We start from the raw sequence: 60,948 nt of genomic DNA, 5'->3' as shown, positions 1-60,948 counted from the left end.
ACAGCTCTCTTGTTCTTGCTCTTTTACAACCCGTTTATTTCATGAGTAGCAGTGAGCCCGGCAGAATGGAGAGATCACTGGATTGGAGGTGACACAGGAGGTGGCAGGGGAGTAGCAGGCAGAGAGGGAGATGCTTCTCCTCCCTCTGTTCTCAGGCTGCCTTCAGGGAAAGGCAGATACCAGCCAAAAGCAACAGAACAGTTTGTAAAAGCTTTTCTGCAGAATAATTTGCAGCTCTGGCAGGACCTTGGCCCAACGGCTGCGGTGTCAGGTGTGGGGCTTCCTTGATCCATCTGGAGGTTTGCTGGGTTCCAGAGAACATTGCCCCAAAAGATCACAAGATAAATCTTGTGGAAACAAAACAAGTTGATTGATTTGCTTTCCTACATCCCCAAAAGCAGAGGTTTATTGCTCGTTCCCAAAAGAAGCAGTGATGGGAAGGCAAGAGCTCACCTGAAGCTCTTCACTCCCAGTGCAGGGCCCCAGAGAGAGCTGGAGTCTCTGTGAGCTAACAGGACGTGAACAGTCATTCAGACTGTCCTTTCTCCCTAGAGGAGCTCTTATCCCCAGTGTCTGCTGAGGCTGAGGGCAGGGAGTGAGATTCCACCTCTGGCATATTCACCCACCACAGCATTTTAGATGTTTTTGTCTTGTCTTCCTTCAGAGTTCTCCGTGGAGGTGAACAGAGCACAAACTTCATGCTCACCCTGAGACATGGAATAACTGCATAGGCAATCACTAAAATAAACTCAGCTCTGAAAAGTAATCTCTTGCTGTGAAATGAGGGCTCCTGGCACTGTCTTCTCTGGTGTGTGGGTGCTAATTGTGGGGTCTTTTTTTGCTGGGACTATTTACACAGCGTTCTGGCTTTTCTGTAAGTAGCTGAATTAATTTTCTTCAGCTTTTTTTAGGGGAAAGCAAAGGAATTATACCCAGTCTGAGAGCCAGGCATCCAGGCTCTAAATGAAAAAGTTGGCAAAAGAATGAGCTGTTGGCAACAATCAACCAGAATGGAAAACGTTACAGCTCTACCAACGTGTCTGTCTGTGCACAGCTTATCAGTTCAATAGTTTTTATATTGGAATAACTCAGAGCTAGTGAGAATATTTATGATTTTCATAACATTTATCAGGTCATCACCAGTGTCCAAATAGGAGGTATCAGCATGTGCTAGAACAGCAGGTCTGCCAAAATCAGCACAGAGTAATTCATTGATGCCTTGTTACCCAAATCTCTGTCCCTCTCTCAAGTCAGGGCTGGGGGGGTTTGCCTGCTGCCTCCTCCCCACAATCTGCCTCTCAAAACTCACTGGTATTTCATGCTGCCCTTAGGCCAGGTCCAACTCGATGAGCATCACTTTGTTATGAAATGCCCAGAGTGATTTTACTCATTGTGTCTGCCTCAGAACTGTTCAAGAGAAAGTTCAAATATTATTTCTGGCTCCTCCAGCTGCTAACTCTAACAGCTTTTTCATGGAAGTTTCCATGCTGCTCTGGAAAACTGTAAGATTTTTTTCTTTTTTTGCTGATGTACACTGCCTAAAAATATTTAAGTAGACTGAAAAAAAAAAAAAAAGATTTTTTTTGTGCTTTCAAGGCACTCTCTTTTTTTGTTTTCCTTCTTTGCTTTCTTTAAATTAAAAAGGTTGAGCTGACTCTTTTATACCAGTGTAAGCACAGTTTATCCCCTGATATTCTTCCCTGTGTGCTGTTCTCAGCTACAGCCCTCCACACTAACTGGGTACACCCTGGACCCTTTTGTCTTGGTGCCAGTGAGCCCAGTGCTGCTGTTGTACCCAACCTGATCCATTTCTGCCCTTGGATCCTTGGGCTGCTGATGGCCAAGCAGTGCTGGCTGCCCACAGCTGCTCCCCTAACATCCTGGTGCCATGGCAAATCCTGGAATTACTTCAGTGCCTCCTGTCTCTGAACAGAATATGGGAGAAAATAATCCTGCACAAGCTTGTTAGCCTAATGATGTTTTTTTAATGAACCATTTGAGGTTGTGTCTTGAAGTAAGAAGGGAAGAAAAAAATAAGATAAAATTCCCTGCTTCTGATAGCTCTTTCTGTTTCACAAAGGAGAACTTTGGCACAAGTACTGAACATTTGCTGGCAAATGAATGCTGACAGTGAGCAATGGAATGTCCTGGTTTTCCTGCCTGTAAAAATGGAAAACACAGCCTCTGTTGTAGGGCTGCTAAGAGGATAAATACATTGGTCTTAGTGCAGCACTGGAAATGTTTCACCCTGGGCTCGGAAGGTGTTAATGTCCTGGGGTCTGCAGCACCAGGCTGGGGGGAGCTGGGTTCCTGCCCCACCGCAGTCCTGACTCTCAGTGCCCTGCTGTGGAATGGGAAGGGAGAGATTTAGCTTTGTAAAAAAATACTGTGCTCCCAGAGGGAACTTTTCAGTAACTTATGTGTCTCGTTTAAGCTCTTCTCTTGAAGCTTCATGCTTGAGAAGTCTGCCTACATTTTTTTCTAACAGTCAATAGAAGTTCTTAAATGACAGTCTGGGTAATAGTGACTATTATTAGAAGATTAGGGCAGCCAAGCTGAGTACACTCTAGAGAGACTTTTCATCCCAGCTTTACGCACTTATTTCCATACAAAACTCTCACAGCAAATCTTGTAAGAAGTGCTGGCAGTGTGCTTCAAAAGGAGGCTCTGGAATTCTGCTGCCTCCCTTGGTCCTGAGGCTGTGGTGTGCTGGGTGCTCCTGCACATCATCAGACATGAGAAGAAGGGCAGTGAGTCCTTCTGGCAGAAAGTTCCCTCTCTCCTGGGAGCTTTCCTGAGCCTGTGCCTGCCCCAGCATGAGGGACCCCTCCCCACCTGAGCCCACGGGCTGGGGGCTTCCAAAGGCTGCACGGAGCATTTGTTGGAGGAGGGGGAAACAATGGGATTTCAGGCTGCAAACAGATTCCTGAAGGAAAAAAAATATATTTAGTGCTGCCAGTCACTAATGCAATAAATGTCATGGCTACATTATGTATGGTCCATGGAGCACAAACCTGGAGCAGAAATGTCTTACTGGACATTGAAAACACACCCTCTGCCTCTAGCAGTGACCCTCTTAAACCCCCTGTGCTTGCACCCTGGTGGATTGCTAAATGGCAAAGGTTGTATACATTGATAAAATATATGTATATACAGCTGTAACTCCTAATCTTGTCTGCTTGCAGAACTTTGCAAGTAGGAACAGGACAGAACATAAATCCCTGGTCTGTCTCTTAGCTGAAGCTGTTAATTACAAAAAGATGGTGCCATGGGACATGTCAGCTCTCAGGTCAGTAACCTCAGACACTCAGCAGTAAGCTGGAGCCCTCTGGCATGGCCGTGGCTTACCCCAGGGCTCCCACATGCTCTGTCTTTGCTGTGTTGTGCATCGAGTTTGTTCAGGAAAGAGTGAGGAAAGCTCTCTGGAGGAGCTGGCTCTCAGTCACATCCCTGGGCTCAGCCTTGCCCGGGTGAGGGGCTCTTTGGGCTACCTGCACTGCCAGCTGTGAGCCCTGAGCTGCTGCTGGTTTTGCTGGCTCTGTGAACAGTTAATTCTGATTGCTATTGGCAGGACTGCTTCTGACAGAAACCTTGCATGGTCCCATCTCAAGGGTCAGTACTTCGTGGTGGGATTTGTTTTGTTCTAGAATTCTCAAGATCAGACTAAATTTAGTCTTGTAGAAATCAATAAATTACTGCCAACTTTAACATAAGGGCAGAGTTAGGTCAGTGTGAAGTGTTTCTGACCAGTCATACTCATGGGGTTCAGACTCTTCTCCTCTTCAGTTGGGAACAACATGATGAGAAACTTTCCACTGCTTTAAATGTTAAGGAATCTCTGAAAATATGTAGAAACAATAAATGCAAAATGTTCTACGGTTTGGGGGTCGATGGAGTTGTGGTGGGGGTTTTATTGGTTTTGTGTGGGGGGGTTTTTTGTTGTTTTTGTTTGTTTGTTTGTTTTGGGGTGTTTTGTTTTGTGTTTTTTGTGGGGTTTTTTTTGAAGTACAACATGTTCTTCAGATTTCCATCCAGTCTACTTGCTTGTGTCCCAGAGGTTGTTTCCATGGTGCGTTTGTGTTTCTGTCATGCAGTGACATGCACACATGAGAGGCAGATCTTGGTGGGGTGTTTCATTTTAGGAGCAGTCTACTAAGGGCAGCTGAAGATGAGTCACTTGTCTGCCAGAACAGGGGGAGAAGCAGCAGTTCTGTAGCAGTGCTGGAGAACCATTTGGGAGCAAGCACTTTTTATGTTATAAAATTGTGAGCATCCAGCTGGGAACTATGTAAAGCTCCACCTCAATGTTTTGTCTCAAGAGTACATATGAAAATAATCAGCTTTTGGAGCTTTGCTTCATGTCAGGCTTCTCTATGTCCTCCTAGCTTTAGCATACATTTCACCCTGTCCACTGAACAGGACAACAAGCTCCCAGGTTGGTACCTACTGGTGTTTAAATTGAAATGCGTATTTCAGGGGGGTTGCCTCTAGGTTCCCTGATTTGGTGTTCTGTATATAATAACAAATTGTAACTCGGTAGTTCAGCAAAACAAACCAGTTTAACGCTGTTACTCCACAGTCCAAAGTGCCCATAAAACAGCGGGCAGATTCCAAAGGAGCAGCAGAACTGTCCCCACCCTGCAGGAGCCCCCGTCCTGCTCCCCGGGAGCCCTGGTGCCCAGCAGGCTCCAGCCCAGCAGACAGGAGAGTTCTGCCTGACCGGATCCAGCCTGGGGTGTCCAAAGAGAGGAGAAGCTTCCCAGCACCCCTGCCACAGCGGGAGAGCTGCTGCAGGACTGGGGAAATGGGTTGGGTTGCTTTATATTCAGCAGCAGCCTGTGTGGAGGGTGCGTGGCTACCAGCTCATTGCCCTTTGCTGTTCTTCAGTCTAACAAAACAAGAAAATAAACACGTTCCTCCCGTACTGAACCCCCACGCCCGTTCCTGGGGAGGATGAAGTTAATCGCTCATGTCAGAAGTGTGTGACCCTGGGACCAGACCTGCAGGGTGAAGGGGGGATGTTTGTCCCCCTGGGGAAATCAAAGCTCCGGATCCGGCCGTGCCCGGGACAGGGGCGATGGGGATGATGCCCGTTTCCATGGCAACGCAGACCTGCCCTCCGCAAAAGGTCGTTGCCATGGCAAAGGGCTGAGGTTCACCTGTAGGGACAGAGGACCGGGCCGGGGGCCGGCGGAGCGGCTCCATGGCACAGGAGGAGCGATCGGGCTCTGTCCTGTTGGAGGGGCCTCAGAGCTCACCCAGCCGCACGGCCCGGCCCGCTCCAAGCCCCATCCAGCCTGTCCCGGAACGCGGGCAGGACCGGGCCTGCCGGGCCGGGCTGCCGGCACCGAGCCCGGACTACACCTCCCGGCAGCCCCCGCGCACCGGAACCGCTGCTGCCGCGCGGGGCTGAGCGCGGGGGATTTGGACTCGGTGCCGGGACCAGGGGGTCCGGCGGGGTTCGGGCCGGACTGCCATGGCCTTGGCACTGCCGCTGCCCGAGCCGCCCTGGCCGGCGAGCCTGGCCCCGCTGAAGGTGCGTGAGGCGCGGGGCGGGATGGCGGGCGGGATGGCTGCGGGGTGGCACGGCCTCGGCCCGGCCTCGGCCCGCTCTGCCCCGCCGGTCCCCGCGGGATGAGGGCCCGGTCCGGCCCGTTCCGCTCCTCCGGGTCTCGTGGTGCCACCCGCGGGCCGGGCCGGGCTGGGTGCCGGTACCGGGTGTCCATCCGCGGGCGGGTCGGGTTGGGCTGGTGCCGGCGGGGCGGTGTGGCAGCCCCCGCTGACCCGCTTTCCCTGCAGGCGGTGGATGAGCTGCTGCGGTGCGGGATTTGCTTTGATTACTTCAGCATCGCCATGATCATCCCGCAGTGCTCCCACAACTGTGAGTACGGCCCGGGCAGCGCGGGGTGTCCGTGTCGGGCTGTGACCTCCCTGGGGGCTGCACAGAACCGGCCTCGGGCCTCCTGCCCCGCGCTCTGCAGGGGCGGTCAGCTCATCGCGGCCCGGCTGGGTTACATGAGCTCTAGCAAAGCTCGCACAAAAACATCACTGTTATTCACAGAAATTGGGCAAGGTAACCGGGGCATCGCTGGCAAGTCAGCAGAGGGGTGGTGAGGTGGTTTTTCCTTGTGTCCCATGACCTAGGGGAGGTTTATGTTGGATGTTAGGAAGGAATTCTTTGCAGAGAGGGTGAATTGGAATGGGTGCCCAGGGAGGGGGTGGATTCTCCATCCCTGAAGGTTTTTAAAAAGAGCCTGGATGTGGCACTGAGTGCCATGGGCTGGGAACCACGGGGGGAGTGGATCAAGGGTTGGGCTTGATGATCTCTGAGGTGCTTTCCAACCCAGATGGTTCTGTGATTCTGTGATTAATGGAATTTAGAATTCAGGGATTTCATTCCAGTGCCCGTTGCCGTGTGTCCCCGGGAGGACAGGGGTGGCTGTGCTGGGTGCCATTGAAACCTGTCCTGTCCTTCCAGGTGACAGGTCCAGGCAGACTGGTAAGGCTGGAGAAGGTGCACTCAGATTTTGAGTCCATGGTTTGGTCTTCATACGTCTTTCCCAGGAGACACAAGACTGGAGATCACCTCGTGGGCTGGCAAAATCCTCTTGCACCTTAGCCAAATGAGAGAAAACTGTCCTCAAAAAAGAGGACTCCTTTAGAGTTTCACAAACAAGTCATCACTTGTCCATTTATTATTTACTGGCATGCAGAGCAGAAATTACAGACCCTGCAATTCTTTTATGAAACGTGTAGCTGCTCTGCTCACAGCTTAGTCAGCAAGGACAGTTTCCTATGAGGAGCTCGTGTAGATGAAAGCTGAGGAGCAGCCACCACCTTTTCCATGTGCAGTTATGATTACAACCTTCTATCAGCACAAACACACTTTGTCTGGATTAATGCACTTAAACACCACCTATTCCTCCAGTTCTTTATTTAAATGTCCTTCATAACATATCGAGGGCAGAGCAAAATGCAGAGCATTAAGTGTTATGAGCTAAGGTTTTCTGTGCTGCTCTGCAGCTCTGGTGGCTGGCTGGCAGATTGTTTTTTGGTTTTTTCTTTTTAATTTAATTGATTTCTCCCCCATACCGTATCTTGCTATATAAAGTAATTTTTGAGTATTAGATGGATTTGTGGCTGAAGTGTTGAATTAGTGCATTAGTGCTGCTTCAGACTTCTTCACAGAGGGTCTTTGAAATATATCTGCTTAGGCAGCTGTTACTGAGTGTGTTAAGTGCTGAGGCTCTGACCAGTAATGATCTAATAAGTGGATGTCTGGTTTGCTGGAGAGTGATGCAACTTTTTAGTATCTTGAAGGGGTTGTGAAAGCTCATAGATAAGCAGAGAGCAGAATAATTTCAGGAATTTATTTTGGCAAAATGAAGCTTTTGGCATGTTTCACCCAATAGTCCATTGAAGCATCCTGTGGTGGTGGCACAACTTGCATTTCCTGTAAGACATTTAAGCCATCTCTCAGTGCTCCAGTGCCATCCATTCTAGCCTCTTCCCTCAACAGCAGGTTAGTATTTTGGAAAAGGGAATAAACACCTGGGAAAAAATGGGTTTAGGGGGTTTGTCTGGGGCTATGTGGGAAGCTGAAAGTGATCCAGTGTTAGTCAAAAGAAAAAAAGAAAGAGTATTGTGGCACCAAAACCTGGTGCACTTTCAATATTGGTGCATTGGGGAATAGTTTGGATATATTGTACAAAACCCAAGTACACTGGTAAGGATGTTGAGTTGCATTTGGAAGATTGCCTGTTCCAAAGTTCTGTCTCCTTTTCCCAGATTGTTCCCTTTGCATACGCAAGTTTTTGTCCTACAAAACTCAGTGTCCAACATGCTGTGTGGTAAGTATTTTCTTAGCTTCCTTTTTTGCTCACTTTTTGGCGAATCTCAGGAGCTTTTCCAGTTTGACTACTAAATAATTAATCCTGGTCATAAATTACCACCTTTCCTTTTGGTGAGCACCCCTGGGCAAAGTGTGGTGTTCTTAGAACTGGAATTTTCCTGTTTTAGAACTTCTCTTCTGTCAGCACAGGCAAAGGTAAATGGGGCATCAAAACTGGGTTTTGGCTCAGAGCTGTCTGTACAGTCATGAAATATTTAACATTTCCACCTAATTTGTTTAAATATGAACCCTGAAATTTAAGCACTCTAAATTTTCCCTGATTGAGTGGCCTGACTCCATTGTTCGAAGAGTCTTTAGAGGTGTCCACAGAGCAGCTGGTCCTAAAGCTCCCTGACTGTCCTGTCTGGGTTTTGTAGGGATGTGAGGAGTGTGTTAGGCACCAGGAGAGGAGGTGTTTGCCATGAGAATTCAGTTAAAAGTGAAAAGCTCTGGAAACAGGTTTGGCCTGCACTGCAGGTGGTGATTATTACAATCTGACTTGAAGGCCTTTTTTGATTAAAGAGCACAGAATGCAATTTATTCTAAGCCTTAATCTGGCTTTACATCTTAAGCCAATTTGGCTTCATTGAACTAAAAATGATAGGCTGCCTAAAAACAATGACCCTTCAGGAATATTGGCAAATTAGAAGTAATTTTCTTCTGTGTTTCTAAAGCATGAACCAAACTAGACTTTTTAAGACTGCAAAACAGATTTATTTGTAACTTTGCCACTTTTTAAACATCCAAACAAGTGCAGATTACTTGATATACAATGCTGGGGAGTACAGTTTCCTACCACCTTGATAAAAATCACAAGTATTGATATCAGCAAGACTAGCAAAAGCTTTGTAAAAAAGGAGAGCAGAGACAGAAAGTGCTTAGAAAGAATGAACTGACTGCACTAAGCCATCTCATAATTTGTATTTTCATTCCATAATTACTCAAATGATTAATGTTCCCCTTCATCAGTTGCCATGCTTTGTTGCTTAAGGTTCTTTTCAGCTTCATGGGATCCTTTGCTTGGTTTTCACAACAGTTCCATCTGGGCTGCAATAGTGCACTGCTGGAGAGATGGCATACTGCATTTTCTTGCTCTAGGTTTATGCTTTGTTTTTGTCAATTACCTATCATGTCCAGACTTAGAGTTCTCAGGCAGTTACTTCAGTCTGATACTTCAGGACACCTTTACACATTATGCATCTTCATTCATGTGGCAATTTAATGGGGCATAGCTGGGGCATCGAGACAAGAGAGGAAGTATATTGATCATGTCAGCGTTTTCTGGGTGCTTGTTATCACTGCATTTGAATGATTGTTGTTGTTCCTTTTTTGTTCTATCTTTTTTTAATAGGCAGCCTCAGAATCTGACCTGAAAAACAACCGGGCATTAGATGAACTGGTAAAGAGCTTTAATTCTGCAAGGTACACTCTGTTTTTCTTGATACAATCTCTGGTTTGGCAGCTGGAAAGGCAAAGTGTGACTTACTTTGTGTGACCAGGCCAAGAGTCCCTGGAGAGGAGGACAGTGAGGAGCAGTGTGAAGAGTGAATGAAAAAAATTATGGTGTCACAAAAATGAGTCAGATGTGTCAGGAGTGTGTGGGGAAAATAAAAAAACAGATTTCCTTCTGAGATCCTTTCTGTGTGTGTGTGGCAATTCTGAACAGAAAGATTTTTTTCCAGGTGTAATGGTCAACTGGCAAGAGACTCCTCTTGGTGAAGTCATTGAATGGGTCCATGAGTGTGAGTTTTCCTGGATAAGAGCAGTAAAGGAGTATGGTGTTTTCACATGGATTTCTTGCCCTCTTTTCTGTCTTGATTTTAATTCTTTTTTATCTTGTCATCCCTTTGAAAGGCAGGAACAACAGAACAGACATGGCATGGTAAATGCTTGTCACAGTAGATATGAGATTTCTTGTATTATCTCTGTTTTCCTTTGTTTGGAAGCAGCTCAGTGATTCCCTAGGTACTTTGCAGGTGTTTCTGTGTCTATGGAGACATATGCACTGTCATTTTTCTCTGAAATGAACTTGGAGTCAATGAGATTCTTGGCTTTGTAAGTTATAGGAAGCAGAGTGCAGTTTATGGCTTTATTTCTTGAGAGGGTTTCTCTGTGATGAAGATCTAATGTTCTGTATGACCACTATTAGATTGAATTGATTTTATTTCAAGAATTGAAATTTTCCAGTTCTGTTATTTTAGCTTGAACTCTTGTCTTTGGTGTTTCCTAGTGATAAATGGATTACTATTTTTTTGGTAACATAATGATTTTGTAGAGAGCAAGTAGTACTGACTTGGATCCATTATGATATTGAATCTTAAACGTTAATTTCTTTTGACTGCTTTAATGGATCAGTATAAATCTTACCAGACAGAGTAGTTTAATAATCTTTCCCTTTGTGACTTGGAGTTCAATCAATTTCTCAGTGTAAAGTTAGATCAATAAGACAGAAGCTCCAATGTCCTGTTTGGCACGAGGGGGCAGTGAGCCAGAGCAGGCTTCTTGCTGCTGCTTGGGAAGAAAAGCCTGGCAACTGATGCTTTGCTGAGGGAACTGCTTCTGAGGTTTCCAGTTGTCCTTCCTCAAAACAAATCCAAACTGATTTTGAAGTGTGCTCCATTCCCCCAGTCCATCCTGCCTTGGCTTTGAGCCTGAGGTAGTTTAGCATTTATGAAAATTAGGCCTTAAATCTTTTCAGTATTTCACAGAATGCAAACACGTTTCTTGAGTCAGGCCTGTAGGGAATAAAGTATTAATGTTGGTAGTACTGAGCAACATAAAAAGCTCTGCTCCAAGGTCAGTGTGTGCAGGACTCTGATGTTTCCTGGTAAAAGTGAAGATGTTGTGTTGCTCGCTGTGACCCATGATGTGTTCCATGGAAGGTGCTGAGCAGGACAAGGCTGAGACAGCACATGGCTCTGATCAGGGTGGGAGCAACTGTGCTCAGCTTTCTGCTGCTGGAATAGTTTTATGTGGAAGCACTGGATTCCCACCTGCTTTCTCTGCTTCATTGCTGCTTCGTCAAGGGAGGAGTAAATGGACCATAAAATGGAAACATCTTGATGAAAAAAAATTTTTCCAAGCTGTGTGTCCTGTTGTTAAAGCATGTCTGGTAGAGAGAGTGTGTTGTAGATGGTGTATGAAGGTGAACAGTCAGTTTTTAGTTGTACTGAAAGCAGTGTGACACCCTGTCCTAGCCCAAGCCAGCAGAGAGGTGGTGTCTCAGAGGAGCAGGGGTTGTTACAGCAACATCTTGTTGGCTCATCTTCCAGCCTTTAAAGGGTGCCTGTGGTTTGTCAGCTATGACATTTGCTGCTTTATGCCAGGAGTGTAAAATTGTGTCTGCTAAAAGCTTCCAGAATTGATAGTCTGGGTTCAGTTCTTAACAGTACCTAATGGGTAATGTTGAAAACTGCATGCAGAATGCAGACCTTGTTGAAAATGGTGATGTCCTGAGGATTACCAGGAGAATTGGTTTCTAGATGATGGTAGAGAGTGGACTCCTCCAGGCTTCTGTGTGGCTTCTCCTGGCTCTGTCTCTGAGTGATGGATGAATCTGCCACTCTGGCTGGGCTTGTCCAAATCACTCCAGTAACAGCTGTCAGGATTCCTGTGGAAAAAAAGAAGTTAGAGTAATGTGCTCTGGCAGTAAGGGAGAGGAGTGGCAGTTGATAAAGGTCCTGTTGGAGAGCCCAGGGCTGTGTGAGGAGTGGCTGTGGTGCTCTGGCCCCCCAGTCCCTGGGGTGCCCAGGTTTGGGGTGCCCAGGTTTGGGGTGCCAGTCAGCAGTGCCACCAGGTGTCATTGCACAGCCAGTGGAGCTGCTCAGCAGGATCAAAATACCATGTTCTGGGAAAAGCCAGTCTGGGACTTTTTCTCTCCCCTTTTGAATTTAGTACTAGCATTTTCTGTGTTTTCCCAGAAAAAAGAAAAAAAGGGCTACAGAGATTTCATGTGTGTTTTGGCAAACAAGTTTTCATGTTCTCATCTTAGTCTTCTTTCCACTGATTCTGTGCCAAGCTCAGATCCCTTTGGAAAGTCTATTCATAAGTCTTTGTCCTTCAATACAAGGGAAAACTCCTCATGATATTTGTAGACCTTTCTGAAATCTGCCCCTTGTACCCAGGGCTGGGACAGGGCTGTGTGAAGGTGCTGTGCCCATGTTCCCACTGCCCAGCTCAGAGTTCCCCATGAAGCTGATCCAACAGTAACCAGACTGCTCTGGGCCTGTGTCAGCCAGGGAATTAACCTCCTTCAAAACTTCCAGTCCATATCTAGGCATGAGCAAGCAGAAAAACATAGTTTTGCTGCCACACTTAATTGCAGTTGTTTGCAGTGCAGAAAGTCAGTGTTCCTTGGGAGGGATGTGAGGTGCCCCTGCCAGGTGTGCCCATTGCACCAGGCAATCCAGGGAGCTGGGGCTCCAGGTTGGGCTGCAGTAGAACCACTGCTGAGCTGGTTGGTGTGGCTTAAACTGGTGTAACTGGGAGGCCACCTGGTGACTTGTGTATATTTTGAAAGAAAGTTATCATATACAGACAGTTCTTAGTGTTATCCTGCTGGAAAAAGAAGTGACAGGAAGGTCTTCCCTGCCACACTCTGCAAGGGGGGGCAGAGTCTAAGAGGTGATCTGTCTCCTCATTTGTTGTTAGAGAGGTGCTTCATTTCCTTTGAGACTGCCCATTTTTTGTATGCTGTCCCAGTCTGTCAGAGCTTGTAGATGGTGAAACTTTTTTCTGCAATTGCTTTTTTCCTTTGGATGAGCCTTCTGAGGATGCAGCAGGCAGGGGCTGGGCAGGTGTGGTTGGGAGAGTGTCAGGAGTGCAAGTGAACCAGCAAGTGTGTGGGCAGTCTGGACAGCTGAATTACTATGCCATCTCCTTGCCAAGGATGCAGTCTCTAGCTTAATTTATTTTAGATTGAGCTGTATAAAGTGCCCAGTAAAATAAACAGGACTCTGCAAAACCCCCTGGGGCAAGGATAGGAATAAAACATGTCTTTAAGATCTTACACAACTGGCTGAGTAGGACATCAGTGGCTTTATGATTCTTTGTATTAGCTCAAAGCTAGAAGTACTAATGAGACAGACAGAAGAATGAGCCTTCTGCTGCTATCCTGTTCCTACCAATAAAATACAAGTTTATTTCTTTGAAAAGACACTTCTGTGCAATTTGCATCTCAGCATTTGCTAGCCCTGAGGAGAGCAGGGGGTGCAAGCAGAGGGTAAAGCATGTGTAGATGTGTGGTAAGGTTCTGGTGGAGATTGCAGTGGGCTGTTCTTGAGGGTGGTTACTTTTCCCTTTTTTTGATGAGAGAATGGAAGGATTGTGCTCCTTGGCTGCTCATCAGTGCAGTGTGGCAGGACCAGTTTGGGTGAGGATGCTGCCAAGCTTGCAGGTATCTCTTGGTGGGGCTCTGCTCAGCTGGGTGGGCTGTCAGCAGCTGTGCTAAGGAGACCTCCAGGAAGGAGGGACAGGAACACAGCAGCACTTTCTGCCCTGCTTTTGGTTTCAGACACCTGAGTGCTGTGTGCCAGCAAGGGGGAGAGAGAGGAAGGGGTGGAGGAAAAGCTCCATCTGTTTGCATTTTGGTTTCTTCTCAAAGAAATAGCTGTCACTGCCCAATGCACCTAACTGCATGTTATCTTCTGGATGTTTCTAGACAACAGCTGTTCCAGTTGGTCATGGATACTCCAATGATTTCATCTCCATTGGCCTGCAGCAGGCATTCAGCTGGCAAAACCCATGTCAGGAGTCCTGTTTCTGGGCCAGTTTTGAAAGAAGAGGTGCCAGCGATTGACAGTTTCTTGAGAAAGGAGGAGGTTTGCACCTCAACAAAGGCAGATGGTCTGGCAGGAACAGACCAGAAGATGATCAAATCTGAGGAACATGATAACCTTGATGAAAAATTTGCAGAGGCTGATGGTAAAGGCAATGAAGTGGGATCACAAGAGAGTCCTGAGTGCACGAGAAGTCATGAAAAGCCTTCTACATCTGTGGTAAAAGTAGTCAAGAGAGGTGGGATGCTTAATTTTTGCTTTTGTTCTGTTCTCTTCTTCCTCAGGTCTGTGGCTGTGGTTGGCTGTGTGCATTAGGGTGCCTTCAGTTTGTGGCATTCATCTCATTTCTCTGCATTGCTCTGGTGTGTTCAGATGCCTCAGACTCACTGGCCTGAGCTCCATCCTTATTATGGGTTATGTGGGACAGCTCTGCTACAAGCATATTCTGGAGGAAGTTTGGGCTGTTGCCAAGTAATTAAATGGAGTTCAGTGCTTGCAGATTCATTTGGTTTGAGTAACAACTCTAAAAAAACAATAGTTGCACAAGAGACTGACTCAGTAAAAAATGAAGTAATTTAATTTCTCCTTCCCCTTAATGACTAACCAGACAACACTGACATTCATTCTGCTCTCTATCCTTAGGTAACCAGAAGCAAGGTATTTTACCATGTGTTTGTTGTTTTATGGGTGTACCCACAATCAAAATGATCATGGCTTCAGTTCTGTTAATATTGCTATTCATAAACTCTCCAGAAGAATATCATCCACTTTATTCATATGTAATTCTTCAGTGTTAAGATTAATTTATTTTGAATCACGAAAAAGCCCATTTATACTAATCAACTAGAATAAAATGACAGAATCCTCTTTGTTTTGACATGATGGCAGGCATCCTACTCACCCAATAAAAGCCTGAATTAAGATAAAAGACAGTGTAGGAGTACAACACTGATTTTTATTAATTTATATTTATCTGTTCTTTGTTTAACAATTAACTGAACTTTGACTCTGAAGTTCATGATTATTCATTAGCTGGGTAAATACTGCTTCAAAATGTCATACAGCCAGAAAAGTGGCCCTGTGAGTATGGCACCAGTTTCAGTAGTTTCCCCGTTCTATGCATCAGACTCCCTTGTGTTAGTAGTTTAAAACTTGTATTAAATTTTACTGCTCATTTATTCTTAAGCAATTGAAGCTTTCACTTGCTTACCATTTTATGACCTTATTAAATCCTTGAGCATGTGGTCCATTGACATTATTTCTACAAATGCAAAGTAGCTGGTCAAACAATATAAATGAAAGGCTTGAAATGAGGCAATGCTGAAGTGGTCCTAGAGAGTATTATTTGTTCCTGTGCTAAGAATTCATGGAATCACAGAATGGTTTGAGTTGGAAGAGTCCTTAAAGACCATCTAGTTGTCTATTTCCAGCCCCTGAAGATTCTGGATGGACATGCCAGATGTAAAAAAAAAAACAAAAACCCCCAAAAGCCCCCAAACCAGGAATTCCAAATGTTCATTTTCTTCCATCAACAGTTAGTTTTCCAGATGAGAACATTTCCTCTTTACTGTAATATACCTGCTAGTAAATGCCTTCTCCCTTGTTTGCAGTGGAGTGTCCTGTTTGTGAGGTTGCTATTCCAGAGCACTATATAAACAAACATCTGGATAGCTGCTTGACAAGAGAGGAGAAGAAGGACAGCCTCAGAAAGTAAGAAGTGACTTTAAAAACTGCTGTATGCATGTAGCCATTTTTCTGCTCTACTGAAATAAGAAATATTAGCTGGCAGGTTGTAATACAGTGGGTTTTGTTTGTTTCTTGGTTATCTGCTGTATAAATTACATTAAAATTGCTGTATAAATATGATAGTGGTATAAATATGATAGTGGGTTTCTCTCAAGAAAGCATGTGGATTTGCAAAATTATTTTTGCCTTTTAGTGGCAAGAAAACACTGGATAGTGTTTTAAAGAATTCAACACTAGGAGTAAAAAAACCCTGTGTTATTCTCTTCTCTGCTGACTAGCATTAAAATTCTATTCAGATAATGCTTATTCCCATTTTTCACGTGGTGAATTAATTGCTTCCCTTGGTTCAGATGGGCCAAAAGACAATTGCTTTACTAGCTGCCAAGTTAAAAAATAAAAACTTCACTTGACTCACCTCACTGTGGGCCTTTTCAAGTTGCACAAGTCAAGGTTGTGTCTTTAGGATCTTGATTTCCATAAGATCAATGCATGCATTTGACTTTTTGCCTCTGCTCTGGCATCTGTCATGGTCACCTCATACACATCAGAAGTGTTTATCTCAGTTTGTTTTACTTGCATAAATCTGGGCCTCTGTTATTTCTGACTGATCAGGGTTAAGAACTGTGAGGGACTTGTGCTGCTTACAGGTTTACTGTATGCTTGTATTTCCAATTACTCTGAATCCTAAATTAGAATGTAGCTTTATGGTAAAGCCCTGATTTTGCCTAGTCACACTTAGCATGCAGGCTGTAAGCTAAAGGGCTTTTAGGATGAGTGAAAGGTAAATTAATACTGGAATCTGATGTTACACTTTAATTTTCATTTGGGATGTTTTTAGTGTTTTCTCTGTTCTTCATGAATGGAAATAAAAGCCAGATATTTCCATGGTGCCAAGCCCATGTCCCTAACAGAATTTTAAATTTTGCTTGTTTTATTTAGACTGCTTAGCTCTTCAGAAAATATCACACAAGACACTTCTCCTCTGGGACTGGCTATTGTGTGATAAATGCTGGCTTTCTGGCAATATGTTTATTTCCTGGCAGTGTTGTTTGGGTTTCAGCAATAGCACATCTCTGGTTTTCTCTGAGGAATTTTAGCTCTGTTTAATTCTCAAATGAGGAGCATGTGGAATGCTCTGTTAACATTGAGCAGTATTCCAGTGGAACTGATAATGTCCCTAAAACCAGCACAGGACTAATTCCAAAGGTAAGTGTATATTCACAAAGAACAATTCATTTCTCAAGGATGGAAAAAACCCTCACCAACATTAAGATTCAAAACTCTGGTGAACTGTTTCCTTGTAGCTGTTTGCACAGAGCTGTCATCACTCCTCTAGGTCATGCTGGTGGTGAATTACAATCTACTCAGAGGTTTTTCAGGACTTTCACAAGATCTAATTATTCATTGGAATATTGTATATTTCCCAAAAGAGTCTGACAAATTTTCCTGAGAAGTGTATTGTGGTAATGCTTCTTTTTTTAATTAGTTTTTGCCAGCTATGCTATAGGGCCTATGTGAGCATGAATGAATTAATGACAATTTTTGTGTAAGCCTTGTTTGGGTTTTTTTTAATGCTGAAATTTATTTTTAACATAATAAGTTGAAAGTGCTGAATCAAGCTATGAAATAAGCCTCCTGCTTTCACAATGGGGAAGTGTTAACTTCTCTGTAACTCAGCTGCAGGTGAACTTGATTTTGCTGCAGGAAGAAAAGTGTTTTTTAAGTGTTCTCTTCTTCTGTAGATAATAAATTAAGTTGAAAATCATGAGCAAGACTGTTAGATTTTGGTCTGTTTGTTGGCTAGTGTGAGTGTATTTCACCAGGAGGTATAGGGAAGACTCAGCTGATTCGTGCAGGAGGAAATGGTTTTGCTATTTTTAGATGACAAAAGTTTTAGTAGGACTTGAATTTTCTATAGCATTTTTGTGTAAACAAGCTGTTTTCTGTAGCTGTGCCAGGAACGTTGAGTTCTTCTGACGTAAGGCAGTGTGAAGGAGTAAATTTTGGGTTTAGATGTTATTAGTCTGAGAGTACCATTAATTCTCTTTAATGGCACTTTCTGTATTTCCAAACTATCCTCCTGTTAGATGGGAACCACAGATTTGTTCTCAGGTACACAACTCTGTTATATGTATCTTTCTTGAAGTCATTTCCCCAAAAAGCTGAAAAATCTCCTAAGTTTTGGCAATTGCAGTGCTCTGAGACCTTCCCCAACTGGGTCAAGTCAGACACAGCCAGTGCCTGGGTGCAAAACCTGTGTCCCAGCAGCCTGACTCCAGCGCTCTTCCTTCTGAGCCCTGATCCTGATGCAGATGAACAAGACTGTGTTTGCTGAGGGGATCCTGAAGCCTTTGCTCTGTTTTGCCCAGGGTGGGTAAAAAGCCCTGTAAAAAGGTACGTCTGTATTTTGGTTCTTACTGGGTATTTCCTTTTCCTTTGCAGCTCTGCTCACAAAAGGAAGCCTATGTCCAAAGTTGTTTACAACTTGCTCTCTGATCGTGATCTGAAGAAGAAGCTGAAGGAGCATGGACTGTGCACCCAGGGCACCAGGCACCAGCTCATCAGGAGGCACCAGGAGTTTGTGCTGATGTACAATGCTCAGTGTGACTCTCTAACTCCCAAATCAGGTAGGTTAGACAGTCTAGGAAAGTTGTTACCCTCACAAGCTGTTTGTATGCATTCCTCCTTCTCTCAGTTCCCAGGGTAGGAGTAAGACTGCTCTGAACATTTGACAAAACTGGGGCTGGAAGAGTTTTCCTTGTGTAAGTCATGATTAATGCAAAAAAGTTTAATGCAAACCAGAAACGTGTTGCTATATTATGGAAGTAATCAGCAAGGATGTAAATTTGTGTTGGAATTCTTTGATACTTCCTGGTTTACTCACCCTGTTCTGGAAAACGTTCTGTGTTTGTATTGATTTTTGCATTTCAATAAGTCCCTTCAGAACAGACTGAGGCTTTTAGGCAAAGAATTGGAAATACATGAGGTTCTTAGTAAGTGAATAGATTTTGTTCTGATTTTGTTCTTTCTCCTATACACTGGGACTTTTATATTTTTATTGGATTTAATTTCAAAATTAGGTTTCTTTTTGGAGATAATAGGTAAGGGTAGAAGGAATTAATAAGGCTGTTAATGTATTGCTGGAATTTATATCAATGTGAGTGTTTGGCAGCAGTTTTGTACAATTAAACTCAGACTATATATAGCACTGTAGAGTATGGGATAAGTGAGTGCAATATAAACTGTTTTAAACAGCAGTCTGCTGTTCACATGCTCTTGGGCTTAGTGCTTGGGAAAGGCCAGGGCTGGAAGGGGGTGATGAGATCCCAGCAGGGTGGTTGGCCTGCTTGGTTTGTAGGCAGTGTGGCCATTAAAAAAAAAAAAAAGAATAGCAAGTGTGAGGGAGAGGGGGAACTGTCCCAGCTCATCTGATTGTATTCTGTTCTATACAAGATGAAAACGTGTGTCTTAAAGAAAGCAGTGTCACCTGCCACCTCTCAGTTCAGTTCTGCAAGTGGTACAGATGAAAGCACAAATACACTGGTCTGTGTGGGTGAGAGACAGACAAAAGGCCTGTGGTTATTTTTTATTTGATTAGAAGCTCCAGACAGAGAGTCCTTTTGCAAGAACTCTGCCAGGATCATGTTCTGGTGTTGTCCCCTGGGAGCTGCAGTGTCCTGGAACTGGAGTTGCCTGTTCTGTGCCAGGTCTGTGGCATGGGTCAGTCCTGCTGCTGGCAGAGGTAGAGAGATGAGAAATGCTCTTCCTCACCTTCAGTTCCATCTCTTTAATTTTCATTTTTTACAGAGAAACAAAGTCCTGAAGCACAACTTCACCATGTGTTCCAGAAGTTCTTAACTTTGAATGTTTTTGTGTCTGTTAGAGGGCTCAGAATGATTTGAACCAGATGAATTCCTGGTCTCAGTGGTGGGACTGCCAGGAACAGAGTGAGGGAGCAGAGCTGTGGGCTGGGAGCTCAGGAGCTGAGCTCAGCACTGCTGTGGGTTGGGTCAGGTACCACTGCAGGTGCACAGCTACATAAATACAGTTTGCATTTGGTATTTGCTGCTTGTCTGCAACAGGAATAACCTAGGGCTGGGTGAGAAGAACCTTTCTAGAAGGATGCCAGAGCCAGGCCACACAGTTAAGATTGTGTTTCACTTCAGCAGCAATAAAAGTTGAGGAAGTTTGTTAAGTCTGTGAGAGCAGCACTCGTATCAGTGTCAATCATGTTCTGATTTATGTTGACCTTGAAAACAGTTTAACACTCTCCAGTTCTCCCCAGCAGCAGCAGGAGTAGCTGTAAAGGTGCTGTAGGTGGTGTGCTCATGTCTGAGGGCTAAGCAGGAGAGGAGCAGTTTGGAAGTGATGGCTTGGGAGCCACGAGAGCCCAGTGAGTGGAGGGAAGGGTTGTGGGGCTGGGGTTGCTCTGGTTATGCTGCAGGGAGGTGGGTGCTGTGCAGCAGGAGCCCTGTGTCCCCTCCAGAGATGCTGGAGCTGAAGCTGTGTGGTACAGGTGAGTCTCTCTTAGCCTCGAAAGTGCTGGGAGATTCTGCACTTGATGCTGGGGATGAAGAAATGCCAAGTCCCTGTCTGCATCCTTCATCCAGGCTGCTAAATGAAGGGTTTCACAGTGTGCCAGGCAGTACTTCAGCTGGTCTGCCCTAAGTGATGCAAGAGGCTTACTGACTTATGGCCCAGTGCCTATTTATAAAGGGTGAATTATTCAACTAGCAGTTAAAATGCAGACATGCATTTCCAGTGGTAGCAGGGAACCTGAGGTCACTGTGTAATGCTAATAGCTGAGCTTCTGAGGAAGAATAGGTGCCAAAGTTATGGATTTTGCTTAAACCAGTTTTGAACAGGTTTTACTCCTTTACAGCTTAATAAGCTTCTTATTCTCTGTCCCTCTCTAGTGAAAGGGTTTGTTTCAATACATACCCATGGCTACATGGTAGCTCTGTTAAAATGATTCATTGTAGGAACAGATTTGTGAAAGCAAATGTCAGAATAAACCATGCAGGGTCCCACATAGCTGTATTTTAACCAAGAAGTAAAAATATTAACAATCACAGTTATGCCTCTTTCTTTATGTGCTTCTGAGGTGTCAGTTGGTAGTTGGGGAAGACTGAAATTTATCTTTGGGCTACAGGTTTGAACATCAGCCTGCAGACAGCTTTGTGTGTTCTTGGGAGGCAGTGCTGGGAGGTAAAACAAAGATAAACAGTAGATGTCATTATTTTATCTTCCATTTAGAGATATGCTATAAAATGGGAGCTCTTTACAAAGGCCATGCCTGTACACAACAGAAACACTGCAGTGTGCTGGAGCAAGATTCCAAAGGGTGATTTTTTCCATGACTTTAATACCAAGGAACTGAGAGCAGTGGCCCAGGGGGTGGCTGGGAGGCAGCTGCCAGCCAGCACAGTGCTGACCCCACTCCCCCCCTCATCATCTTCTCCCCACCTCACCCTCAGCTCTGGGGTCTCTTGGGACCTTGCCCTGTGGGAAAACCTTGCCTTTGGGTTTGCCTGTGCCTGGTGGCTGTGGCAGAGCTCATGCTGGTTTCTCTCCCTGTGATATAAATTAGTGGAAGTTTTGTTCAGTGCTGTTACATCTTTTTATTTCACTGCTCCTGGTTTAGTGACCCCTTTCTTTTATTTTCCAACAGTTACAGAGGTTGTGAAAGAGCTGGAAAAGAATGAGAAGATTCGGATTCAGCTTGAATGTAATAAAACCAGTGAAAAGGTAAGCCAGTCATCTTTTTGTTCCCAAACTGGGGAATGGTGAGGAGAAATGGCAGAGGGGGCACTGAAGACATTTGCCTGTCACTTGACTGTGGGAATTCTCAGCATCCCGGGTTGCAGGTTGGAATTTGCACATACCATAATCCTTCTGATTTCCTCATACCACACATTTGTCATGGGCAGTTCTTTGTCTACTGCTGATGTTTCTATACCCAAGCTATTTAATTAGGAGCATGTTTTTTTTTACCATCAAAACTCTCGAGAAATGTTCTCTTTGGTCATATTGGAGGATTTTGACCCTCCATGGCAGTGTGGGGCATATTTTGCTTCCTAGAATTCTCTAGGATTTAGCTAGCAAATTCCTTGCTTCTGTATCAGCAGTAGTGCCTGTTCTTTTCCCATGACATGTGATACTTTTGTGACTTCTGGAGCATGTTTGTTGCACAGTGCTAGAAAATACCTTATGGTCTGCATGTGCTGGGTGTTACATGTGGTGGCTCCAGGTGGTCTTGTTGGGGTTGTGAAGCCAAGCCAGACATGTAGCCATACTGGAAATACATATTCCTGTCTGTGGGCAAGATGCTAAGAGCTGGTGGGGGAAAAACAGGAAGCTGATCCTTCTTCCAGTTTTAGGTCTCTAGTTTTAAAGTATGCAGCTCTGTCATCTTTTTGTTTCTGTAAATAAACGTTTGTGTGATTTCTGTAGAGTCTGACCTTCACAAAAGACCAGACAGAGGAAGAGATAGATGAGATCCACACTGATTACCGTAAGTAACACACAGGCTGCACTTGATTGTGCTCTGAAATTCACCTTCTTTTCCTTTGTCATAAAATACACACACAAAAGTGTGTGTGCTTCCTCTGCTCCCCATTTAATTAATCAAAGCTAGAAGTTATCTGTTGGGGGTGAAACTTACTTTTTGAAACTCAGTCTCTTAAGCACTGATGTTGGACAGAACTTGCTGGAAGGAGCAGAGCTCTGAACAGGCTCCCCAAACCCCAATGTGTTGCCCGTGCACATGTCCCCTTCAGCTGCCTGGCCCTCAGGTTTCTGTGTCCTGCTCTGGGTGGGACTCTTGTGATGTGGGTTCTGAAGAACAGAGGAGCAGCTGTGACTGCTTCCTCCCTATTTTATTTGTGTGCTGTGATGCTCAGATCCTCCAGGCTTTCACAGTGCTCCTCACAATCCCTCCCTCCACACAACCACTCAGCTGGTCCTGTCTTCTCTTGCCCTTTTCTGCTTTCCCCTCCCTGGTGATTTTGTATCTTTTATAAAGAGTGCTCTGCTCATTTGGTTGGCCTCTTCCTCTCTACCCTGGGCAGGCATCTGGTATTCAGTGTGAACTGGGTGACTTTTTTTTCCTGGTTTTGTTGTTGCTCTTGGTTTCAGTTTTTTCACCCCAAGTCCTCTGTGTGAGAGAGCAGTGCCTGTGTTGTGTTTCAGACTTGCACCTGCCCTGGTGGAATAACAGCATTTGTTTTGAGAAGTATAATTGGAATAAATGCTTAAGGGAGAGAAGAGTCCAAAAATAAGAAAAATATCACGGGGAGAGCTATAGCTTGGTGATACAATTTTGTTTGATTTATTTTTGTGGGATCTGGGGAGGGGGATTTGGTGTTTTTTTGTTTGTTTTGTGGTGGTGATTTTTTTCAGAGAACTGATTGCTGCTTAACTTGCCCCTGGGGAAGCACAGGATTTTAAACTGTCTTTCTCCTTAGTGCATGCTGACACTGCAGATGTTTCTCTCTCTGTGGAACCATCTAACCATCTTTCTGGTTAGCTTTGAACCAAGTGTTCTTGTGAGAGTTAAGGACTGCAGGACTTGCCTCCTGTACAGAAATGGCAACAGAAATTAGTACAGAAATGGCAACTGTAAACTGGTGTTTCCAGGTGATTTCCCAGCCCTTCTGTGTGTGTTTGTACACCAGGTTTTCAATAGCATTTCTTTGGCCATAGCTCCCTGGCCATGGATTATTATTATTAATTTCTGTCCCTCTGTTTCCCACTCATTTCTCTGCCCCCTCAGACAAGGTGGGTGGGTAGCCATGGGTAGCCATGCACATTAAACTTCTGCTTTCAGCCACAGAGGAGCAAAGCAATGGAGGGACAACTCCTTCTGATTATACTTAAGGGTGCATTTAAATCTGCAATATGGTCACATTTCCTGTGTCTCCTTGTGTTGCTTCAGGCATATAAATTATTCCATAATGCAGCTACATTTAGCCTTGTTGATTTTAGTGGGGTTTCTGTGAAGGCTAAATAAGGACCTAAATCTTTAGCAAATTTTTCCCTTGCTTTTTGTTGCTGTTCCTGAGAATGTACTTTTTTTTTTTTTTTGATGTGTACATGAACTCTTTGTGATTTTTAATCTTAAGTATTCTCCCCTAATTCCAAGTAACTGGTTTATAATTGTTCACTTGCCATGCTGAAATATCTAGCAATAAAATTATATATAAAGCCCTCCCCCCAGCAAAATAAAATAATTTAAGAAGTATTAATCCCAAATAGGGTGTTTTTCCCCACAAGGCTTTAGTAGCTCTGTAAAGAACCAAACCAAAGCTGAGTGGCTGCAAGAGGCTCTGGGAGCAGTGCCTCCCCAGCCTTCTATTTCCTTGATCTGCTCTATGTGTTTTAGAACAAGATATTAAGTGCCATTGCAATTTTCCAGCACTTATTGAGTTTATATTGTTCAATGGACATGGCTACAAAATTATTGAGATCACCAAGTGAATAAATTAGCCTCAGGCAGCTTAATTGAACAATTAAAAGTTTAAAAAAAGAGAGAGGAGAAAAGAGAAGATAGAAAAATATTTTAATGGGAACAAATGGTTTTAAAATTATTAAAAAGTGATGACCAAAGAAGTAAATGTTAAATGGTGTCAGCAAATCGTTTCCCATAAAAGCAATGAGGAAGAAATGTTAACCATGAAAAAGAGTTCTGCGTTAAAATTAGAGGATGGTTGGAGATTAAAAGAACTTTTATTAAGTGCCTTTTTTTTCACTAGAGCACAGATGGACTTTATTATACAATGAAAATTCTTTTTCCTTTTAATTTATAACATTTGCACCCCAGGTCCCCTATTCACAGCTGAATTAATTAAGCTTGGCATCAGTTCTGAATAAAACCCCCCTAACCATATACTTTATGTTCTGTATTTCCATATGAAACACACACCAGAGTGGAGCCATGTAACAGCCTTGTTGGCAAGCAGGATAAAACAGTGATGATTAAACTTTTTTCCCTTCTTATCTTCACAGTTTCCCTGGCTCTTGGCAAACTGCAGATTACAGCTGGTTACTTTTTTGCCTTTTTTTCTGTGTGTGAAGCGTTTCTGAAATACCAATTAATAGTTTGGCTTGGTGAAGCTGAAGGTGGTTTAGAGGCTGAGCCTGGAAGGTGCAGTTGAATTTCTGTCCCCTGCTCTCTCTGCTCAGGAACAGCCTCAGTCCAGGGTCAGCCCCAGGCTGCCCTCAGATGGGCAGGACTCTTACATGGAGTTGGGTTTCCTTTTCTGTAGATTTTATTTTCCTTTTTTAAACAAATTGTGTTCTGCAGCTCTTTCTTTTTATGTCTTTTAATATGCAGTGTTTTCCAGAGGCTTTCTGATTTATGCTTTGTGTTTTAAATATCTGTAATTCTCTCTGCAGTGATGTTCATGGCTGTAGCTCTGTGAAACGTGCTGCTCCAGCTGGGTGGGTTACAGCCTGTCTGCCTCAGGCCTTCCTTTGCCAGGACATTTCTTTGCTTGAACAGCTTTCCAGTTACACCATAACACAGAACAACAACAACAAAAAATAATACTGGAAAAACTGCAGTGCCAAAGGAATGGTGCAATGGATGTGCAGTGGCTCCAACCCAACCATCTGGGAGAAGAGCTCCCTGAATATCAATTTTGCTGTTGTCCTTACCTGGTGGTGTCAGCTACCCCAGGAGAGGGGGTGGGTTTTAAAGGTGCTGTACCCTCTGTGACCACCCCACATGCCCTGGGCCCCTGTCCCCTTCAGCTGAGGCACTTTGTTTGGTGCAAAAGGACAAATCTCTTTGTCAGTGACTTTCTGTTGGAAGGTGCCAGGAACACTGCTCCAGCAGGAGTTGGTGCCTTCTGGAGGGAAAACAGCCCAGCAGGGTCAGGTAGTCCACAGTGGCTGTCTGAGCAGACTGGGTATTTTCCCCACCTCTGAGTAAAGAATTTGAAATATCTAGATTAAAAACCAGCATTGCTTTGACTGAATACCAGAGGGTTGCTTAGAACAGGGTAAGTGATTGAAAATGCAGAGTATGCCAAAGAGCAATTAACTGTGATTAGAGGATCTGAATGAAAGCAGTCCAAGGAGCATGACACAAAGGCTTTCCACATTGCTTCACTGCAGAAAGGGGGGAAAAACCCAGAGAGACTTGAAAGCAGTTTGCAGAGCAGGTGTGAGATTTGGGGCTTTGTATCTGGCAGGGCTGCCTGGAACTGAACCCCAGGTCTGAGAGCATCATCCAGGTGCTCCTTGAGCTCTGACAGGCTTGGTGCTGTGGCCACAATATTAAATGTTGTCACAGTGGTAATCGCAATACTTAGCCATGTTTAGGGTGGAAAAAAAAGGATAAATAATATAAAGCAGAAAAAAGCACAGTTCTGCTCAAAAATGAAGTTTTAATGTGCTTGTTCACAGATTCAGGTCATTAACAGAATCTGAAACATATTGCAGTCATGAATTAGTTTTCATTTGCTGTATCTGAAATGTTTTTGATTCATTGTTTTGTGTTTATTTCTGTTCACATCCCTTTCTCTTTTTATGGCTGCCTTAAGAGTCCCATGTCAGTGATCAGTAACACACTGTTACGTTTCAGGAAACAAACACAGAAATGAATTTCACTTTTTGGTGGATCAGGTCAAGAGTCGGTGGAAGAAAAGTGGGAAGAGGAAAACAGAAAGTGCTCAAAACAAAGGAGAAGTTGCTGCCAAAGAATTAGCAGTGGCCACAGGTTAGTGGTGCTGTTTAATATATCCCACTCTTTGCTCCACACTAATAAGCAGGGGGCTTCCCAGAAAGCACAAAGATCAAACAGGCTCTAAGGAGTGAAGAGAGATCTTTGAATGTGTCATTTCTCAATGAATGCAGCCTGTGGAGTTACAATCCCTTCAAGGTACTGAGCTCTGGAGAGAATTCCAGTGGCCAGAATTGGATGTCTTGCTGTGTTCTTGGGAAAATGTGGCAGCTGAGTTTGCATCAGCTCTTTCAAATCCTTGCTGTTCCTCAGTTGAACAGAATTAATCTTTGGCTGTCTCCTGGGCTGTCTCCTCTAGCAGAGCTCTCAAGAATAAGAATATATTAAAATACCAGTGTGATAGTATGAATTTTGTTCTTATCAGTCCATGCAGATGCAATGTATAATCCTTTCTGTGTGAAAGGTGAAAATTAAGGAATCTCAAGGATCAAGTTTATCTTATTTGGACATAATTTACAGTGATATTTCTCTTCTATAGCAGAAACAGAAGCAATGTCTTATTGGATAATGGGATCACAGACTTTGAAATATTAATTTCTATTTGTGCTCTCAGGAGAGGTTTGCTGCTGTGAATTACTGGGCTTCTGTCTTCTGTGTAAGCATTTTCTTTGTGCTCAGAACCACAGACTTTGAGAAGCTGAAGGAAAGCCAAATAGTTTTTCCAAAAGAGTGCTCAGGTAGAAAATAACTTCTTTCCAGTGTATCAATCTGTATTGTGTTGACTTGAGTACACAACACCACCCTGCCTGGTGCTGAGAAACCTGCAAAATATTCATTAGCTGCTTGTGCACTAAGTGTTCAATAATATTTGACATTTCAGTTTCTCATTTTGTGCCAAACATCTGCACCTGGTTGCCTGTTTGTAAACTGTTTAGAGCCAAACACAAGATTTATGGGTGAAGGAAAAAAAGCCTAAAGCCTGTCTCCTCAGTGTCCTTATTAACAGGAATTACCTTTTTATTAAAATGGGAATTATAGCATGTGAAAGGAGGGAAGATAGCAGTGCTGTTGGAAGTGTAACTGCTGAGAAGAGCAAAGGCTTTGCATGGCTTGCCTTCCTCACCCACGTTATTTGGATTCTCCTGGAAGCAGTGGAGTTGTGCAGTCTTCCTATTTTATAACTTTTAAACTTAGGGGTTTGCTTTGCCCAAGGGGAAGCACCGTCTCTAATGGGATGTGATCTGCCTCTTCTGGGCTGTGTGACTTGGCTATTTTTAACCTGTTACTTCCAAGAGTTGTGTTTCATTATTTGGACAGCTGACTCACGGAGCTGCTGGTGGTTTGCAACAGACAAAGCCATACTCCTGATATTTAATTATATAGTTTAGCAGAAGGGAAAGGACAAACAGCAGCCAGCCTCAAAGACTGTATAGCTCTTCCACACTTTAATTACAGTTCTGCTTGGTCAGGTCAGTCAAAATAATTCTGAGAGATAAAAAGGTCCAAGTGGTTTGAACAGGAGTATGGCATGGTTCCTGAGGGTGGACAGAAGCCAGAGCAGGGATTATTAATGAGCTGAGTCTCAGTGTGGTTCTAATGTCCCATGCAACTTCCTAGTTAAGTAACTAATGTGAAAGTATCCACGGCTGTGGCATAAAATTGTTTATCTTTACATACAGTACTTTCTAGTCTGTGTTTGTCTTCTCTTCAGAGAGGTAGAAGGTATCTCTTCAGAGAATGCATCATCTTTTTGTAGGTAAAAACATTTTCCTCAAAAATAATTGAATGGCTTGTGTCTGATACGTGTTGTGTATAAATTATTTTTCCCATTAAAAAATGGAAAAGTCATTCATCTAGACTGAGATGGTATTTCTTAGGTGCACAAGGAAATAAATCATGATGCTTCTCATGTTGAAATTAATTTGGTCTGTAAAACCTTAAAGCTGTGCTGCTGTCTCATGCAGTGGATGGAGTGCACGGGTAATAAGCAGGGAGCAGCACTGTCTCATTGAGTGCTGGATAATTTCTGAAACAAAGTTCCATCTTACCAAATGTGCCAAATATCCTTACCCTTTATTTATCTCCTTTTTTCTGTTTGAAACTCTTAGCAATGGGATGCTCCTGTTTCAGCCTGGTTCTTAGAGGGTGGGTTTGTTACAGGAAAAGAAGTTAAACATCTGAAACTCTGAGAGTTTCAGGAAGCAAATAGGTGGGAATGAGGTATTTAGCTGTTTCAGAAGTGGGGGTTTTTTGTTAAAATCTATCTCCAAACTGCAGAAATTTAAACAATTGTATTTTGCTTTGTCATTCTTGCTGATCTCTGCCTTCCTTTGTGGTAGAACATACAGCAGAAGAGCATCACACAGCTCTGGTCCCTGGAAAGACCCAGGTACTGAAAGCAGAACCTCCTGATGGCAGAAGCAGTGAATCTCATTCCTTGGAGGAAGGCCCCAGATCAGACTCTCCTGCATTCTCACTGTCACCTGGATCAACAAGCAGGTCAGCCAAGATGAGTCTCTTCTCCCTGCTTGGTACCAGATTAGGCCAAATATGGGGAATCTTCATCAGAAACCTTGAGCAGTCTGTACGTTCTACCTCCTAGGGCTGGCTTCTCAGTGTGGTCACTGATTCCTTCTCCATGCTCCTGGCTGTTCAGTTGCTGGAAAAACTGAGCTGAAATATGTTTAGAATTCACTTAATGGTTTTGTAAAGACTTGATAGAGGGGTGAGAGTGTGAATGTTCCTTGGGATGTAGGAACAGTGAGTGGAATGTTTGTGGAACCAGGAAAACGTTTGGTGTTTCTCTTTCACTGCATCATCTTCCCTTCTGTTGGAGGTTTTGTGTAGAGAGATGGAAAACTGATAAAGTCTGAGTCTTTTAATAGCTCTTTTGAGTACTGCTGTAAGAAATAGAGTTAAAATGACCTGTTATTTGCAGTCAGTGCTAGAGTGCCACTGAACCTTGAAGTGCAGACAGTAATTTACTTTTCTTTCTTCATGCATTTAGTTTTGCTTCTTGAAATTGCCTTATTTGCTTTCAAAAAATGAAGGATCAAGGTAGTCTTTATAAATAATGTAAGATTTTATGCTTTTGATAGTTCAATAGCAATTTTATTGGAGGGATGTTCAGCTTTTATTGCTGGTAAGATTTATTTGGTTTTTGAAGGTAGGTTGCATCTGTTTAAGATATTTACTTCATGGATCATAATTTGCTGTCTATGAGTGATCCATTGTCAAAGATGACAGCAGTGAGCACTTAGATAAATATCCTATTGCAATAGTCATTGCTGGGCCTCCAGTTTCTGGAGGAAAGGTGAAAAAGTCATTGAAAGCAATTACAGAATAATTGTTTTTTGATATGTCTCTAAAAGCAAGAGAGCTAATCCTGGTAATAATCTTGATCCCTTGTTGAGGACAGAAATGAGGGGTGAAGGCACCTTTTGCAGGTCTGCATTGCTGGGGAGAAAAAAGCTTCCCATGTATAAAGTGAGAGATAATCAGAGGAAGCAGCTGAAGGTCTGAGTCAGGAGTAACATTTCTTAATTTTCTCACTCATTACATCCATAGTATATGCCTTTTTCTCTTCTTTCTACAAATATTATGAATACCATAGTGCTTGGCTTCATAACTGTTTATTAAAAGGACAATTTAGTTTTTGAAAAGTATAGCAGAAACAAAATTTCCTACATTAATTTGGTTTAAAGATACTGCCTTTCACAGAGGTAAATGCTAAATGGTGAATGAAAGCCTAGAAGGACATAGGAAAGAGATCAGCTGGGGATCAGAGACCATAAAATGTTAAATTACTTTGTTTTTATATGGTTTATATGGTTTTGCTGCCTGTTTCCATTAACTTGAACTAAATGGGAACATGTAGTAAATACTTGTCTGTGAGCAGAGAGATGCTGCCTGGGCAGATCACTTACCTGGAGGCAGGAAGCCTCTTGGGTGCTCTTTCAGAATATGATTACACTTTTGTTTGGCTTTTTTGTTTGCTTGTTTTGCTCTGTTTCTCTTTCAGAAGAGGTTACATTTCAGAGGTTACATTTTCGTTTGGCTTTTTTTGTTTTGTTTTATTTCTCTTCCAGAATATGGTTAAATTTGTGCTTGCCCTCAGACCTGTGCTGCCACCATCCCTGTGTTCCCCTCCATCTGCCCCTTCCCCTCCTCCCTGTAGGTCTGGTTCTGCCCCAGTGCTGCAGTCAGGTTGGTAAGGGCAGTGTGTCACTGTCTTTCCTGTTTATGTCTAACACACTCATGAAGCAGTTCTAAGCTTCTCAGGATGTCATGAAAATGGGGATAGTTCTTCCTTCTTCCTTCCCTGTGACGCTGGTAACTGTTATCTTGCTAATTTCTTCCCTTTTAAAATAAGGTCCAATGCCCTGGGCATCATTGAGATCCCCTTGAGCCTTCTCATCTGGGGGCTGATCAGGCCCATCTCCCTCAACCTCTGCTCTTACACCCCCCAGGATGGTCAGGATGGGCTCTGTGTGCTGGGCAGTGCCTCCCAGGACTTGTCAGGGGGTCCCAGTCCCAGCCCTGCAGGTGCCTGGCTTTGGTGTGTCCCTGGGAGCTGGGGCAGGACCAACACAGAGGGAGCTAGAGGTGGAGCAAGAGCTCAAAGCCCTGAACTGGAGGGGGAGATGCAATTCCTGCAGATTCCTGTCTGCTCTGGGTTGTCACCAGCCCTTCTTGGAGCTGCCCTGCTCCTGGGGATCTGAATGGTGATCTGGGCCAGGGAACACAACTCTTCAGCTCAGAAAGCACTGTTCCAGAGACTGGTTTTGTGTCCCTGCAGCCTCAGAGCATCCCAAGGTCAGGTTTGTGCAGGGCAGAAGCTCTCCCCCAGGGTGAAGCAGGGCCAGCTCTCACCGTGTCACATCTGGCAGGTGTGGGGATGATGGATGGACCTGCTCCATCCTCACCCTGCCTGCTGATGTGCTGCCCTAGGGCTCTGATTCTTATTGTAGTTCCACAAAATAAATCCCTCCAGCTTGGCTCTTCATCCAGAGTTTAAACAAGGTGTTCCTGTTCTTCCCTATTTTACTTAATTTATAATTTTTATTGCAAATTAGCCTTTTGGCATTAAGAACCCTGGAAAATTTGGAATTTTAATCTTACAGAGTGAGTTCTTGGGAGGCAGAAAGGGCTTGTGTTAGCTCATCTGAGGGATCATTAACTTCTGTCCCTCTGCAAGTCTGGTGTGTGGATGACATTACAAGTGATTCTCCCCGTGGCCCCTGACATGACAGTTAAACTTTCATTCTTCACCTTTTTCTCTTGTGTGTATCAGCTGCCAGACTGGGTGGATGTGTGTCTGGGAGACTGTGAGGATGTTTTGCTGCAGGATATTAGCATGTGGCACTTACTAATGATCTGAGAGTGCTTTCATGAACCAGGCTGGCAGATTTTGTTGGAAACTGTGCATTTGTTTGCATTATGTCTGGCTGAAGGCAGAACTGTTTATTTCTTCTTTTTATGCATTCACTCTTTCCAAGTGAAATATTTCCCTAGACTTCTTGAATCACCCAGAGAATCTCTTGGTTGTACAGAGCTGTGGGTGTGCACCACGGATACCTGCAGCTTCTTTCAATAAAACATCCTTAATAGCTCCCTGAGGTTTACTCTTAAATAAAGCTCCTGTGGAACAGGAACAGAACTGCACACAATTGTTTTTTCAGAATCCCTCTGGAATTTTCTCTTCCCTTTTCCACTTTGTGCATACCCCCTGCTCTGTATGTGTGGTGTGGGGTTTTAATTTATTTTTTTTTTTAATATAGGGCAGTTTACTTAACCTTAAAAGCTCTCTGCTGCACTGAGCAAGAGGTTTAACCAAGTAGTAGGGGTTTTTTTGGTTGGTTGCTTGTTTTTTTGCCCCTCTCTTTCCCCTCACACTCTGTTAAACTCACCTGCTGGGCAGTCAGGCTCTGGAGTGCCTTAGGGCTTTATTCAGGTTCTCAGCCTTGACATCCAGACCCTGGTTTTATACTCTGCTCAAGAAGAGGGGAAATCACTAATAATAATTCAGAGGAAGCATAGCTGGGTGCCACCTGATGCCTGCTGGGGCAGGGAGGGCTCTGCTCCTTTGCCCAGTGTCCTGGTGCCAAACCATCCCTTTCTGAAAAACATTCCTCTGCATTTCCCTTTCCCCTCTAGGAAACCAACCTCACATCCTCTCCAAATACAGATGAGGGGGAATGCTCATGAAAAAGAATTAAATGGGCTTTTTGCCTTTCCTGTTTCTGTTCCTGACAGCTGCTCTGATGTCCCTGTGCAGTACCTGGGTTGGGCTCTGCCAGCTCTGGAGCCCAGCTCTGGGCTGCACAGCCCCTGCTCCAAGGATGCTGCTTGCACAGTTCTGGAATGATCAGAATGGACCTGAACAATGGCCAGGTTTTCAGGCAGTGTCAAAAGTAGGTGTAGTCATGTACATCTCTTCCGTGGAGTTTATTTTATCACTTTCTGGTTACCATGGAGTTAATGTTTCATTGATTGTGGTGAAATAAATATAGCAGAACTCAAAAAAAGGAATGATTTAGATTTTGAGAGTTTAAGTAGCATTGTGCTATTGTACCAAGTAATGATTTTCTGAGGCTTGTATTTTATTTCTGATAATAAGAGGATATCCTTTGACAAGGGCAAATGCTTTTCATATTGAAATGTCAAAACTTGAAATATATTTGGAAGTTGAAATGTGCATGCTGTGTTTTTATGAAGAGAACACTTCTAAATGGAGGGCTGGTGTTATGATGGATTAAAAGAAAATTAAGGTTTTGAGTAGCAAATAGAATATAAAAAAACCCAAGCAGTCTTGAAGATGGAGAATTGAAATATTTGCTCTTTAAAAAGATGCTGCATGTAAAGGAATTATTCTTTTTTCTCTGAAATAAGACCTTCTGTCTTTTGTCAGTGTCATAGCAATATTTGCTAAGGGAGCATTTGGTCAATATTAGAAATTCATGCATTCTACACTAGTCATTGATGTACTGATATTACTCAAAATTTGATAGTTTGAGGAGATCAAAATGTTACCCCTGCTGGAGAAACAATACCAGCCACGTGTGGAGATTGTAGCATTGACCCAAATATGTTTGGTCTCTGGGTCTCTCACCAAGAGGAGCAAAAGATTTATAACAGATAAACACCCAAACAAAGCCATGACTTTTGAAGGGTAATTCTTCAAAGATAGGAAGTCAGACATAAAGCTTCCATAGAACTTTAGTGCTCCACATGAATGGACCCATTGCATTCTGATACTTTCTGGGACTGAAGCCAAATTTTATGCAGCTACTTAAGCAACAGGAAAATCTGAAGAGAAATTAAGTGGGACAATGATAAACCAGTCAATGAAGTGTGTAGAGGAAGTGCTCTATTCAGAAGACTTTATATAATGGGGATCATGTTGCTTTTTAAAAACACATTATTTATCTTTAGAACTTTTGTGTTAGAAGAAGATTTCAGTTCCTGATGGCTGGAGTGAAAGACTTGCAGGAGTATAGACAGTATCACCTGAGATATCGAGGGGTACCCTGAAACCCAGTGACTTAATTTTTAAATCCAGGTGGAAAAGTGCTGTGTCTGCAGCCTGTGTCATCTCTGTGCTGCTGGAAGAGCCCGAGCAGCAGCAGTGTCTGCCAGGTGAGATTGGTGCCCAGGCAAGGGGCCTCAGCTGCAATGAGTGGGGCTTTTTGGCAGTGAGTTTAGGAGCCATCCATCAGCATCTAAGGTCTGGATTTTTCTGGTCACTTATCCTTGGATTTATATGATTTGTAGAACTTGGACTTTAGCAGTGGAAGAAGAGGTAGAAAGAGGGAGCTGTGTTCAGTTATCCTGGAGTTCACTGGATGGCAGCAATCCTCTGAAAACCTCTGAGCAGACATGGGGCTGTCACACAGACTGCTGACAGGATGGAAGGGCTGAAGAAGTTGTGAGAGCTCTTCCTGGCAGCTGATCCAGCCCGAGTTTAAGGACAGTGTTGTCCTGATCTTCAGGCTGGCCATCACTGCCACGTGAGAGAAGTGTATGGCAAGGAGCTGATCAGGGGATCGCTGCTGCTTTCAGCTCTCCAGTACATTTCTGACTTAATAAATCTTGAGCTGCTTTGGCTCAGAGATGATGTCTATTTCAGTGAGAGATAGGAGTGTTTTATCTTTGATTCTTGGCCTCAAATATGGGTTCATTGTGGAAGGATGATGATACTTCTCTGCTATGTTGTTGATTTGTACCTTTCTTCCAAAAACTGAGCTGTAACACACGTGATGGAGTGTCCTGGGACACTCGTCCTGCACAGGGACAGCTGATGACCTCAGATGGGTCTGAAGGAAAGTGGTCACACATGGCAGAACATCCCTCCCTAGTCCACAGCCACGGGGTCTGGACATCTCTGAGCCCTGAGAACAGAAGTGAGAGTATACCAGTGCTCTCCAGTGCTTCAGCCTCTGTGTCCCAACTGTTGCCAGCCTTCTGAGGAAAGCAGATGAGGTGGATCCAGCAGATCTTTTCCTTTCCTAAAGGCAGAGCCTCAGGTGTGTGCTCCTAAGCTGCAGAGGAGGCCACTTACAGCCTGGGAAGAGCCAAGGAAAGCGGTGAAACAGCAGAACCTGTGTAAGGTTTAGTACAGACAGGAGTTCTCCATGGGAGGTCCTGGGGAAGGTCCAAGACTGAAGAGGAGGTTTTGGAAAGCCAGGGAAGACTGTGGTGAGCAGCTAGCCTTGGGTGTTAGACAGGACTTAGGGACACTCCATCAGCAAGCTCATGCTGGTTGTCACAGGCAGGTCAAGGTGAGAAAACTGCTTTCCCTCCCCCCTTGCAACTGGGCATTCACCTTCAAATGACACTGGTAAAATGAGAGAGGCTGCAGCTCCCTTCTGAGCCCAGCATTCAGGAAAGAATGGATGTGCCAGAGCAAAGCACACAATGCACAGCAAGATGGTGTGGCTAAAGGACACTGCCTGTTCACCATGAAGCCAAGAAGGAACTTAATCTGCCCTAGAATAAACAAATACAAAGAGACATTTGCTCTCGTTTTTAGAACAAGACACGTTATTCACACTTACGTCAGCTTTCTTCTCTCTATTTTAAGGTGATGTGTTTATCTTTTTTTTTTTTTAAAAAAAAAAAAAAAAAAAAGGGAGAGGAAGAAGGGAATGGCAGTCAAATCCCAGTGATGGTCAAGAAAGGAATAGTTCACTCTTGGTTGATTGTGAGTGCTCAGAGGAAACTAATCCTGCTGGGGAGCTGCCCGAGTCACTGGAGCCTCTTCACACCCCATCCCCTGCTCTGCCAGCCTCTTGCATCTGGAGCTTCAAGGTTCTGAACTTCAATGGGCTTGCTATGAAGCTTTAAGTTTCAGAACTTTAATGGGTTTGCTATGAAGCTTTACTCCTCTGGAACGGAGATGTGAGCACTTAGGTCGGAATGCTGACCTTTAATAAAGGGAAGGACAGGAAACCTCTGGTGGGAAATAGTCTTGGATTTGGAGTCTGAATCAAGTCTGAAGCTGTGCTTTGCTTTGCCTGGCCCCAGTGTAGGTAGGTATAGCTATGGGGTATTGAGAAGGCAGAAACCACTGAAGAAATAAAACTATTCTAAATTCCATGATCTCTTGGGGCCCCAGGCTAAAATTTACAGAAACAACGTATGTGATGGGGTAGCTGTTTCTTTTTAGTTCATTTTCTTCACTTTAATGGGGAATCATTCAATCATATCAAAAGCTCAGGAGTCTCCTTCAAGGGGAAAACAAAGAATTACTTTAAAATATGAATTTAGTTAGTGGTAAAAATATCTCCTAGTTGAGAATGCTTTTTTTGATACCTGTTTTTCAGCTATGGCATATTTAAGGAGTTTTTAATTTGCAGACAATTTTTCTCTCCTACATGTGGAGGAAAGATATATAATTCCTTCAACTCAAAATGAAGCAATTGCTCAGTCTTTGTAAAAGAAATTGATGTTTTAAGAGGGGAAAAGGTGCAGCAACTATTTCATTGAGTGACTGGCTGGGAACAATGGCTTGTTTGAAGAAATCCTCAAACAAAGGGCTTTTTAGCTGCAGCTGGGAGGTTCACAGCCCTGCAGCTTGGATTTGTAGTTCCATCCATATCTCCCTGGTCTCCCAGTGCAGTCATGGCATGAAGGTTAATTTTGGTTCCCTGGGGCCTCTGGAGCTGACTGCCCTGCACATCTCCAGCTCTGGGCAATGGTGGTCACTCACTCTGGGACATTTTGTCTTGGGTTTTAAATTTGGTAGGCATGGGCTGTGAGTGACACATGTAAATTATGAACTCACATTACTGCTCTGAGTGTTGGCCAAATCTCTTCACTTTTATTGTTTCACTTGTGACACAGTTGGTGACAAATGATAATAATGCTGCATTTTTCAGGGCAAAGTAGTACATCATGTTCAGGCATCAAATCTGTTCTTTTTCTGGTTTAGGGGACTAAAAGCTCACAAATAGCCTTGCTCTTCTCCCTCCTCTCCCCCCACCCCCCCTTTCTTTTTTTTTTTTTTTTTTTTTTTAATGTAGCTAGAACATTAAAGCAGGATTTAGAAATATAATAACAACTCATTCCTTGGGCAGCCAGTTTAGTTCTGAAAATGAGGTTTTGATGGGCTTATATTTCTGAAGAGTAAAAATAATGCTGGACTTCAAAACTTTTCCCATCCACCACTGTTGTTACAGTCTGTTTTGCCAGGTTTTTCACTTCAATATTTCATGTTAAAATTTCCTCCATATGGCTCTAGTGCTTTGTGTGTATTTTTGGTACCTTTTTCTTTTATGACTAGATGGGATGTGTTAGAGGTTTCTCTAATCTGTGTTGTTCTTCTCCATTGCAATCTGTTGGTGGTTCTGTGTTCTGCTCACTTTGATGTGTTTTGAACAAACGTGCAGGGGCTCTGATATCTGTGTATAAAGTTATGGCTTTGGGGATGTAGTTTTACAATTTATGTCTGTGTCCTCTAATAAGCAGGGGATTAGTTTTGCTGTAAAACCTTTAAAGTAAATCCAGGAGAGCTGATGTCCAACTGCTGACCCAAGGTTTACACTAAAATCTCCAAACTGTTTGTGTAACATGGTTTGTGATGTAATTTCTACAATAAGGCACAGACTGCTGGATGGAGCTGCCAGGCTTCTTTGGTGGAACATAGTTTCCAGAAAAGAGTGTTTTCCAGTTTGTTAGTTGATTCCTGCAACCCTGGGACTTGGCATTTACTTGAGAGCTTTGCAATGGTTCGTCTCACGGAGCCTGAACATGCAATAGAAATTATTTATCAATAACTGGCCAGAGTATTGTGTTCACTTAATGCAGATTTTATTGAGATTTGGCAAAGTTTTCTTATTTACAATACAGGCAAAAAACATCTTTGTAGTTAAGTTTTTCCCCCTTGATTTCTGACAAGAACAGAGAGAACTGTCTTGCCTGTTCAATAACAAAAAGAGACCCGGTAATAACTCCAAAAATTCTGTGAGATCCAGAGCTTCCCTGGCTGTGCTGTTGGTTGAAGCCACCTCTCCTTGGCAGCACTGTGTGGAGGAGTCTCTCACCTAGGGATTCCACAGCCCTTGCTAAGCAGGGCCCTACTTTGCTGTGGGTGTTGCCACAATAATTTACACCTGCTTTATTTTCCCCTTTCAGCTCCAGTTCAGACATTTTGAGAGATCTGCAAGGGGCTGAGGCATGTTCAGCATCCTCTGACAAGTAAGTAGAATACATGGGTGGAAAAGTCTTTGTGACTGGTGTAGATCAGTAGTTTCCAGGCTGTGGAATCCTGTGCATTTTCTGTGTGCTATAGTGGTAATATTTAAAATTTGAATGTCCTGTCCACTTTGGCAGTTGATCCTAGGGCATGATGAGAACCACATTGCTTTTAATTCTCTTAGTCTGCTTCTGATTCTCTATTGCCCATTACATACATTTGTGGTCAATAGATTGTGACAGCTCTGAAAGTCCATGATTGATGGCAGAGGTAACATTGGAAACTCTTAAAACATGTCTGTAGATAATATAATGGATTTTAAGGAGCTTTAATGGAAGCACTGAGGAGGCCTTGGTTAGGGTGGTGTCAGGGGTCAGTGTTGGAGCAGGAAAACAAAGTAATCATGAAGCCTTTCTTGTAGAGAGCAGCATCACTTGGGAGGGTGAGCAGTGTTTGCTGGATGGACACCCACAAACACTCTTCCTTTTGTAGTACCTGCTACTCCTTGAGACAGAGAGTAAAGTGTAAATTACTTGGTGGTACAGACTGCAGATGCCAGTCCCTGGTGATCATCCCCTGGGGCTGCTGCCACAGCTGCCCTCACAGATGTTTACTGATGTGTGACCTTGATAAACTGGGGTCAGGGATCAGCTGGAGCCTTGGCAACCACCTCACTGCCTAATTATCAGTTACCTGTGGCCCATCATATCTTGGCTGTTTTTCAGTGAGTTGAATCACAAGGAGCTGGGGTCCTGAATAAAAGCCAGTCCATAAGGGTTTGTAGCTATGAACTGTGATGAGAACAGGAGAGGTAGAACTGTGGCTACCAGAGCTGGGGGGCTCACGAGCCAGGGAGTCAGCCAGCAGCTCCCAGCCTTGTCTTCTTTAGAGGCTTGAGGCATGAAAATGCACAGCACAGGATGGACCAAAAGGGAGTCTCTCCCTTTGAGTGCATCTTCTGGCTGGAGAGGCATCAGAGACGTGAGTGGAGAAGCTGAGACAAGGGAGAGCTGCCCCTGCCAGCTGCAGGAGAGCTGTTCTCATGCATGTTCCTCTCTGCCCTTGGCAGCGCACCCCTGATGGAGCTGCTGCTGCTCTCCCTGGAACCTCCTTGTTATAAAATGCACCATAAGATAAGGGGGGGATCTGACTTACCCAGGTGCTAACATTTGCACCTTGCTGCAGAAGGTCAAGGATGTTTGCTCTGTGTTTTTAATACTGATGGCACTGTGCCTGTGCCACCATGGATCAAAGTCTAGTGCTTAATGGCCTCCAGTGCAGGAGCTCTGTTTCCATCTTGGTGCTGAGCAGAGCTCAGAAATCCAAGTTGTTCTTTTAATGTCTTTGTATCTTGTGGCAGTCAGCAGAGACTTTGGCATTTCATAGCTTTCCCTTGTTTTCAGTTGTGAATTCCCAGTTTAAGCCAAGTGAACAGTCCCTGCAGGATGGATTCATCCTAGCAAACGATAAATAAAGAGTGCATTTATAAGGAATGTTTAGCTACTAACAGCTATTGATGGATGAGCAGTGTCTTTCATGTCAACACTACATGGAATTTTAAGCTCCGGGGCTGAATGATGGAAATTAGCCACTTCATTTAAATGTGGCTAGTTTAATGTTTTGTTTTGTTTTTTTTCTTTAAAATTAATTCTGACTAAAAAGAAAACACTTATTTGAGTTTCCAGTGGAAAATTCTTTGCCCATACATGAGAAGAGTGCCTGGTGAAGAGCCTGTTTGAAGATGGGATCCCACGCGTTTTCCTTCTTGGGTAACCATGGCCAGAGCCCCTCATCCTTTCACTCAGTGGCTGGGAGGATGACTCCGTTTCAAGCTGACCTTTTCTGATATGACATGGTCCTGGCTTTGTCACCACCAGGTGCTCTTCTCCTTTGTGGACAAGGAATGTGAAGGGTTGCTGCTGCTCCTTCTTCTTCCAAAGTGTTCCCTGGTGACAGGCACAGAGGCACCACCACTGCCAGTCCCTGTGGGCTCAGGATGGTTCCTGGGGGCTGCCATCTCCTCTGGACAGGAGCACAGGGCAGTTTTCTTTTCACCATTACCAGTACCACACAGGCGTGTGTGTGCCCACACACTGCTCATAGTGCTTTCAGACAGCCTGCAGGATTTGCTGTGTTTAGATCAGCTTCAAAGCAATATTTAATATTTTCCTCTTTTTCTTTTTTTTTCTTTCTTTTTCTTTCCAGCATCAGTCTTCTGGGTCTGAGAATTAACAAAAGAAAATCACGTCGGCTCCAAATTCCAGAAAAGGATCAACTGCTTCCCAAGAGCAAGAGGAAGAAGAGTTAGTGCTGCAGTGGTGGAAGGCTCCAGCCCTGCAGAAGGATTGTCCCTGAGAAATGCTTCTTGGCTTGTCCCAGTTTGCAGTGTATCTGGGTACTGAATAAAATGCTGAATTTTCACATAGTCAGACTGCCTTGAACCAATCCGACCCCTCTGGCCCTGAGAGGGGGCACAAGGTGCAGGGTCCTGGAGCTGGCAGAGGGATGGAGTCTGCCTGGTGCTGCAGAAACTCCCTCTGCCTCCTTGGGAGCAATTATGAGGCTGGTTTTGGGGGGGTCAGGCAGATCCTGATGCCCATTGCCTGGCTCAGCCCAGGGACAGGGTGCACTCTCTTTTGCAGGAGTATGTCTGTGTAAACTCCCTCACAAATATTTTTATTATTTCGGTTTTAAGTCATTCCATTTTTTGCCAGGTTGCTGGAACAACAAAGTATTCTAGGTTTAAAGTAAGTGTTGGCATCAAGAGGTCTTGTCTTGCTTAGCAGATGGAGTTCTGTAATGAAGTAAAGCAATGCAAGAGTATCAAAATAAACCTGAACAACAGGGTGTGTTTTGAAAGATAACAGCTTGTAAGCAAAGTACTCAAATTGTTCTTAGAGAAGCCCCAAAGCTGCTGTCATAGCCATTCATGGGTAGCTGTGTCTTTTGACTTTAAACTGTAGCTGTAATTGGGACTGGATTTCTTACTCTCAAAACTATTAAAGACGAGGTAGCTCTTCAGGAGTGTTTTTTGTTAGAATGGGGTAAATCTGGGGTGAATCTAACCTGTAATAATTCCATTGAGGTAAATAAATGCAGAGGAAAAGCAGGAAACTCTTTGTTTTAGTAAAAGCTAAACTTTTGCATGAGAGTAATTATTGACTTCTGCTTTTAGATCTGCTTTTAACCACAGCAGTTAATACAAGACAGATTTAAATCTTGTGCAGTTAGCCAGAGAAGAGTAAAAATGTTTGGGTGTGTTATGGCCAGTGTGTTTGACACTCATGGCATGTAGACCAGTTTACATCAGCTGCTGAGCATCCCTTGGAGGGTTTTATTATTATCTTTAATTCTATTTAAGTTAGCACCACTTTGTGTTCTCTGCTGTGGTCATGATACCCACAGTCATACACAGAAAATAGCTGAGCTCAGTTTGTTGTTAGTAACTACTGATGTGAGATGAAAATGTATTTCAGTACTCAATAAGGAGAAATAGTCTAATTTATTAAGTGTGGGCTAGAAAGTACTTGGCAAAAAAAAATCAATACAGAAGTTGTATAAAACCCTATGAATTGTGAGGTGCCCACTGTGTGGGGATTGGTGCTGAGGAGCCCCTCTGAGCTTTGCCCTCCAGAGCAGAGCAAGGTGGGAAACTCCTCTGGGGCTGGGGAGGCTCCTGGGAGGTCCCAGGTCCTCCTTTGTTGGGGTGTTCATTGCTCTGTCTGCAAAAAACCATCATTCCTTTCAGTCTGTGGTTTAGTGAATCCCAGGCAGTGTTAGCACTGCCTGCTGGGACTGATGTGGAGCCTGATTTGTATTTTCTGAAAGGTGACCTTTCTGTTCATCTATTAGAAACTGGCCTGGGTTTGCACTGGGGGTTTTTGTGCCTGCTAGAATATAGCTCAGAAAAAGGAAACTGTGAAGCCCACCCTCCTTCCAAACCAGCTCAAAAGGTTCATTTAGCAGGAAAAAAAACCAAAAACCACTTCAGGCATTTAATTTTTTTTTTTTGAAGTTTGACCTTTTCAGTAACACCCTGAAGGTTTGGGAGCCTAAATGCCAGCACCACTGGCATTTAGCACCACTGATACCAGGCAGTACAGGCAGAAACAGCCTAACTATTCCCCCCTTGGCTGCTGGCAGGGACTGTCAGTGCCTGGGGACAGGGATGGGGACAGGGATGGGGACAGGAGGGTGGCTGTGTTTGCTGCCATGCCCTGCAGTGGGCACAGAGCTGCCCTGCTCCTCTCCAATGGAAACTCTGAATCTGCTGGGGCTCTGGGGACCCCCTGGTGCCAGCAGCTCCTCTGAAACTCTGGGGATGTCACTGGTGGCTTCCAGCCTCTGGCACAGCAGCTACACACCCACCTGTACTGCATCAGCCTCTTCTTTGGGAAGGGTTTGCAGTTCTGCAGGGGGAAACAAACCCCCAGACAGGAGCAGTGGTGTCTGAGCAGCTGCCTCTGGGAGGACAAATTCTGCCCAAAAGCAGCCAGAGCGAGCTGCTGGGTTTGCTGCTAACCATGGGACTCACCCAGGAATGGGGTAACAAGCTCCTCCTGAAGAGGAAAGTGTGAGAGCTGGGACTGACGGGTGACAAAAGGAATGTCTTTGTTTTCCTGTACTGTTTGTTCTGTCTGTCCTTCCCAGGACAGAGCTGGGTTGGCATTGCTGGGGTCAGCACTGGGAAGGGGGCTGAGGGGTAAGGGGTGCTTGTCAGCTCTCTGAAGGAGCTTGAAGCCTCACTTTTCAGGGACGTAGATCTGACACTTCTTGGAAAAATCTTCACATCTTTCATTGAGTCACATTTTTATTGATGGCAATTTTAAAGGTTGATACTTCCAGCAAATAATAACAACACTGCCAACAGGAAAAACTCTGCACGAAGTTGTGTGAAGGCAGATACATGAGGAAAGCTGAACTGCAAAGCAAAACAAAGAACATCTGGAAGGTTTTAAGAGGAGAAATTAAATTTTCAGGCCATAGGCAGAAGGCGATAAGGTTTTTGCTGGATAGCAGCAAAGGTCTCCAGCTACAGCACAGTCACCTGGATTTGCTGTACCAATAAGCAAAGCTACTGTTCCTAGGTGAGAAATGCTGTTTATAGGCACAGGAGCCCTGAGGAATCTTCCCTTTCAAACTGGAGTGAGATTAAATGAGCTAATTGACAGCTGGTTTCTTAATTTTACCTTGTGATTTCTTCTTGCTGCCAACTGTGTTTTATGTGTGCTGGCTGAAGATGAGCAGCTGTGGAACACACCACTCCATGGTTATAAATCACTCCAATGGGTCTGCACTAAACCAGAAGCAGAGTTTCAGTGTTCAGCCCGGGCTGTGGGATTGAGATGGAGGTTTTTTTGCCTTCACACACGTGGAAGTCATCGTGTTTGGAGGTGTTGGGTCCTGAGGAGAATCTTCCCCCCTGCCATCACCCAGCGAGGGAGCTGCAGCATCCCCACCACTGGGAATGGTGGCATGGGACCGTGGGGAAGTCACTGCACAGCCCTGACACTTCAGAGGTAAAATAAAATCTTTCCCTGTCCTGGGGGGTTGGTGGTGGCAGGGGCTGCGTGGGAACCCCTTGTACAGGAGTGGAGAGAGCTGCAGTCCTAAAGCAGCATAACTAAAAATTGTATTTCCCTCAAAGGGTGCAGAGCTGCCCAGCCACCCCCCTGCCCACTGCAATCCCTGCCTCCCCTCTAACTCTTTGTAAAAGCCTTTTACCATCTTTTTTCAAATAATTGCATTAAAAATGCTCCTCTTGATTGTAATGGGCATCCCTGGTCAAGGGGCTCTGAGCTGGACCCAGTGGCTGCAGCTCCCTGGGGTGATGGGGAACAGCTGAAGATGGAGTTGGGATGGGAGGGATGCAGGGCTGCATCCAGAAGGCTTTGGGAACAGTGGCTTGAGGCAGAAAATCCTCTCAGGAGGAAATTAATTTAGTCACGGAGCAGTCCTTCAGGCCAGGGCAGGAGGGTAAAACTTGAAACAAAATAATCACAGACACAGTAAAAATGTACACATACCCCCTAAGCATCCCTGGGAAAAGGCCGTGATTCCTGGGAACTGCTCCTGCTCCCTGTCCCCCTCTGCAGGGCAAGAGCTGGGGGCTGGGGTTTGGGTGGGGGGCAGTTTTTGGGTTTGGCTTTGCTTTGGGGGTGAGGGGGAGTTTGACAAGCAGGTTGTTTTCCTCGGGCAGGAATGTCTCTGGAAACAGAAGGAATCCCCCAGGCTGGGACATTCCTGGCTGCTGTCCCAGGGCAGTTCCATGCCCCGGAGAGGCTGATGGCTGCCGGGGCTGTGGTTGGGACCCCTCCAGCTCAGACTGCCCAGGAACACGGGGATGTGGCAGCTGAGCTACTGGAGCAGGGTGATGGGGTTATTCTAATATTGCTCTTGGCCCCAGGACCTTAGTGTTTTGGAGGAAATGATAAGGAACTGACTCCTCTGTCACAGTGGCTCCAGGACTGAGCACATCCCTGTGGTGGGTGGAGGGGGCTGGGCTGGAGCAGGGTGTCTGTGCTCTGATGTCCTGTGTCAGGAATGATAGAATAGCAGCTGTGCTTTGTGGATACTTCAGAGTCTAAACAAGATTAAACCCAAAACAAAACGGTTCAGTTTTCTGAAAACTGGTATGGGATTGGGTGATTGGAACTTTTTCCATCTCAGCTTCTGTCACAGGTGAAAATTGCTTTCCCAGTTCATGACAGCTTTTGCTGAAAGCATTTGCTTTCTTTAACTAATGAGCCTGCACAGGACCTTCAGGGTTATAGGACCAGCCTGGATTACAGGATCAGTGTGACCCACAGCCTACTCAAGTTCCAATAGTTTTAAGCTGATATATTTGAGAGGAGTGTTTCTGCTCCATCCCCTGGGCAACCAGCCCTGGAGCAGGAGATGGAATCCTCTGAGCAAAAGGCAGGGGATGGGCAGAGGCTCTGCTGGGGACTCAGTGCTGCAGCAGGGATGGTGCTGAACATGGAAGTGGGTGCTGCTTTAATGCCAACAAATTCAGGCTCTTTTTCAAGACTTTGTCTACAAAAATTGAATGAGCATGAGTTGGGGTTCTGCATGGTGAGAAGCAGGAGGCCACTGGAGCAGAGGCTGACTGGTTTGAAGTAGAGGATTTCTTTGGAGGAAGTTATTTGAATCCCGTGAACCTTACAGTGTAAAAGGATCCTAAAACTGAGTAAGCCCCGTGTTCCTAGACAAACAAAGCAGAGGAAAGAAGCAATAGTCCTGAAACGTGGCATAAACTCACGTGAATTCTCTTTCTGTATTGCAAATGTTTCTAAAGCTTGAGACTGCAGCATCCAAGTTATTCCTCCCTCACTTGCCTGTGTGCAAGCCAGCTTTTCTGGCTCTTCCTTCCCTCCCAGCAATACTCTGATGATGAAGTTTCCAAAACAAAACCCCAGCGATGGGAGCAGCTCTGTGCAGAGCCCCAGCCTGGGTGCTGGAGGAGCAGCAGTGCCTGGAGTGACAGGGGCTGTGGCTCTGCTTTTAAATGACTTTGTTTACTACATTCGATCTGAGAACAAGTTTTTTGTTTGGTTTTGCTTGTTTGTTTGTTTGTTTTTAACTAACAAAAAGCAATGCCATGGCCAAGAGCATGGCTGAGGCACTCAGATGATGTGACTGGTGGTGTAGAAGTGTAGCAGCACTTCACCTGAGGATGGGTGGCACTGCAGTGTTACCACTAATCAGCAAACTCATTAACACAGTGAATTTTTTAATGTCTCTGGGACCAAATAATTTTGTGCACCACTTGTCTCCCCATGTTTTGTCTCCAAAGACTTGTTGACTTCAGTATGGTTCATTCCCCAATATTTACTCTCAGCGTTCATTCCCCTGAAAACCAGCACACCAGAGAGGTGGCTGTGTGGGAATATTGTCTCACACTTGAGCATTTACTCAGGTAAATCCTCAGTTAAGAAGCACAGCGAGGCACTCCTCATTCTCTCTCTACCTTTAGTATATTCCCAAGCCTCATCTAAAGGCCATGCAAAGCACTGACATGCTTTTATCCAGGTCGGGTGTGCATGGGACTGCTCAGCTCGGTAGTTTTTGTGTTGGTCTTCTTGCAGGAGGTGAGGACTAGGAACAAATTCTAGGACAAAGTGAATTTCCCATGCAGAAGCAGCCAGACCAAATATCTGACTTTCTAGTTTGTAATGCCTGCTACGGGCCTTACTTGAGAGTTCATGAGTGGCTGCAACTCCATCTGCAAAGCACTGGCCTGGACTTGAAGTTTTGCCAGACCTCTTGTATCATGGGGGCTGTAAAGTTGGGATTCAAGAGAACTATTGGAAAAACAGCTATTTCAGTTGCAGCAGTAAACTGAAATGCAATTAAATTTAGCTTTATGTAGCATTTGTGCTTTTGATTATTCCAAAGCATGTATTTTTAAAATGAAAATGTTTCCAACCCTATGGCATCATTAAATCTAGAAGGACCTGGGGGTGGCTCAGACCCTTTCATTCTCATGAGATTCTTCACTTCAGAATCACGTGTGTGTTTGCCTTTTATTTGCAAGGCAGCTGCAGCTTGAACAAGGAACAAGGGGCTGAGCAGGGCCCAGCAGCATCTCCCACAGCTGAGGGTCCTCCAGCATCTCCTGGTGCAGGCACATGAGCACAGGGAATGGCACCAGGAGCTGGGTGTTGGCCCAAGCCCCCAGGGGCTGGGTTTAGGTGGGAAATTGTGCAATGCCAGCTCCCCTTGCTCTCTCTGCTACAGACAAAGAGAATGGCAAGGAAAACCCTACAGCAGGATCCCTCCACCCGACCATGAGCATCCCAAGGGCAGTGGGGTGAGCAGTGTGGTGCCCAGTGTGGGTCTGGGGCTGCTTCCCCACCACTGCCATGCCCAGGGCTGTGCCAGCACAGCAGGAACCTTTTATTTCAACAAGTGCCTCTTTACTGAGCCCCTTGGAGGATTTCATACTTGGTGATTTATGTCAGAAAACTGACAGATGGGTGGGATGATGAATCTTTGGCTCTCACGCCTCTGTGGAGGGAAATCTCCAGTGGTGAAGCTCCCAGTGGCAAACCCAATGTGGTTCCTCCACTGCAGACACACAGCAGGCACTGACCCCATGCAGTTAACAGCAAAACCATTTCAATTCTGCACAGTGACAGTGTTGTTGTCTCCCTGGGTTGGGAGCCTGACCTTGGGAGCCAGTGCTGGGGGCTGCAGCCACCCGGATGGGCAGGATCCAGGCCCCTGTGGCAAGGGGACAGGGTCACTGTCATCCTGGTGGGCTGTGGCACAGGGCAGAGCTGCTCATCAGTGCTGTCATTATTCGCTAAATTAACATTTATAGGCGCAGTGAAGTAAATCCTCATGGCAGCTGGCAGTAACAGGGAGTTTGTTTTGACTGGACTTAGTGGTTTAGGGATCTGGTTGGAAATTTTCCTTGGAGAGAGAGTGAGAAAAAGAGACTGAGCAAGGGGAGGCTGGATAGTGAGTTTTCTGCTTAGTGCATCCTTTGCTCTCTGTGCCCCAGGCACAACTGGGTCACCCTCCACAGCAGTGCTCATGGCCTGTGCCCTATGCAGGAGCTCTGGGAAGGTCTGGAGAGGCAAAAAGGTTCCTTGGTGGGAACCTGGACAAGCTCCTGTGGCTCCTGCACAGACCTGGGTTCCAAGGGGAGATGTTTCTGTGCAGGGTCTAACCTGCACACTGAACTTGTTTTCAACCAAAGAGGTTTCTTTTTGTTGCTCCCCTACAGTGAGTCTTTTGGGCTTACTAACACAAACAAGTTATCTGCCAGTCTGCAGCAGCCAAAACCAGGGTCATTGGTGAGAAAATGCACAGGGGAGTCAGATATTGCACAACTGGTGACGTCCATGCCAAACCCCAGTGAATGATTTCTGTTTTCAAGCTGCCCAGGAGATAAACTCTGTGTGGATGGGGATGCTGTTGGTCCCAGTGTCCCTGGGCTTGCCTTTCTGGCTGTTTTGGCAAGTAGCAAAGCAGCTGAAGCTCCAGATGAAGCTCTGGCTAAAGCTTGTCCAGCCACAGATCTGAGACAGGACAGGGAAGTGATGGTCCCAGGGACCATGTACACTGAGAGCAGCGTGGAGAGGGTGCCTGGCTGTCCTTCCAAGAAAGAGGGGAGATGCTCCCTCATTCTGCTCTGGATGTGGGGCTGGTTTAACCATCCCCTGGCCCCTGGATCCCCTCTGCCGCCAGCCAGGCAGGGAGGACTCTGCATCTGTGAGCAGGATGTGAGCAAAGAGCCCAGGCTCAGCCAAGATACTGAGAGTAAAGCTAATTAAAACCTTCCGTGGCTTAGCCTTCTAATCCCAAGTTCAGTCCTCCAGGCGTATGATCCTTCACCTCGGCAGCGAGCGGCTCCTCACGCTTCTGAATCAGAGCAGAGGGCTGGAAAATGCAGCCCTGGGAACAGTTTGGCATTGGCAAGGGGACAAGCGGGATGAGCCCTAGGAGAGCTCTTTCCACAGCTTAACATTCATGATTCACTGTTGAAATAAAATGTGTTCTGCAATTACACACCACTCTCTGAGGCATTCAGCTGCCGCCCAGCTCAGCCACACAGCTGGCACAAGGCTCTTTTCTGCACTAGAAGTGGCTCAGTTTGAGTCTGTGAGGAACTGAGTGTCTGTGTAGTTATGGAGGACACCTCAGCTGTGGGACAGAGGAAGGGTGGCTGCTCTCTCCCACCCGAAGTGAGTGTTTCACCAGCACTGCTGGCCCAGCAGGATCCCAGAGCAGAGGTATCACCTGTTGGTGCCCTGCAAGATGCTAAAGGAGCCACACAGAATCAAGGACAAACCTCTCCTTGACTCTTCTGGAACCAGGATTTCACCTTCGGTCACCTTCTTCAACAGAACTCTCCTGAAAAAGGAAGAACAATGAAAAAACTCACAGGGTGAGTTGTGATCCTCAGCGATTCCCACAGCCGTTTTATTGCTTGAAGGAGGAGGAACGTGAACCCTGGAGGGAAGAACTTGCCAAAGTATTTAATATTTCTACATCTTGCACGGAGCTAAAGGTTCCCGAAAAAATCTTTAAAAATAACTGTGGAGTTGTTTATTTAAGGCCCAAGGCAAGGCTGGGTCGAGTTGGAGCTGTGGCTTTGGAGAAGGCAGCACAGGGCACCCAGCGAGGGGCGGCAGGGGTGGGTCCCTGCTGAAGCCTTTTTGGGGATCAGGTCTGGGAGGCACCCGATGGCTGCTGCTGGAGGGGGAACTAAGGGGGCTGGTGGCTCTTCTGAGCATCTTTCCCTGCACTCTCAGGTCCTGCTTTAACCTTGTGGGGAACCTGAATGCTGGGAAAACCAGAGAAATGTGCTGCTGAGTGGTGGCACTCAGGGCAAACCATGTCAGACATAACCACATCCTATTTTTTGTTTTGTTTTATAGAAACCGATTTTTAAAACTCTGAAATAATCCTCCTGAAAGAAAAACACCAAAAGAACCAGTCCTTGATGGTTGTTGTTTTACTTGCCGAGCAAGGCGGGTGTGAGCCTCCCGGCTGGAGCGGGGTAGGTGTGATGGGGACTTTGCTGCCAGGAGCTGGGATCCAGCCCCTCCGGGATGTTCCAGCCCCTCCGGGGTGCTCCAGCCCCCTAGGGCAGAGCGGGCACCCCCGCCGGGTGGACAGAGCAGCCACAGGCGTTTCTCACGGTCCTTTCCGCTCTCTCTCAGCATCCCTCAGCCCAGCCCAGCCTTCCTCCCTCCGCCGCGGCCGCCCAGCCCCGGGCTCTCCGCAGGGTCCCTCCACGGGAAGGGCAGAATTTTCCTGCACCGGCAAACCCGCACCTGCCCGGGGGGCTTTCTGTCCTTCCCGGTCCCCGGAGCTGCCTCAGAGGTGAGCCGGCTGGGGGGGGTCCCACCCCCCCGCTTGCCCCCTGCCCACCCAAGCTCTGCCTGGCGCCGGGAGGCTCTGGGCTGGGGGCAGGGCCGTGGCCCCGGGGCTCGGCATCCCCCTCCCCCGGCCCCCGCCCACCTTCAGGCCCCGGGACCCCCCGGCCGCGGGAAAGGCACCGGGGGATGCTCGGTAGGGCCGGAGGGAGGAGCGGGACCCCGGGGGGGTGCGAGCGGGGCGGCGGAGGTGTCCTGGGCGGGGGGGCTCGGGGTGTCCCTGGAGATGGAGAGAAGAAGGGGGTGATGAGGGTTTGGGGTACAGCATCTCCGGGAGTCGGTGGGACAGGGACAGGCACAGGGACAGGGCGTCTCCGCCGACGCTTTCCCTCATCCTCCTCCTGCGCTGTGGTTTTGTCTCGGGGCAAGAGCTTGCGGGAACGTCGGGGAGGGAGGGGGAAGGGGGGACGGGGTGGAGCCGCCGCAGGGACGGGGACAGGGACGGGGACAGGCAGGCTGCTCCTGGGAGAGCAGAGCCTCAGCAGCACAGCCCGGGGAGCGCAGGGAGCCGGGGGACACTGACAGCAGCGGGGACCTGTACCCAGAGGAGCTGCCCGCCCCCCTCTGCCCCCAGGCTCTATGTGGGACCGAGCTGGCCATGGAGAAGTTGTACTTTGCGGGGAGCAGCGCATGGACGATCAACAGCTCTCTGGGGAACGGCAGCCTCCGCCTGGAGAACCAGAGCTCCGGGAGGAACAGCACGACCGACCCCCTGAAGAGGAACGAGGACATGGCCAAGGTGGAGGTGACAGTCCTCTGCCTCATCCTGTTCCTGGCCCTGACCGGCAACCTGTGTGTGCTGCTGGCCATCCACACCACCCGGCAGAAGCACTCTCGCATGTACTTCTTCATGAAGCACCTGAGCATCGCTGACCTGGTGGTGGCCATCTTCCAGGTGCTGCCCCAGCTCATCTGGGACATCACCTTCAGGTTCTACGGGCCAGATTTCCTTTGCCGGTTGATCAAGTACCTGCAGGTGGTGGGGATGTTTGCTTCTACCTACATGCTCCTGCTGATGTCTCTGGACCGCTGCTTGGCCATCTGTCAGCCACTGAGGTCTCTGCACAGGAGAGCGGACCGGGTCTCTGTCCTTCTCACCTGGCTGCTGTGCCTGCTGGTCAGCATCCCTCAGATCCACATCTTTTCTCTGAGGGATGTGGGGAATGGAGTTTATGACTGTTGGGCAGATTTCATCCAGCCCTGGGGACCTAAAGCCTACGTCACCTGGATAACCCTCATGGTCTACATCATCCCCGTGCTGATGCTGAGTATCTGCTACGGCTTAATCAGCTTCAAAATCTGGCAGAATGTGAAGCTCAAGACGGCTCACGGGCCCAACATGGGCCGGAACTCCTGCTCCCGCAGTGGGATGGCATTTGCCAGGGTCAGCAGCACCAGGCTCATCTCCAAAGCCAAGATCCGGACGGTCAAAATGACCTTCATCATAGTGCTGGCATTCATAGTGTGCTGGGCTCCTTTTTTCTTTGTGCAGATGTGGTCGGTGTGGGACACCAATGCGCCGCAGGAAGGTACGTGCTCCCCATCCCCTGGCTCAGCCACCCTGGGGACACCAACCACAGCCTCCTGGGCTGCCAGAAACTGCTCCCAGCTGGGTCTCGGGGGGCTGGGAGGAAGGGAGGGAGGAAAAAGTCCTAAACGTGGACACAGCACCCGATGGGCAGCAGTGGCCGTGCCTGAGCTGCCTGCGAGCCCCCAGCAGCTTCACGGCCACAGCGTCTCCAGGGCTGGGCTGTTCATAGAGTTTTGGGGAGGTGCTCACTGCCCTCGGGGATGAGCTCAGCCCTTCTGGGGCTGCTCGAGGGTCCCCAGTGGGTGGATTGCCCACCCTGGGTGCTGGGATGTGCCAAGGGCTGCTTGGGAGCTCAGCCCCGTGCCGGCTGCTGGAGGGAACTGCGCAGCGTTTGTGACCGACTCCTTTTATTTTGCTGTGTTGTTTTGTCCTCACTGACTTCTTTGCTTTCTACTCTTTTGCCCTCCTTTCTCTCTCTACTCCAGTTTCCATCTACCCTGGGAGTGTGTTGCTGTTATTTTATCTCTGGCTGGAGCAGAGTTGCTGTAGAAAGCCATTGATTTCTGAGCAAAGGCTTTTCCTAAAGGACATGGTGTCACTGATTTGCAATTTTTAATGCTTGGTGCTGGTTGATCCTATCACCACTAAGGTTGCTGACAGAGTGAAAAATATTACCCTCCTTGGTCTGATATGCTTGTAGCTGTGTAAGTCTGTGCTGTCCCTGGGCAGGGGTGTCTGAGGGTCCTTCTGCACCTGCAAGGCAAGCTGGAAGGGAAAGCTTAGAAGAAAAACCACACAACTTTGTGAGGTGGGAGATGGGGTAAAAAAATGCCTCCAGGGATGACAACTCCTTGGACAGACTGACCCAAGCTCAACAGAATACTTTGTCTGGGGATGGCAAAGAGCAAAAAGGAGCTGGGACCCCTCCTTGCAGCTCTGCCGGGCAAGGGTGCCTCTCCCTGACATCCTGCACTCTCCTCCCTGCTTTAACCTCCTTCCTGCTGTGAACTGCTCAGTGCAAACCCTGCTGTCTCCTCAGCCCCTGCACATCTCTTCCCCCATGTCCAGCTCTCCTCACCGACCTTTAGTGCCTCTCCCTGCCCTTTTTATTTCAGGATCAGAAGCGAAACACAGCTCTTTAAAACTCCCCCTGTGCTCCAGGCAGCTGCTTCTTGGTTTTCCACCTGATTTCGGCAGGTCCAAACTTCTGGTTTTCAGGTGCGCCCTGGCATGAAGCAGCATCTCTCCTTTTTTTTTTTTTTTTTTTTTTTTTTTTTTTTCCTGCTGTGTTTCCAACCTGCCATCTCGAGTGCTTCCACCTGACTTATCGGCAAACAAAACCTCTGCTGCTCTGCTGATCCCTGCTGTGAAGGGCCGGGGGCTTTGCAGCTCCCCCCCTATCCTCCCCACCATCCCCCTGCGGCCCCGCATGTTCCTTTTCTGCTTTACTTTGCTTTCAGGCAGCCAGGGAAGCTCCAGAAGCTCTGACCTGTAGCAAAGCCTTTCCTTGGCACTGCCTCGGGAGCCCGTGTCTGCAGGAAAGGGTGCGGGGTTCACCAGAGGCTTTCGGGAAGAAGCTCCTTGGGGGGGATGTTGCTGGGAGCAGATGCTGGGAGCGTGCTGGGGACTGCCAGGGCCGGGCAGGGTGGTGGGTGCCAGGCAGGGGTGTCCCCAGAACAGGGATCGGGGGCTGCTGGTGCTCAGGGTGCAGCAGCAAAGTCTCAGGGCAGGAAGGCTGCGGGCGGGCAGGACACCGGCCTGAGGAAAGATTTTGGTTTCCCCACATAGAAGGAGGGTGCCCTGGCAAGGGGATGTCTGTTTATAGCCCCTGGACCCTCCTGCACCCTGAGCAGTGCTCTGGGTCTGCCTTGCGTCCCTGGGAGAGCCACAGAGGCTGCTGCAGCTCGGCCTGTGTCAGGGGGAGAGATAAGGCTGTGGAGAAAGCCAGCAGTGCTCTTTTCCCCCAGTGGTTTTCCTAAAGTGGTCATCAGAGAGGTCCCCGGGGGTGTCCCCTCCCCAGGGCAGCAGTGGGGCCGGGGACAGCATTTGGTGGCTCTTCTGTCCTGGTCTGCCCCCCCTTTGCTGGCCATGCAGACCTGCAGGCTCTGTCAGGGGGTTGGGGCTGCAGTCTGTGGCTTCAGCACCGGGGATACCCCACAGAACATCAGTTCCAGTCAGGTTTCTGCTCCACAGGCCTTGCAGGCAGTTTATGCTACGTGTGGCACTTTGAGCTTTGATTCAAAGTTGGTTTAAAGCATCTGTGGTGGTAACAGCAAGGCTGTGCAGCAGAGTAACCCTGTGTGTTGGTCCCTGAGCCCTGGGAGCTGAGACGTGGGCTGTGGGGACAGCATCTGCCCGTGCCTGGGAACAGGACCTGACCCCACGGCCTCTGTGGAAGAGTCCCCTGCCCTGGGCACAGCCCCCTGCCCATCCCTCTGGGCACTGCTACATCCTCAGCCAGGGTCCAAGGGAATGTTTGGAGCCTTGGGAGAGGGGACAGCCCTGGGGGGCAGAGCTTGCTCTTTGCAGACCCTCCTGGGGATCCCCAGAAGTCCTGCTGAGGAGGGCAGAGATCCACAATCCAGATCCCTGCAGAGGGCTCTGTAAAATTCAATTTATCTGCTTCAGAGAGGGAGAGCTGAGTCAGCCATGACTGGTGGGGTTTTTTTTAAGTGGGTAGAAATGCTATGATGTATTATTTCAGGTCCTGTGGCCAGGATTTGTAAGCCATTCCCCACGGATTCCTTTTGGCATATGCTTGGAATTAAAAGCGTTTGGACCAGACAGTGCTAGAGCAGGAATTATGCATGAGTTGGTTAAGGGTGAATTTGAAAATTATTTTATATTAGTTACACTTCTTTTCTTGTTCAAAAATGGCAAGTGGATTTTTGCAGAGCCAGAAAGAGACCAGAAACAGCCAACCTGAGTACACATCCCTGCTGCTGGCATGTCCCCTGGGAGCACAGGGAGGGAAGAAGTTGGGCTAAAATCACAGGGAGCAGAATTAAGGCTCTGTCCCTGCCCGCTGCTGCTTTCTGGAGGTGCTGCTCCTCCGTGTCCTGCTGCCAGTCCCACTGCCCCTTTTCTCACCAGGAGTTGGGGACTTTGTGCTCTGGGAATGGAAAGCAGCAGCTGGAGATTTGGTGCCCTGGGACCTGGCAGTCCCCATCGGTGCCTGTCCCCAGCACTGTGCTTACAGCCCCGGGCATTGCTGGGCTCTTGGCCCTCAGCCCCCAGGTGGAATGTCTGTCATACCCCTGTCAGAGTGTCCTTCCTGAAAATTAATCCAGGGAGAGAAAAATGCCACTGATCCTCAGGTCTGGGGCAGCAGGATGTGGCCAGGCTGGTGGGCACTGTCCTGTTGGAAGGGTTTTGCTGGTGGGGACAGCCCAGGAGCTGGGGGGATGAAGGTTGCCAGACAGCCCATCCCAGCTGCTGGTGGGGAAAGAACAGCTGCCCAGCTCTTGTTCCTGGTCCTGCTCTTTGGCATAGCAGCTTCGAGGGGCCATGCTCCCTTCTCCCTGCTTGGGACAGCACAGGAGGTGTCCCTGCCCACGGCAGAGGCTATGAACTAGACAATCTTCAAGGTCTCTTCCAGCCCAAACCATTTGGTGACTCTGTGGTGCTGTGCTGGTGCTGGGGGCTGCTCGGTCTCTGCCCACAGCATTTCTAGGGTGATGCTCAGCCAGGGAAACCCAGCCCTTATGTGGGACAAAACCCAAACCCAAGTCCCTTAAACTCATTTCCCCCTCTCTATTCACCACCCCTTTGCTGATGTGCGGAGTTGGGAGCGGGAGCAGGATCCGGGATGATGGGGGCTGGGACAGGACCCTTTCCCTGGGGCTGTGTCAGGCCGTGCCCTGATGCCGCCACCCTTCCTGCCTTGCAGCCTCCCCGTTCATCATCGCCATGCTCCTGGCCAGCCTCAACAGCTGCTGCAACCCCTGGATCTACATGCTCTACACGGGACACCTCTTCCACGACCTGATGCGCCGCTTCCTCTGCTGCTCCACCCGGTACCTGAAGTCCCGGCCCGGCTGCGACCTCAGCGTCGGCAAGAAGAGCAATTCCTCCTCCTTCGTGCTCAGCTGCAGGAGCAGCAGCCAGAGGAGCTTCACGCAGCCACCCCTGACGTGAGGACACGGCCGGCCAGGACCTCTCCCTGCTGCCTCCTCCGGGGAAAGCCGGGGCTGGACAAGCTCTGTACAAATAGGTGTAAATATCTCTGTGTCGGGGGAGCATGTGCAGCCCTCACTGTTTAACTGGACCGGGGAGGATTTGGTGGTCTGACTTCCAGACTCTCTCCTGAGTCCCCAGGCCCCTGACAATGGGGGCTTTGATGGCACCAGGAAGGGCAGGTTTTGCCCCGAACCATCCCCTGCTGCTGGGGCAGCTCTGCTGCAGCCCCCCGGGTGTGAGGGGCCGGGCAGGGGGTGGTAGGTGCCACCTTGGGGACACAGGACTTCCATCCCCATCCCATCTCCAGCAGGAATCCCCCGGGATGCTGGTGCCTGGCTGGGCAGGGCCAGGGGCAGCACGGGGGTGCTTGCTTTGCTTGGAGCACTGGAGCCTCATCCTTGCATCCCTGCACGGTGCCAGCCCTGCTTCCCTGCCATGGGGAGCAGTGGGGACAGGGCTGGGGACAAGATCAGTGTCTTGTGTCCAGGTGCTGTGTGAGGCTGTGCCCATGGGTGTCAGGGGGTCTGTGCAATAACACGTTTGCTGAGTGTGCTCAAAAGCTTTTCTGAAGGCAGGTGGGTGGGATTACAGATGGGCTCCATGGGGTTTGATGGAAAAACTCCAGTCCTGAGGCCAAGCTGTTGCTTTGGGTTTACTGCAGGTCACATTTAGCCTTTTACACCAATGCAATTCTTTTGCTCTGTGATGCACAAGGTCATGCTTAGGGCATGGATTTTTTTTTTTTAATTGTCAAGAAGTACCTGTAAATAAAGTTTTCTGGCTGTGTCTTGATGGAAGGTGGGAGGAGTGGAGCAGAAAGAGCACCAGACTTAGAAAATGGAGGAATCCAAGGAGAAACAAGGCTTTTAATACAAGCCCAAAGGCTGCTGGCTCTGGTGATGCTGCTGTTCATGCTCCTGGGAGCTGCCAGCACCTTACAGCATGGCATGAAGCTGACCGTGACAGAGCTGTGGGGGTGGGATGAGGGCTGAGGTTCAGCCCTTGCTGGAGCTCTCCCATCGATTGGGTGGCAGTGGGATCCAGTGCCTGCAGAGGGATGCTCCTGCCTCTGCAGCTGGGGAGTCTAGGGGACCCAGACCTGCCTGCAGGCCCAAGGGCAGCATGATTTGACATTAAACGTTGGGAATGAAGATGAAAAATGCTTTTCAATGGCTACTTCACCTTTTCACTGTCGGCAGCAGGTACGTTTTCACCTTTCCTGTTCTGCCCTTCCTTTGATTTTTCTCCAGGAGCTTTTCAGTATGTTTGCTGAATATGACCCAGCACGTTCAGCCTCAGCATATTTCACCAGATGGGTTTAAGTCCTTAGGAAAACATCAAACATTTCCCTCCCACGTTCCTCTTTCTCCTTGAGAGTAATTAGCTCCTGCACAAAACAAGGAGGGGGGTCCAAGGCGCCTGGCACATCCTCCATCTGCCAGGAAGGTAACACAGAGTGGGGTGGAAGTTCTGGGAGCATTTTCTGGCTGCAGTCAGAGGGCTGGACAGGCTGTGCCTCCAACATGGGCACAGTGAGAACCCCAACCAAGTGACACTGCATCCCACAGAGGAGGAGCCCCAGGTTGGTTTATTGAAGGGTATCGAAGGACATGGAAGGAGCAGGCTGCTGGATGAGGAGCCATTAAAAAGGATATATTCCCAGTATTGTTTTCAATTATTTTTATTCTCACAAAAAGCTTTAAAAAAATTCTCACCATAAAATATTTTGGGTTTTTTTGGAGGCTTTTTCCCCCCTACAATTATCTAAATGCCATTTGTTTTTCATATGACTCCATCCACCTTGAGGCCGGTGTTGCTGGAGCCTGAGTTCTGTACTGCTATGGAATAATGAAAGACCACAACCCCAAGCCATTGGAAGAGCACCAATAGAATATCTGGCTCTTTCTTGTCCTTGGCATGGCACTACAAGAAACTCTGGCTCTGAGTCTTTGTCGGAAGCCAAGGGGAAAAAAAGCACATGAATACAATTGAGAATAACCTCTGAGCAACGAGACCTCCTGGGCCCTGCTTCAGCAAAGCACTTCAGGCCAGAGCCAATAAAGCCTTTAAGTGCCTTGGACTTAAAGTGCAGCTTCATGGAAGATGGACTAAACAAATTACCTGACAATACAGGGAGGAAGTGTCTCCAAACTGGACCTTTTCCCCTTTGTCCCTGTGTTGTCTCAGCAGAGGAGCAGCTGGTAGCAGGCAGTGCTCCTGAGGAGGCTCTGTCCCCTGCTGCCCCCGGGGCACATCTGGGGGTGCTCTGGGACACCAGGCTGGAGGCTGCACAGGAGCAAGCACCTGGGAAATATTCTCCCTGAGACACAAGCCAACCTTTTCCTTAAAGCCAAGCTTGTCATTTCTGAAGAGAAGTTATCAAAGGCCCTGTGTTCTCCCCGTGCTGCAGCCCTGCACATTTCCCCCTCTGCTCTGCCCTGCTGGAGGTGGTCCCCACACCCAGCTCAGCAGACAGTGCCACAACTGCTCTCCCAGTGGCACAAGCCTGGCACAGACTCCCAGGAGGGGGACAGGTTTTGTGCACTCGTTGATCTGGATATCCAAGCTCCACTGAAATGCAAATACACACCACGGAAAATAAAAATTTAAAAAAAAAAAAAAGAAAAGTTTGTTTTCACTATTCTACCCACAAACCCTTTGTGCAGTGTGATTTAATACAGAAGCTTCCACAACAAAAATTCGTTTGCAGCAAATAATAACTCATGAAATAATAACTCATGGGCAATGATTTGTCCTAGTGCCAGGCTGGAGCAGAGGGGTGGGGAGCAGGCAGGGTTTGGTCTGTTGTCCAGCAGCATCCCCAGCCTTGCTTCTCGCTCTGCAGGTCATAGCCCAGGGCTGTGGTCCTGGAGATGCTGCAGTCCCCCCTCCATGATGCCAGGGGACCTGGAGGGCAGAGAACTCCCAATGGGCTTCTCCTCCAGAGCAGCTGCTGGCTTTGGGATGGAGGAAGGGTCATCCCCATGTGTCTCCGTCTGCAGGGAGCATCCCCAGCAGCCAGGCACCTGTGTCCCTGTGCCCCAGGCAGGGCATGCTGCGGGGACATCTGGGCAGGGGGTGCTTGAGGAGGCTGTGAGGACCTAGTTCTCCTTCCGGACAGCAACCCTGATGTTGCTGCAGATCTTGGAGAGAGCCTCGAAGAGGGGGTCACAGAAGGTGTGGATGCAGAGGGAGTAGATGCGGCTGACGCACTGGATCTCTATCAGGTAGCTCTTGATGCACGGCACCACTGCCCAGATGTGGCAGAAGGAGATGAGAGCGAAGAGGAACCCCCAGATGACAGCCAAGGGGATCCCCAGGACAGCAGAGAGCAGCCGGTAGCACCAGTACTTGCTGACAGTGAAGGTGGTGTAGCTGGTTTTCCAGACGCCGTCAAAGCTGTAGGTGCCCACAGGCTCAGCTATCACATCCTCAAAATCCACCTGGGGGGAGAGAAAGAGGTGAAGGGCATGGGGGTGCTGGGGGGCACTGATCCCTGTGTCACCGAGTGAGGACAAGACCTGTGCATCAGCAGAGTCCCCACTCCATGGGGAGAGCAAGGTGCCAGGACTGGGGACAGGAGCCCTGCTCAGGGGCTCTTGGCTCTGGAAGAGGCCAGAGCCCACCCCGACCCTTTTTTAGCACGTGGGGACACAGGCTGCCTGCTCGGTGAGAAGGTGGTTTGTGCTGATAAAAATCCAACAGACCTCTTGATTTGCCATTTATTTCTTTCTACAGGTGGTGGCAAGATGCTCCGTCCTGTCTGCCTGAGCTGTCTGGAGGGGGCAGTGCCCCCGGGGGGCAGTGATGCCCCGTGCAGCCACCGGGAGCATCTCTGCCCGGCAAATATGGGCAAAAACCTCCAGATTTCAGAGAGAGATCTCACAGCCGTGCAGCTCATTCCTGGCGAACTTGAGACCCAAGCTCTTTGTCCTGAAAACCAGCCCGGCCTTAGCTTGGGAAACTGAGCTGTGGGCTTCAAGGTTTATGTTCAAACTTCTGGTTTTGGAATCACTTTGATCACCAAATCATTCTGCATGGCCTTGATCCCCCGGAGCAGGGGGGGTGTGGGTTAGGGGGCAGCTCAGGTGCTGATCCTGGGGGTCCCGGGGCAGCCCCGGGAGGGGGGGAGGGGTTGTGGGCGGGGGGCACAGGGAACAGCAGCTGCCCCAGGGCCTCATCAGCTCATTAGGGATCAATTAAGGCAGGAGCAGCCGCCTATAACAGAGAAGCCTCTGCCCTGGTGCTGCTCCAGCTGGCAGTGACAGGAGCCCGAACCGCCAAGCCCCAGGACCAGCAAGCCCAGGTACCGGTTCGTTGTTCTGCTGCTCTGTCTGTGGCCAGTGCCACTGCTCTGACTGTAACAGGCTCTCGAGTTCTGGCTGCTGCCCCCATCCCCCCCCGTGTCCCCAGGCAGGACCCCTCTGCCTGCTCTGCTCCAAGGGGGTTGGGTGCTCCTGGTCCCGGTCCCTTCCGTCCCCAGGAGAGCAAGGAGGCTTTGGCTTGCCTTTGGGACACGGGTGGGTTCCTGGTACCCCCCGCCCAGGGCTGGCTCTGCCCTCCCTCCCCAGCCGAGCTGGTTTTGGGGCTGGAGGAACCCTGGGCAGGCTGAGCAAAGCTCCTGAAGCAGCAGCATGGGGACAGTGAGCTTCGGGAGCATCCTCCGAGAGGCTGCTGGGGGTCTCTGCGGGGGAACGGGGCTGGTAGGAAGGGCTGGGGTGGCCGGGAGGGGGACGGCATTGTCTTGGTAGCAGCTGATGATGTCTCCAAGCTGGGGCGCAGGATTGTGTTCCCCGAGGGCTGCCTGGCTCTCGGCAGAGTGGGTTGGGGGCTGTCCTGTCCTGTCCTCGGAACCCTGGTGGGACGTGGTGGCACAGATGTGGGACATGCTGCTGGGAACATGCTCGAGATACCGAGGTGCCAGCAGCTGTCCAAGGCACGTCTTGCAGTGCCTATCTATGGCTGTCACTGTCACAGCTCGTCTGAGGGGGCTTTTAACTTGGCCATGGCAGGGGATTAATCTGTAATAGAGCTTTAAAGCACAGACACAAGCTCGCACCAGTGCCATCAAGGTCATGGCTGGTTCCAAAGCCTTTGTGAGCAGGCTTTGTCTCTTCTGGCATGTTATCCTCTCTGATGTCCTGGTAAAGCTTTCACAAAACTCTTTCATCTCATCCTGTTCTCCTCGGGGCCAAAATTATCTCTGGCATAATGCTAACAAAGGTTTGAACAGCCAAGCTCCTGCGGTCAGCACCTGGGGAAGCATTTCCCCTTTCAGCTGGGTCCTTTCTGTCAAAAACAGAGAGGGGAGGTTTGCTCTCCCCTGCTGCTTGTGGGAGGAAAAAAAAAGTGCCCTCCAGCAGGACAAACAGGCATCTGAATGTGCTGGTGCTGGGGTGGTTGGGTCTGGAGGATCCACAGAGTGTTCCCAAGGCTCCCTTTAAAGCAGTGTTATGGGCTGACCCCTGTTATTTTTGGCTCCCCGGCACAAATGCAGCTCGATAGTTAAATTAAATTAGTTCCCATTCCTTGACTGAATTCTCCAGTTCTA

At 47.2% G+C, this 60,948-nt stretch overlaps 3 protein-coding genes across 3 annotated transcripts in view; 2 read left to right on the top strand and 1 right to left on the bottom strand.

Moving 5' to 3' along the window:
• Positions 1 to 5,438: 5,438 nt before the first annotated feature.
• Positions 5,439 to 40,219, top strand: RAD18 (RAD18 E3 ubiquitin protein ligase). Its single transcript, XM_030458493.1, has 13 exons — positions 5,439 to 5,536; positions 5,800 to 5,881; positions 7,789 to 7,850; positions 9,243 to 9,313; positions 13,551 to 13,906; positions 15,279 to 15,378; positions 17,857 to 18,041; positions 21,086 to 21,162; positions 21,868 to 21,928; positions 26,003 to 26,137; positions 28,441 to 28,600; positions 37,736 to 37,798; positions 40,002 to 40,219. The coding sequence occupies exons 1-13, from the start codon at positions 5,477 to 5,479 to the stop codon at positions 40,102 to 40,104; spliced, it is 1,515 nt and encodes a 504-aa protein (XP_030314353.1). The 5' UTR covers positions 5,439 to 5,476; the 3' UTR covers positions 40,105 to 40,219.
• Positions 40,220 to 50,285: 10,066 nt separating this feature from the next.
• Positions 50,286 to 55,355, top strand: OXTR (oxytocin receptor). The gene is made up of 2 exons (XM_030458522.1): positions 50,286 to 51,216; positions 55,108 to 55,355. Exons 1-2 carry the CDS (start codon positions 50,286 to 50,288, stop codon positions 55,353 to 55,355), a joined length of 1,179 nt encoding a protein of 392 aa, XP_030314382.1.
• A 1,773-nt stretch (positions 55,356 to 57,128) lies between these two features.
• The window catches only part of CAV3 (caveolin 3), a 4,183-nt gene continuing 363 nt past the window's right edge, over positions 57,129 to 60,948 (bottom strand). Inside the window, exon 2 of the mRNA XM_008501384.2 lies at positions 57,129 to 58,840. Within this exon, the coding sequence (XP_008499606.1) occupies positions 58,499 to 58,840 (342 nt within the window). The 3' untranslated portion in view covers positions 57,129 to 58,498. The remainder of the gene's footprint in view (positions 58,841 to 60,948) is intronic.

This window comes from Calypte anna, chromosome 12 (genome assembly GCF_003957555.1).
Source record: "Calypte anna isolate BGI_N300 chromosome 12, bCalAnn1_v1.p, whole genome shotgun sequence".
Lineage (NCBI taxonomy): Eukaryota > Metazoa > Chordata > Aves > Apodiformes > Trochilidae > Calypte > Calypte anna.
This window is presented reverse-complemented; position numbering and strand designations above follow the sequence as displayed.

Coding starts and splice junctions, on each gene's coding strand:
- OXTR (XM_030458522.1), top strand. CDS start 50,286: ATGGAGAAGTTGTACTTTGCGGGGAGCAGCGCATGGACGATCAACAGC. Junction 51,217..55,107: donor CACCAATGCGCCGCAGGAAG/GTACGTGCTCCC, acceptor CCTGCCTTGCAG/CCTCCCCGTTCATCATCGCC.
- RAD18 (XM_030458493.1), top strand. CDS start 5,477: ATGGCCTTGGCACTGCCGCTGCCCGAGCCGCCCTGGCCGGCGAGCCTG. Junction 15,379..17,856: donor AAGAAGGACAGCCTCAGAAA/GTAAGAAGTGAC, acceptor TTTCCTTTGCAG/CTCTGCTCACAAAAGGAAGC. Junction 26,138..28,440: donor AGAATTAGCAGTGGCCACAG/GTTAGTGGTGCT, acceptor CCTTTGTGGTAG/AACATACAGCAGAAGAGCAT.